Genomic DNA, 59,322 nt, shown 5'->3' on the forward strand with positions numbered 1-59,322 from the left:
CCACGAATGTATCATTGAAATGAATGACAAATGAATTACACAAGTTTTTCTTGCATTCGTTTTATAGACTGAGCCCATCCAACTTTGAATGAGAAAAACTCCATGCTATGTCTTCATTTGGAGCAATAAGCCTGTTGGTCAAATGGTTTTCTACAGTTGTCATACCAACAAAACTATTGCCTTTGGTTTGCCTCCTCAAGACTTTCCCTCCAGCTTCCTCTTGTGTAATCTTTCATTGCAGAACATTTCTTACTCAAAGAAATGAGTAAAGTTTCCTGTCTCCTTTGAGAAAGTAGAGAAGGTGGGACCTCTGGCAGATTCTTTAGAACCCCTAGCTCTCCGGTATGTGCAATTTGCTCCTTTTAAAACTCAAATGCCATTCTGGTGTTTATTTCAACTGTAAAATAATTGTTTGGAATTAATTATAGAGAACAGGCATTTGCTCACTTTTGTTGTTTTCCTTTTTTCAAAGATCAGTGTGACTTCCTCTTTTCCTTCAGTTTTGCAGTGCAGATAAGTAGTGAGAAGATAGGGCATGGCCCAGAGAGAATTAAACATTTTACATTCCCACTGATTTCAAGGAGAGAGATTTAAATAAGTCAGCTTGTTTGAAAAGGGGCTTATTTCTGAATTACTGCCTTCAATGCATGTATTGAAATCTAAGGACAGAAATCTTTTCCTCTGGGTTTTTATCCTGCTCATTGGACTCAGACGGTGTTTAACTTTCATAGTGAAATGTAGAAGAAATGCTAACAGAACAGTTCAGGTATAGAATAAAGGTTTTATTACTGCAATCAAAACAAAGTACAAATGAGTACAGTCTTTGTTGTCAGAATTTGCAATATCGATAATTTGCTTTTAAAATCATGTCTGTGCATGCACTCATGTTTTGAGGTTGGGGGGGGGGGGGGGGGGGGGGGGGGGGGGGGGGGGGGGGGGGGGGGGGGGGGCCGAATGATTGTCTACTATAATTGTATTTATCTGGAGTTGTAGCTTATGTTTTGTGACATGTTTGGCTGATTGGGAAAAGGTCCAACAACTGTGCATTAGAAACTTTGCTTAGCTTTATAATGTGATACATTATTATAATATGCATAGTATAAATATAGAAATACAGCAAGAACATCAAACCAGACCTCACCTGTCAGATTGCACAAAAACAAATTTACACACAAAAGGGCACACCTCAAGCTCTCTTGAATTCTGCTTCAATTGTGGATTGCTTTTCCACACTGTTTACCTCTAGCCTTGACCAGAGGTGTTTCATACCCATCATTTCAATGTTCTTCAATTCAAGCTAGGAGTGAAATTATTCAGAACTCAGAAGGGGTAGGCAGCCTGATATGTTTCTTCATAGATCCTAAGACATCTCATAACAACTGTCCCAAAACTTTATATAAAACTACCTGTAGAAGTTTGGATAAACTGGGAACAATGTTTGTCTCCATTTCCGGTACTCCTATTCCTTGATTACTCCAGTTACTAAGTTAAATATGACTAGTTCAAGGGAGGGAGGCAGAGAAAGCTTGCCTCCTGATGGGAAATTTAGCTCTGCTTAATGTACTTTGCAGAAGAATTGATTACAAGTTTCAAATTTTTTGGCACATTTACAGGAATTAATTCTAAAAATAAAATGTGTGTGGTACTGTTTCCAATCTTTCTAGTTTTCTTTCAGAAATTTCAAATTGGACCATATCTTATCTTTTGGGGGCATTCTCAATTTTATTTAAAATTTTAAATAAGGGAATAAGAAATGAGAAAAAAATTAAAAGTACAGAAGAATTTTTGCTAATCAATTCTAACAGGATTTTAGTGTTCATTTTCCTCTGGTTGTATGCAATGGTACAGTGCAAGTGGTTAATTCAGTTTTTTTTTGGTTATGCGTCAGATTTATTATTTCAGAACGCAATGAAACTGAAGTACATCTTTTCCGCAATGGTATTTGAAAGTGTGGAAAAGAAGGTGGGGTGCAAAAATCATGCAACACAAATGTAGCACAAAAAAATTGTGAAGAATTTTAAAATTAAACATTGTTTTAGTCAAATTTGGTCTTATCTAGTTTCCATTTTTTAGTCTTTTTTTCTTTTTTCTTTTCTTTTTCTTTTTAGTTGATCACTACTTAATTACTCTTCAAGAAACAGAAAAAGATTAGGGGGTCCTAACAGTTATTCCAATTCATGAAGCACACCTACTTATCTTCTTGGATATAAACCAGCAAACTGCCTACTAAAGTAATGAATAGACACCAATTTCATATGTGCTTATCAGTTTCACATATTGTGTCTGAACAAAAAGTATTTAAAAATTAAGCAACTATTGAAAGCCAGCCTCATAGTAAATAGCAAAAAGTGGCCTTACTATTATTTTTACCAGACAGAATAACAAATAAACCAGGAAATAAATGAGATCAATTTTAAAGGCAATGCACATTTTTATTTTTAATTCAGTTTTAAGTATATGAGTTCATACCTCTAGTTTCTTATGTAATTATCTTTCTTCTGGTTGATGGAAAATTCCTCTCACTGTATTTATGATAAATTCTATCAAATGAAGACATTTCATTTTCAATTGAACAGAATAAACCACTGTGATCTGATTGGTACATCCCAAACCCAAACTCTTCATTTAGCCAAAGTATAACGTCAGCATGTGCGCAACACACTTTCATTGTGATGCTGATTTGTGCAATTAACAGGTAGCATGTTGTACAAGTTACTTTCTTTCCAGTTTATTATTTCTGATTGTTCCACAATGATTCTTACTTTTTCCTTCACTCCTGTTTCTCCCCCACCACCCAGGTTTTTACCACTGAAGCGAGCATTTAGATGCAATAACAAAAGCATATCTTACTTTGCTTCAGGTAAGCAATTTGATTTTTTTCTTTACTATTGACTCTGATTCTTATGCAGGTCTGGTAAGGAGTCTTTCAATTCAAGAAAACTTTTTCTAATTTTGGAAGTTTTTAACTTTATCTGTGCCCAAAGATCAACTTTTATTTTATTTTCAAGTTAGCAGGGGAATTGGGTATCAATTACACTTTAGTGGTCTATGTACCACTATTCAATAAATCCTATCACAGATAATTGGTTCCTCTTTATGTCATAATAACACTGCATTTCTGCCATCTATTCAAATATTTTCCCAATCATCTTGTCAGCTTTGCTGTATATAAAAATCAACATGGTTTTCTGGACCTAGAAGTAACATCATCTGCCAAAATGGAATTATTTGCAAGACCAATGAATGACAATACAAATATTCATTATTTTCCACTCCAGTCGCGAATCTGTTCAAATGTTATATAGTTGGAAATGTGGATCAAAGGAATATATATAGCAATAGCATTTAATCTTACATACTGCTTCATAGCACTTTCTGGATGGCTTACAAAGTCTCTGTATGTATGAAAGGTAAATATGAATACATTTAAAAGTATTTACTTTTTATGAAAAGGTGTTTATTAGGAAAGGTTATTCAAAACAGTAACTGTGGACTTTTTAGCAAAAAAAAAAAAAAAAAAAAGCCTGAATAACAATTGATGAGACAGGATGATGTTACCTAGGATCATCTTAGGCAGTATTCAAACAAAATGTCTAAGAAATATCTTCAAGGTTTCCCTCTGTGTTACAACTACTTTGATGGGAAATGAGAGTCAGTTAATTTGGATCTAATAATCTCTGAATAAATATCTTTACCTACTGGTTAAAACTAAGCCCCAACCCTAATAGATTGACCCAGTGGTGGGATTCAAATTTTTTTACTACTGGTTCTGTGGGCGTGGCTTGGTGGGCGTGGCAGGGGAAGGATGCTGTAAAATCTCCAGTCAGAGGTGGTATTTGCTGGTTCTCTGAACTCAAAATTTCTGCTACCGGTTCTCTAGAACTGGTCAGAACCTGCTGAATACCACCTCTGGATTGACCCATCTAACATTGGTAGACAACTATAAATTTGTCTGAAAGGTAGAATAATTTCTAGCCGCTCTTACAAGAGCTGAGACCAATGTTAACAAAACAAAACAGTGATAGGTTTCCCATCCCTTATTCACATAGCGAAGTCCTCATTTCAGTTCTTACCTGAAAATTCATATTTAGATTTGGCAAGGGGGTATTTTCAGATGACTCAGGAAGCAATGGCTTTAGTCCGGTCAGGATGGGCAGCTGGAGATTTTCCCTGTCTGAATGTGTGGAAGCATTGGAAATTCAGACAGCTTCAAACCTTCCTTACTGTTTGAAGGATCTTTTATCATGCTGCACTGTTTTATAAATTAGTTACTGTTATAGCCAAAGAGCAGTGTTCAGAGAATTTTCTCAAAGTTGCACAGGGAAGCATATGAACTGTCCTTCATTCCAGATGATAATTAGAGAATGATAGGAATGGAATATTTCAAGCCAGGGCAAGCAAATGGATGCATTCTGTCTGCTCTGGACTGACATAGCCATAGCAGCTGACACAGTGGTGGGATTCAATTTTTTTTACTACTGGTTCTGTGGGTGTGGCTTGGTGGGAGTGGCAGGGGAAGGATACTGCAAAATCTCCATTCCCTCCCCACTCCTGGGGGAAGGTTACTGCAAAATCCCATTTCCTCCCTACCCCACTAACCTGCTTTCCAGCTCCATTCTTCTGTGCAGGGCAACAGAAGACCCATCCAATCAGCTGGGACTGATCAATGGCAGAGAATCAATGGGGGCGGGGCCAGTCAGAAGTGGTATTTGCCGGTTCTCCCAACTACTCAAAATGTCCGCTACCAGTTCTCCGGAACTGGTCAGAACCTGATGAATACCACATCTGAGCTGGCATTGGCTATGATAGCTGGGTTTATGTAATCCCAATCATCTAGGTGGCACAATGCTATCTTTTCCCAAGACATATTATACATGCCAGGCTCACCTAAAATTATGTGAGCCTTTGTTTTCATAAAGTTACTGACTGACAGTGATCTAATATGGTCATAAGCAATCCATTGAGTGTTGCTGAAAGCAAAATTGGCTGTTTTCCTCCAAAGAGATCCACCAGACACATTGCTAGAAACTAAAACCATAAGGCTATGTCTGATTTAGTATGGTCATGTCAGGCGTGCAAATTCATTGGAGAAGGCAATGATGCTAGGAATGGTTAACAGAACAAGAAGACGAGGCAAGCAGAGAACACGTTGGGTTGATAACATCAAATCTGATACAAAGTTGAACGTCCAACAATTGAAGCTGTGCTTGACAAGGGTAGCCTGGAGAACACCTGCCTATAAAGTCATCAAGAGTCAGACAGGATTAAATGGTTAAAGTAACAACAGATCCACAGAGGGATGTATACTAACAGAAATGACCAGGTGCAGTCTCCCTCCTTTTTTCAGGAAAAAAGAAAACAACCCATTATGAGGGTTTCACTTAATTACTAAACTGAACAAAAGACTAGGGATCTTTTCATCTTTCTAAATCTTTTAAAAACCCTGGTTAGGCTTGTGGAAGCATGTGCTCTTTTTGTAGATGGGAGTCTTCTCTGCATTTCCTGGTTTTATCATATGACTTCATGACATTGCAAATTCACATACTCGTTCCAGGAAGGCTTGGAGAAGGAAGAAGTTTCTCTGCAACAGCTGAGTTTCTAGAGGTTAAGCAAAGCTGAGTTATTTTACATAGTAAAAAAAAAATGTAAATATGATTTCCATCTGCTACCATGGAGTCTGGTGAATCTTCTTTCAGATTCTTTTGTACAATTCCAGGCAAAGATAACAGACCTACACTAATCCCATTATAAACATAAAGTAGTGTGTCTGATAAATTGGAAGAAGCTTTAGAACTTTAGAGCCAGATGTCATCAGATATGCTAGAAACACACAACCATAAGAGCCACAGTGGTGGTGCATTGGTTAGAATGCAGTAGTGCAGGCTAATTCACTGCTCACTGCCAACAGTTCAATTCTCACCTGCTGAAGATTGACTCAGCCTTCCATCCTTCTGAGGTTGATAAAATGAGGACCCAGATTTTGGGGGGCAATATGCTAACTCCGTAAACCTCTTAGAGAGGGCTGTAAAGCATTGCAAAGTGGTATATAAGTCTAAGTGCTTACTGCTATTGCTATTTTGTAGGTGGCATTCATAACTTCCCTCTCTTGGTTGCAATGGGAATAATAGTACTTCACTATAGTCCACCTTTCTCTTCACTGCTTCTTATAGGTTTTAAATTATAAGAATATTGTTTGTAACATTATTTCTCTTTTTCTATTTAACTTTTGTTCTTCCTTATAATGTATATATCAAAGAAAGGGTTTCCTATCTGTCTGCTTATATTTGGGATCCAATTTTTATACAGCATTGAAAATGTTTTTTTTAACTTTGTTTTAGTCATTTATAGCCAAATTTAACATCTCTATTATTTTTAATTCATTATAGTTAAATATGATAACACAAATATTTTGATTTATTGTTAGCCACAGTGTTTTTTTAAATAAAAAATAATGTATCAAAGTTGTTCTTATGAAACCGTGTTGTTCAAATTCATCTGTGTGTCTGTCCATATATAAAATAATTTTATTTTTGGTTAAGTTAACTTTCCGTTCCTTAGGCCAAATATTTTTGAAAAGGCAGAGAAAAATATTTTTACAAAGAATCTCTAAGTAATTGAGGCTCTGTGGTCTGTCAAAATGTGCTTCAATCCTTAATATCATATTTTACTAATGGGAATTGTTCCAAAACCAGTTGTGTGGATGGTTGAAGTATTAGAGTTGTATCACTACATAATTATGCCTGCATCAGTTATGCCTCCTTTCAGTGCCTGTTGTGGTTAGCTGGCAGCAGGTGTGGACGGCTGAGGAATGCAAGGACTCAGATGAGGGGCCAGGACCATTAGGGATTGGACTGCTGCCTTCAGACATTGTGGGGGCTGGCAGCAGTGATGAGGAAGTTTTCGAAGAGCCTGTGCCAAGTGCGTGTGTGCACAGGCTTGCACATAGGAATGAGCAGTTACAACAGCACGGGCGACTCGGGAGTAAGACTGCAAGGTAATGACCCCTCTTTCAAAAAGATAAAAGCCAGCTGTGAAACAAACGTACTTTGCAGAAGGCAAAGACGTTTTGAAACTACAGCCTCGTGGACATTCCAGTATCCTGAGTTTGTATTTGAAGATTCTTATTTTGCAAATTATTTCTTGTCTGTTATCTTTTGGCAAGTCTTGCACAGTTTGGCAAGGCTTGTGCTTATTACAGCTAATTATTTTGTAAAAGCATTACAAGGTTTCTGTTCCTTTTGAATTGTGTTTAATTTGTTAGAAAAAGACATTGGTTAGAACAATGCCATGGGAGAATTGGAGACAATTTGGAGAGTCACAAAATTTAAAATAAAGACATTTCTTCATTGAGGGTGAAGGTGGCAATCAAAGATTTAATTTCTAAACCGTAGAAATTGGAGCCTGCCTTTGTAGAGCTATAGATGAAAAAAAATACACCCAAGCTTTCTAACATCATAGTGTGCACCATTGTGTGCCTTGTGATCCTGTTTTAAGCACAGTGGATATGTACTCCATTTGTTGCCCGCTGAGTGAAAATTATGCTCAGAACAAATATTCCTGCAGCAATGGCCCCACACATCAAAGACTTTCCTACTTTGCAATCTGGGCCTTCGGCTTCTAAGTCACAGTGTTGGGTGAAGAAGAGAGGAAAATGTCTGATGAAATATTTGATTCTTGTCTAAACAATCAGGGAGTTGCACCGATGGTATAATTGTAAATCCCTGGAGAACTTTTTCCTCTTCTTCACTATTTATCCTTTGTCCTTTTCTCCTCATGGGTTTCAGCCTACATATCCTGCTTCTCCAAGCCACATCTTGTATAGTCAATTGCTGGAAGTGGAGAGGCTATTCATTTTTAGCCAACGTATACAAACCCACTTGGGGCTAATCCACTGTGTGTCAACCAGGCAATTTCTAACTATAGCAAACTATGATTTAAAGAATTCAAGTTCAGTGCTATGTGTGAAAGGAACCCTTTCTTTCCTTTCTGCCTGTTTATCTTTGGTTCCTTGGTTCAATCCTGAACTCATGGCCTCAGGGACTGAGTCTATTTCTTCTGCATGTTTGCTATTTACTTTGAATTCTGTTGCATGGAATACAGCACAGTGTAACTAGCAGCACTCCAGTATGTCTATTAAATCCTAATGGCAAGCATTTTCCTAGCATTATTACTTTCTAAAATATAATTATCCTCTTTGTTTTCCAGCTTCTCCGTTTATTTGAATACTTTGGATGGCAGCTGATGGCAAAGCCACTGTGAGTATATAATTTTTAATGTTAACGAGAGAAAAGAAATTAATATTATTCATTTAGTGAGAAAGTTATTTGGTGGGGTTATAAAAGCCTTTTCTGTGTTCTTTTTGGCCACTGACACATCCAGTAAACTTTCAGGTACCTAAAGGGGATAATGACTTCGACAGGAACATTGTAAATTGTGAAAAATCTGATTTATGTTTTCAGATGAAAACACTTTCTAAAGTGCCACTGCCAGATGATACTTAGATATAGTACTTAGTAAACAATGCATCATGGATGACACTCCAGGATCTGACCATATGGCGAGAATATTTGCAACCCAGCCTTTGGCACTTTTTAGTGCCAAAAGAGATACAGTAGTTTTATTATATACAGAAAAATGACACGGTAGAGTTGTTGCCTTCCTAATAATGGATCACATTCTCCTTGTAAAAACACTAGCAGGATCTGCAGCAAAGTTAAAAAAAAATCAAGATGGTGGCTGTCTCCATGTGATTCAGGCCCCATCCATTTTAATGTTCATTATATATGCATATGCAAAAATGCTTCACTCTCACAGTCACAACTACCATTTTGCCACTACACACACACCCTACTCCGTTCGCTGAGATAACATGCCAACATCTATGGGAGAATGGTTAATGGGAAGTTTTCTTCCTGAGGTGATAAGTATCTTTGCAGAAAAAATGGGTAAGAATGAACATCTGATGATTTCTACTCCAAAATGGCTGCATTGGTCATTTCTTGATTTGCTTTTCTGAAACAAGATGCAACCTAATGACACTTTCTTGAATTCAGTGTTTGTCTCCCAAAAAGCATCTTCAGCTCTTCTGGCTCCTAGAGGTTAAGATTGTCAGTTTGGCCAGCAGTCTTCTTTTCAATAATGTGAAACAATGTAGATTGCTCTTCAGGTAACTAGGTGCATTGCTGTATTATACTGCTGAAAAGAATAATGCACAAATTAGAAGGCTGTATACAAACCATTTTTCTAATACAGATGAGGCAGATTAGAAGCTTCATGGAAGGGTTTTCTCAAATCCACTTGAAAAAAAAAGTATTGGGCTATATAATTGTCTAGATTTGTCTCTTCCCAGGCTTAATTTAAAGCAACAAGCCTGAACAAGATGTTGGAATACAGAATTATTCTGATCAGAATTCTAGATGGTCCATTCTATTATAATCTCCTTGGTTTTCATAACTCAACAAACTATGAAATATTTCTCCCTTCCTAAGATATCTTCCTCTCAAAAAATGTGGGTGTGCAGTCCCTCTGGTGCATAGGATATTGTGCGTAATTACATAGCATTTGGCTATGTATTAAGCAATTGGCTTAAAAATCCCCACCCAATTTCAGAAATAGAAGACCCCAACGGTTGACAAAGGGGCTCCTGGGCCTCTTCTTTGCCATTCTGTCTAACCAGCTCCTCCGTTTACTGGAAAATTGGAAATGCTGACGTAGTCGGGTTCATGGCTGAATTGCTGTTTCATAATGACTATGTCTATACTTGATGGCAGTGAAAATTACAACGGTGTTGTCCTGGCAGTTCACCGTAGGGCCACTTAAGTTGCAGTGATTGGTGGCTGAGTTTTCCCTCCCATTAGCATTCTCATTTGCCAGGTGGGGAAAAAAAATAAGCACAAATTGCTATCCTTGGTGGGATGGAGTTCTGCCAGAAGCAATTTTAGGCATGTTGACAGGTCAGTGCCACTTTGTTCTCTCCAGTGGTGGGATTCAATTTTTTTTACTACCAGTTCTGTGGGTGTGGCTTGGTGAGCGTGGCAGGGAAAAGATACTGTAAAATCTCCAGTCAGAGGTGGTATTTGCCAGTTCTGCGAACTACTCAAAATATCCAGTACTGGTTCTCCAGAACTGGTCAGAACCTGCTGAATACCACTTCTGGTACTCTCCCTTGCTTCTGCCAACTGCATGGATCTTCTGCAATGCTTTAGCCATGGAATAGAGTGAACTCAACACATTCCTGCAGATCAGTTGCTTACATGGTGGGCCATGGGGTTGGTATGGGCTGCCAAGCAAGGACATGCTCTATGTATTTGGAAACTGGTGAAGACCAAACTTTCCCAAAGGGTCTTTTAGAATGATTGTTCATCAATGGTATATTCACTTGGATTCTGTATTAATGTCATTTTAATGATTTTGTTGTAGTGTTTATTTTTAAAGGGTTATTCTTACCAAGGACATATTATGATACATGGTACTGTTGTAAGTTACCTTGGATTTGAAAAGATACAGTGGCATTTATCTAACAAAGTTATGGTCACCCCCTCCCTAATCTTGTGGTGTGGTGTGGGGAGAGAGCACAGACTGAAGCCAGGGAGATATTCCAGGGCATGCTTCAGGTTAACAGGGAAAGTTTCCCTCTTTAGCCAGCTTCAACTCCTGTGCTACCTGCAGGGAGGCTGTGCAATGATCTGGGAAGGGATGACTTCATAGAGTAAGACTTTCCCTTTCTGTCACATGATCTGCTTGTCAGTTTCTATTCACCCGGTATGATTGATAGAATGCCAGACATGCTAGTCTCCAGCTTATTCAACAGGAAATGGGCAGATGACAGTCCCTTTTACATCTCCATCACTGCTAAAGTGCCACAATCGTGCAAGTAGTAAAGTTTATGTTGAGGGAAGATGAAAGATACTCATTCCACAATGGGTCAGACAATTAGTAGGACTTGACTAAGCTTAGGGGATATGAAGAAGACATAGTCATGAGCATCATGTTCTTAAAGAGTGGTTGCAATCCTTGAAGTCTTGGTGTGGTGTGGAATAAAATTATTTATAGCTGTTCTGACTTAGAGTGTATCACTAATAAGTTCCAGGAAAAATGTTCAGAAAAAAAAATCAAACTGATTCAATTTTCTGAATCTGTTTAGGAAATTTACTAATGTGGCAAATGCTTCCAAGTTGTTGAAATAACGTCATTGCATTTAATTCAATTTCACAATTTTCTTTGACTTCAAATTCACTGTAGAGGATTGTTTTGATCCAGAGATTTGACTGAATCAATTTCAAATGCAATTTCTATGTTGAAGCTTCACAGACCCCTAATCCAGAACATAATATTTTCTGCAAGACTAATTTCAATTGGCAAGGCTAAGGATGGAGACAAAGATTCAGCTAATGCCTTTATTTGTACAAATACGTTGATTAGGAAATCAGGAACAGATTTTTATTTTATTTATTTGATTTGTCAATCACTTACAAGATAATAGGTATAAGTATAAATATGAGTAAGAATACAGGAAATAGGTATGAATAAATGGGAACAATAAGACAGGGATGGTAGGCATGATGGTGCACTTATGCACATCCCTTGCAGACCTCTTAGGAATGGAGTGAGGTCGATAGTGGATAGTTTGAGGTTAAAGGAGTGGGGGTTAGAGGATGTAACAACAGTGCCAGGTAGTGCATTCCAGGCATTGTCCACTCTGTTGCTGAAGTCGTACTTTCTGCAATCAAGTTTGGAGTGATTTATATTGAGTTTGTATCTCTTGTGTGCTCTTGTATTGTTGCGGTTGAAGCTGAAGTAGTCATTGACTGGTAGGACATTGTAGCAGATAATTTTGTGTACTATGCTTAAGTCCAACCATAAGCGGCATAGTTCAACGTTGTCCAAGCCCAAAATTTCAAGCCTGGTGATATAGGGTATTCTGTTACAAACAGAGGAGTGTAGTACTCTTCTTGTGAAATACTTCTGGACTCGCTCAATTGCATTAATGTTCGATATACAATGCGAATTCCAGACTGATGAGCTGTATTTGAGTATTGGTCTAATAAAAGTTTTGTATGCTCTAGTTAGCAATTCCATATTTCCAGAGGAGAATGCTTTGAATGAAGATGCCCTCTTGACACCTGTAATAATGTAGTAAATGTTGTACAGTCATGAACGTTCTCTTTTGGGGCCAGGTATCTGAGAAGCAGATATCAGTCCAACTGGATGAAGACCATAACCTAAGCTTTCCCCCCTCAGTTTAGAGAAGTAATCAGCACTTTCATTACTTTTATCATTGCCTCCCCAAAGAGTGGGAGAAGAACATGCAGTATGTAACTATCGTGTGCTCTAAGCCAGGGGTCGCCAACTTTTTGGGCCTCAGGGATCACCAAACTCATAATTTTAAACCCCAGAGACCACTAACCGGTTCTGTGGGCATGGCCTAATTTGTGGCTGTGGCTTGGTGGTCATGTGACTGGCTGGGCATGGCTTGTATGTAAATATTATAAATATTTATATAAATATTGATTTTTTTTATAAAAAGAGTAACTTTTACCCAAAATCAGGCAAAGCAGGCAGGAAGATTGAGTTGCTCACAGAATCATTCAGTGATCTATCTATCTGCCATCGGCTAGCTTAGTCTCTCAAAGTTGCTTGCCGTGAGTCTGCACTAAATAATAGAACCTTCAGTCCTAAGGAAGGTTTGGCTGTGTTTAAAAGCAGAGCCAAAGATCTAAAGACTAGCTAGAAAGCAAGAAATCCAATCATTTCCTGCTTCCTAGCTAATGTAAATCTCCCAACACAGCAGAATAGATGACAATCAGAAAAAGGAAAAATAGCAATTTAGCAGGCAAGTTTGCCATGTAAGGAGTGAGTGGGCGGGGAGGGTTCCCGCGGGCCATGTGGGCTGCGTAGCCTTGTGTTTCTGTGCAGCCTGGATTAATTGCTTTGGGGGATGCTCTGGGGGTGAGATTTCTCTGCAGCCCACCAAAATTTTCTCACGGCCCACCAATGGGCTGCGGCCCACCAGTTGGTGACCACTGCTCTAAGCTGTCTTCTATGTATCTGAGTTTAGATAACTAAACTGTCCTAACAGTTTCACTATTACCTGCAAGTTCAAGTTTAAAAAGTAGTGTCATGGGAATTAAACCGCTAACATAGAAGTCTTCAGATTTCACTGTATTCTGTCATTTCTGACTTACATAAGTAGTCTATTTGGTTTGAACTTTGGATCAATCAATCTGCTGGGTCATTTATAGGTTACATAGAGTCTGGCTACAGTAATAATCATTAGTCATTATAGATTGGATGGAAAAGCATTCTACTTGTTGGAAGTGACCTAGAAGTTTCAACTAGTGTAGCACTGATATCAATGTCTTAGATGGTCTAACTAGATGAATCCATGTTATATTATTTCCGAAAGAGCCATATTAGCTGTCTATTTGTACGCCTTTAACAACCAATGGATGAGGCATATGTCTAAAGGAGTCCTTCCTTGCATATAAACTCTGTGTATTGAGGTTATCAGGGGAACCTCATCTTTTTATTCTGTCTGTGAGAAGGACAAAAGGATCTCAGCGATTTCAGCAAATTTGGGAGTATCTTCCAAAGAGAGTACATTTGGCATCAACAAAGTGTGTGTGTGTGTGTGTGTGTGTGTGTTTGGCATTGGATGCTCTTTTTAGTGCCAATTCACTTTTATTTTAATACGTTAACAATTTCTGTAACAACAATCTCCCTCAGGTTAAGTACATTCAATTGTTCATTTCAAGTTGTAGATTTTAAGAAATCCCTGAAAGTGTGACCTGAACAGTCTATAAATAGTTTTTTGAAAAAGAATTCACATAGATCCAGATTAAATTCAAATACATTTTCATGAGGCAACTAAAACTAGGTGAAAGAACAATTTCTGGTTATGATGTTACCAATTTTCTTCTCTGTTGACATCCATGTTGCTTCTGTGACAATGCAGTGTGTTGTTTACTCATCAGCAGGATGATGATGAGAAAGCATTGTGCTTTCGACACAGTCTTTGAGACAGAGTTGATGTGATAGTTCCCTAAGGGAGGGGACAGTTCAATTCACATCTGAAACATTTTAATTTACCTTGATTGAGATTAGTTTCTAACCTCCCATTCAGTAAAACTTTTGTCTTTATAGATCTTATGCAATCTCCAGCATTCCATATGTGTTTCCAACTTCCCATGTTTTGAAAAGGTTAAGATTCAAAATGGATACCTAAGATATATAAGGCACCCTTGAAAACTCTAACTCCTTCTGCTTTTAAGGAGAAAAATGAATCCTTTATTTTTTTAAAAACTATTTTTCCCCTTAAAATGCCCACAAAATCCCAAAAGGATTGGAATATGTTGGCCCTGTCAATGAGACTGCTCATCTATGTTGCACACCAGGACAAAAATACTGCTCAAATATTTTGACTGAAGTCATTTGAAATGCCGTGGATTAGCTCCATACCCCCATCCTGGGAGAAATAATTCTCTTGCCTCCAAGGGTGGAATTTAAAGTTCTTAACAACAGGTATGTGGGCATGGCCTAATTTGTGGGTGTGGCTTGGTGGTCACAAAACTGGCTGGGCATGGCTTATATTTATATTATAAATATTTATGTAAATATTGAATTTTTTATTAAAAAGATCAACTTTTACCCAAAATCAGGCAAAGCAGGCAGGTACATTGAGTTGCTCACAGAATCACAGATTCTCTTAGAGATCTATCTATCTGCAATCTGTTTCCTGAGTCTGCACTGAAAAATAGAAGCTTCAGTGCTAAGGAAGGTTCAGCTCTGCTTTTAGGTTAACTAGAAAGCAAGAAATCCAACATTTGCCTGCTTTCTAGCTAATCTAAATCTCCTGGCACAGCTGACAGTTGGAACAGCTGATGGTTGGGGAAAAAAAAGGAAAAATAGCAACTTATCAAAAATTAGGCAAAGGCGCAATGCAGGCAAGTTGGATGTTGTGCATGGCAGTTTAAGGAGTGAGTGGGCGGGGAGGGGAGAGCCAGTGCTGCGATTTGCCGGTTCTCCGAACTGCACAGAATTTTAACAACCAGTTCTATAGGACTGGTCTGACCAGGTAGAATCCCACCCCTGCCTGCCTCCATTCTAACGCTATGATTCCAAGAAAAGATTACACTTTCAGAGAGTTTCTGCATGTCTGCTCGGCTTTTATTTCTTGGTTGATTACAATTCCCTCAAAGTGTACAATTTTTGAAAAGAGAAGAAAGACAAATAACAAATAACTGCAAAACAAAAACAACAGTAATAACAACAGTAGTTAAAATAATAATAAATCCATCTGGAAAAATAATAGTTGATATGCTTAATAAATTTTCTTCAACTGCCTTTAGATTAAAAAGGTCTTCAGCAGATGTCAGAAAAGTGTCCAAAAGATTCAGTTCACAGATGGCATAGTGGAGGAAGGAGGAATAACTATTGAACAAGTTCTTCCCTTGTGGCCACCCCTTTTGCCTTACTAGGTAGGCATCCATGAAGAAAGATCTCAGATCTTAGGGTCCGGCTAGTGAGAACAAAGCATTCAAGTTTAACATACTGCATGAATACTGAAGTCTTTCTCTTGAGCTTCAGTTCAGGCAGACCTGCCTCAAAACCTGCCTTTTAACTTATGAAATGTGCTAGTTGTGGTCTGGAAGGTGTTGATGTTGGCCTTTCTATTTTAAGACTCAAGGAAAATTTGTAGTACTTGAGGCCAGCAAAATCAGACAGATAAGCAGAGTGAGTGCCAGTTCTGTCTGAGATGAGAACTCCATAATTTAGGTGTGACCATAATTTAGGTTAGGCCCTTCTCTTTTCCATACTAATTATACCACTAATTGTGGCCTCACCATCAGATCTTAAGCTGTGGTTCAAGCTAATATTTCAGAAGGGAGGATTATTTCAGCCCTCATCTTTTTGGACTTTAAATCTCATTATCGATAATAGTGCCCAGAAACAAACAAACAAACAGAGTATCTAATAGACCCTTGCTGGATCAGGTAATATTTATTTATTTATTTATTTATTTATTTATTTATTTATTTGATTTGCCAATTGTTTACAAGATAATAAGTATAAGTGTATACATAGTTGTGAATACATGAAATGGGTACATATAAGAAAAATAAAAGAAGAATAAGAGAAACAATAGGACAGGGACGGTAGGCATGTTGGTGTGCTTATGCACGCCCCCTACAGACCTCTTAGGAAAGGGGTGAGGTCAAGGAAAGGGGTGATCCTGACTTCCACTTTTTCAGCTACATTCTGAACCAATTCCAGTTCCCAAAGATGCAAAGGAAGCCCAAGGCAGAGCACATTCCAACAATTGCATATAGATGCAACTAAGGCCTATGTCACCATAGCAAGGCATGACCTTATCAAGAACAGTAGCTGTTCATGCTGAGGTGATCAAGGGCATCTTGGCTACATCTGCCACTCAACTTTCAAGTCCCACATTTCTAGCAAGCTGTAGTATGGGCATGTGACATGTTGCTTAAAGGGCAAATTCAATGTGGGGAGGTGCTTAGTTGTGGGGATGAGGCTTCAGGTAAGAATGTATGTTATAATATGAAATATCAGTTGTAGACTAAAGAGACACAGTTGGGAAATGGCTCTGTGGATATAAAAGAATTTACAGGCAGTAGTAAAGTAAGAGTTGGCATAGCACACACATGAGAATGGGAAATGGTTTGGGTATGAATAGGTGTTGTGAGAGGAAACTCAAAATGGATAATGGGTTTGGAAGAAGGCAAGTTATTCTTGCAAGACAATCCAGGAATCTCCTGCCCTAATGGAAGACCACTGAATATCAAACCCAAGTATAGCTGTGTGATGCTTTTCGAAGCCTTTATCTTTGTGAAGACAATTTTGCCTTTTTCCTTGGTTTTTTAAATCAACATTATTGAAATTTTAGGAATTTAACCCAGAGCCAAGTTGTACTCTTTCCCAAGTTATAACCCACAGTGCATATAATGAACAAAAATATCACAACTAAAATGTGTTATGTTATGAAGAAATCACTTCCATTTAAAAATTCAATAAGACAAAGTGTGGTGAATTGAGATACTAAAGTGAAGCATAGCACCCTTTATTGCCAGGGTTGAACAAAGAATGTACAACTTTGCATACTTACATTGATTAAATATGTGAATGACCAGCTATGTGACACACCAATGGGTAAAACTTCATTCCAGTTCAAAATCTACAAATACACGACCACGGTAACCACACTACTTCCACTAGAGATGATTCATATGTTTAACTGCTAGTCCTCAAGGAAGGATTCACTGTGTGATGTTTGTCAGTTGAACCCGCTCCAAACTCGATTGCAGAAGATAAGACTTCAGCAACAGAGTGATCAACGCCTGGATCGCCCTACCCGACTCGGTTGTTACAGACTCAACCCCTCACAGCTTCAACCTCAAACTGTCTACCATAGCCCTTCCCCCATTCCTAAGAGGTCCTTAAAGGGGGCGTGCATAAGCGCACCAGCATGCCTACCATCCCTGTCTTACTGTCGCCATTTATCTGTATTTACTTCCTTTGTTCTTGTTTATGTTCACACTTGTATTTGTTATCTTGTACATGTTTGACAAACAAACGAATAAATGAATAAATAAAATAAATAAACCTTCACATTTATGTCTCATCGATTTCAGTAGGATTACCTTGGCTGTGTTGTGGTACGAACTGGTGATAAAAATATAGGTTGAATCTCTCCTTCCCCTGATTCTTTGCTGTTTGAATCTCTCTTTCCCCTGATTCTCTGCCATGGGAATGGCTGCCAAGTAATAACAAAATAGGTGGTGGTTATGCCATGTGGGGTGTTCAGGTTTTCATACCTTACATACCACCGAGTCCTCGTTTTCACTATGTTTTCTTTTACCCCTTGAATATTAGGGACCGATATAAAGCTGCAAAGCTTCATTTTTCAGATGGTTGCTTTTGGTTTGTGTTCCTGTATCTAGCCACCCTTACACAGACTAGCTTGCTGCAGGTGTGAAACAGGAAGCCACACTGAAAAAGAGAGAGAAAAGCGCAGTACTTTTTCTCTAGGAGCTCCACATGAATCAATTTTAATTAGAGCATGTTATGCTTCAGCTCCTGGCTTTCCCATTTGCTGTGTGGAGAGCCTGTTTGAAAGATTGCATTCTATAGCAAGCTCTACCTTCATCTCTTCTTCTTCTTCTTCCTCCTCCTCCTCCTTTTCTGTCTTCTGCAAATGTTACAACACCAACTGAAATTTCCTCTTTTCTTTCTTTTCTGCGTGCCTTGCAGATCCCTTTGCGTCAGAAGACAAGGAAGAAAAATCAAGGTACTGAGTCTGCTTTGTTCCTCTTTTTGTTTATGAAACTGAGGGCTTTTCAAATTAGCTTGTGATAGTGCTGGTGGCGGCTGCTGTCTCGTACTCTGTTCAATTTTGGGTTTGATTGAGAGTGGAAAACAATGACATGCTCTTCATTTGGACTAAACTGCTTTGGTATGTCAATAATGGTGTCTGTGTGTGTATCTGCATTTGTGTGTGTGTGAAACAAGACAAATATCTTTATCAGCTGTGACAAATAATTTTGAGCAAATCAGCTTCGAAGGATATTTTAGCCATATTATTAATACTTGCTGGAGAGATCTCTAAGAGTAAAAACTAGCAGCTGATTTTCATTGGAAATGTATTTTCATTGTGAGGGATTTTTCCTGAAAGCATCACTTTCACTAATTTAACTTTGTGAACTGTTCATACCCTGAAAATCCCAGTGTGCATTTAAAAGTAAAAATAGTACTCTGCTTGTTGTTTTTTTTTTTCCAAAAAGTGATATTTACTTCTAATTACATAGGTTTTCACAGCATGAGTCGCCGAAGGATCTCATGTAAGGATCTTGGATTGGCTGATTGTCAGGGTTGGCTGTATAAAAAAAAGGAAAAAGGAGGCTTTATTGGCAACAAATGGAAAAAGTTTTGGTGTGTCCTGAAGGCTTCGTCTTTATACTGGTACAGCTATCAGCTGGTAAGAATGTCAATCTCTTCATTTCTATAGATAAATCAAAATAGAATCTTACTTCCCTACAATGAAATCCTGCCTAAAATTCAAATTGTATGTGTGTGTGTGTGTTTGTGTGTGTGTGTATCTGGTGCATTTTGGTGTCATATATGAGGTAATTCAACAATGGTGGGAAAGACACTGTTTTCTGACAGGAATAATTGTTTGTTTTTGATGAAAAATATTTAAGTAAAGCATAAAGCATTCATGAGGGAAGTTTGGGGCTTGTAAAAAGAGAAGAACATATTTATTTCCCACTTGTGTGCAATCAAGCCTATCCACATTCTTTTTTTTCACCCAGTTTGTAAGGTAGGAAAGGGAAAATGTTATGACTGGAGTATGTTAGAATGACTATTCTTCCCCTCTACCCCTCTATGAGGCTAGCACCAACCCTGCTGGTCTTCTGGAAGGCCTTGAACTATGGTTTGGGAACCGGCTTGGGTGTAACATGATAGTGGAACCTGCTTGATGCTATGTATGACAATTAATGGAAATCATCTTGGGAGGTTTCACTACTATTTTGGTTTTTTTTTAATTGGTTTCACCTTGTTTTTTAACATTCAAATTAGTTGTTTTAATGTTTTTGTATACATTTAGATTATTATTTTGAATATTGTGCAAAATCACCATGTGGGACGGTCGGCAATATCAATGTGATTGAATCAGTCAACAAATGAAAGCTGTGTGTGTTCTCTTTGCCTAACTGTTCTCACTAGCTTGATGCAAATGAACTTATAGATTGACAATCCAAGCAATCTCTTTATTGGATATAAGCGTTTATGTCCTACTTTTCTTACACCCATGTACAATTCACAGATGTCCTTTCCATTACAGCAGTATGGTTCCAAGGTGGCATTTTCTAAATAATTTGAATGTGTCCTTCATTTTTTAGGAAGTTACACAGATAAATTAGTGTCAGCAAAGCATAATATAAATAGTTTCTGTTTCTATTATTGTTATTATGCCAACTGGTCTTTATCTGTCTTTTCCACTCTTGTGGTCTCCATATTACAATACCTATAATTTGTAGTCACTGCCCTGTTTGGAGATTGTAGGACTTGTGTTTGAATATGGATTTTTTTTTTTTTACCAATACTGTGTTCATAAAGGTAATCTGGCATAACATTAAAAAATAAATAAACTAGTGCTTATGGTAACAGGACAAAGTACTATTTCCCCAAAGTATGATTCATTTGAGACTCCAGGATGATACTAGAATTATGGATCAATTTAAATATTGGGATTCTAATCCAATTTGAATACAGAACCAGTTCTTGTTGTCTTCTGGGAGTTAGGTAGTCAAGATGCTACTGTTGGTTTGATATTTTTAAAAAAGAAATCTGACATCAGTATCTCTTTGATCCACCATAAACTTTGGTAACTGTGGAGTCCTTGGTGCTCTCTTGGATATTTTCTTGGAGACATTTTGTTATCGGACTAGACAACATCTTTAGTCCTAGAGGTTTAGTGCTAGAAGTTCTCCTTCATTAAGAAGTTTGTTCTAAGAGAATCCTACTCTTAAATCTATGTATATAACAGTATTTTAGTGATATCCTATTAAATGATAGCATGGATGATGTGCATCAAGATTTTGGAGAGAAGTGTGTCCTGATTAGGTTTGAAGATATGAAAAGCTGAATTAGGGTTTATTACTGGCTTCTTCTTGCTTTTTGTTTTAACTGTGTTGTTAAACAGATAGTTTCAATTTTGGTTCACCAGTGCCTCTGAAGTTTTACTGAAAAGAAGAATAGAAAAACATTATATAGACAAAATTAACAAGAATTATTTTAAGCCTGATTCTAAAATAGTTGAAGATATTCATGGAGAAAGCCACTCAACATTGATTAGCATGATTTGTTTGTTAAAAAATGAAATTATGGTCTTCATTACTGATTGCTCAATTTTGTTGATTCCTGTGTTATTCTTAGATAGGAGAATATATATATATGGTATTCAGCTTTGTTCGGGTATTTTCCCACGTCATTATAGTTGTGCTTTTAAAGTTGTAGCAACGTTTTGGCAGACTCTCATCTGCCATCATCAGGCTTCTGTATTTAAAAGCACAATTATAATGACGTGGAAAATACCCGAACAAAGCTGAATACCATACATATAAATACCCGCAAAAACTTAAGAAAACAATATATATATATATATATATATATATATATATATATATATATATATATATATGTTTTCTTAAGTTTTCATGATACATGTATGGTGTTCGGCTTGGTTGGGTATTTTCCCACGTCATTGTAGTTCTTTTAAAGTTGTAGCAACGTTTCAGCAGAATCTCATCTGCCATCATCAGGCTTATATGGTATTCAGGTTTGTTCGGTATCAGATGAACACAATACAGAAGCCTGATGATGGCAGATGAGATTTTGCCGAAACGTTGCTACAACTTTAAAAGCACAACTATAATGACCGTGGGAAAATACCCGAACAAAGCTGAATACTATACATGTAAGTACCCGCGAAAACTTAAGAAAACATAACTTAAGAAAACACAGCCTATTGCTGTGCCAGAATGGTTTTTTCTTCATCCTGATTGGTTGGGAGTCTTGGTCTGTGTTTATTGGTCTTGGAGTTTGCTGTGTTCTGCTTGATTGGTGTTTCTAATATTTTCTGTCTGTTTTTTGGCTCTTTTTGTATCTTGATTGGCTGGCAACATTGTGTTACTTTATTGGAGGCCTTTAGTGCAGCTTGGCTCCGGGTAGATGGACAGCTATGATTAGTTAGGAAGCTAGGTTTCATCTGGGTGTCTGGTTGGGGTGTGTTTGAGCTGGAGGTATCAGGGGGGATCTGTTTGTGCCCAGGTGTTTGCCTGGCTTGTGGTGTGGAGATTTTTTTGTTTGTGAGTGCAGGCTTCCAAATGATTGACAGTCTGGTGGAATCATCTCTTCTATTCATGCTTTCTGGTCTTTTTTCAATCTCTATGGCTTCTCTGATGATTCTGTGGCTGGGGTTTTCTATAGTGGCTAGCGTTTTGGTGTCATTGAAGTTGATGCTATGACCTGTGGCTTCCATGTGTTGGACTAGTGAGGAAGTCCACATGGAAGCCACAGGTCATAGCATCAACTTCAATGGCACCAAAACCCTAGCCACTATAGAAAACCCCAGCCACAGAATTGGCTGAATTGTATGAAGGTAACACAATGTTGTTGGTTGAAAACCTGAAAGATTTGCAATGAATATTAAGTTGTATGATGCAAAAAGAAATATGGATCTGAAAACGAATATATCAAAGGCAAACATATTTGTAGCTGACAGGAAAAATGGGGTGAATGATTGCATGTTATACCTAAATAAAATATGAACATATACTTTTGTACCGCAGCAGATTGTTTATTAAAGAGGTAAAAATTAAAGGGAAAATGTTTGGATGGGCAAATGTTAGTAGAATGGTGGTGGATAATATATAATATATGTAGTCTGTTCTGAGAAATTATTATCGTCAAATGAAAATGTCTGTGTATAAGAACATGATTTTGCTCAGCTTGTTACAAAACATGAGAGCTAGGTATGTCAAAAGAAATATAAAGAGTAAACTGAATGGAGAGGGTAGTGTCTGTGGTAAACCATGAAGAAAACAGAAGATGGACGAGTGCTGAATTATATAGACTGAATATAAAATGACTAACAGGTATAAAAAAAAGATACATTGCAGTGGGTTGTTCTATAGACAGAATGAACATGGACTGGACTGAAAAGCAAATGCATGAAGAAAATGGAATGAACTGAGAAGAGAGGAAAGTGGAATTGGATGGAGTTGATGAATTTATAGAAGTGAGGAATTTAAAGGTCAAAAGGCAGTGCCTGAAGCAATACGTAGATGTGATAGAAACAGGGACTGTCTGAAGAGATGAAAAAGTGTGGAGAATTATAACGAATATTATTAATTTGTAAACTATTTCTTTCCTCCCTCCCTTTTATTATTTCTTATCTCTTTCCTGTCCCAAATATGCTTTTTCTTCCCCAAGAGGCCAGTGGACTTTCTGGTTTTTCTTTGAAGATGTTTCGCTACTCATCCAAGAAGCTTCTTCAGAGCTGAAGAAGCTTTTTGGATGAGAAGTGAAACGTCTTTAAAGAAAAACCAGAAAGTCCATTGGCCTCTTGAAAAAAAGCACCTTTGGGACAACCATGACTAGATAACTGAGAATCTCTGTAGACATTTATCTCTTTCCTGTACTCTGCATTATATTGCTTAGCTTAAAAGGAAATGTGATGACTATATATATATAGATGAAGGACAAGGCTGGAAATAAGGTTTTGGCTGTGGTCTGCTAAGTCCCCAGAGAATTACCACCACAATAAAACCTATATATTGTCCCTTACCTGTAGAGAAGTCTGGGGTTGATTCTTTTTGACAGTCTACACTGGAGGCATTCTGAACATCTTAGCAACCTTTAAGCACCAGTCTGTCTTCTATCTGGCCTCTAATTTGGAACTTTCCATAGGAGGTACCATGGATAACCAGACTAAAACTGCAACCAGCAGCAATCTTTACTGAATAGTGAAGGAAAGAGAGATTTTGATAATTGAATTTTATCTGATCATGAAGGCTGTGCAACTAGAAATCATAGTTGATCAATAGAAGTCTTGCTCTTTTTAGGTTACTACTCCACAAGTGATTTTTCATGAATAAAGAGCAAAAGTTTATTCATCTTACATAAGAAATGCTCTTATAAGTTGAAAACATGTGGTACTCCAAGTACTTAAGGCAGTGATAGCTAACCTTTTCTGGACTGAGTGGCCAAAGCATGTACGTATGCCTGAACCCCCCAAAATACAATGCGTTCACCCCCCCCCGGCAGAGGCGGTATTCAGCCAGTTCTGACATTTTGCTATTTTACTATTTTATGACCTTATTTGCTACAGCTGTTAAGTGAATCCCTGCAGTTGTTAAGTCACTAGCACAGTTGTTAAGTGAATATGGCTTCCCCATTGACTTTAGAATAAAATAGAATAACAGAGTTGGAAGCAGAGGTGGTATTTAGCAGGTTCTGACCAGTTCTGGAGAACCGGTAGCGGAAATTTTGAGTAGTTTGGAGAACCAGCAAATTCCACCTCTGACTGGCCCCACCCTCATCTATTCTCTGCCTCCCGAGTTCCAGCTGATCGGCTGAGTCTTTTTTTGTTGCCCTGCACACGAGAACGGAGCTGGAAAGCAGGTTAGCGGGGTGGGGAGTGAATGGAGATTTTGCAGTATCCTTCCCCTGTCATGCCCACCAAGCCATGCCCACCAAGTCACACCACGTCTACCAAGCCACATCACGCCGACCAAGCACAAAACCGGTAGTAATTTGAATATCACCATTGCCCCCCAGGCATGCGCCTTGCCCCCTGTGCCCCACCTTCCCCACACATGTGTGCGCAACCCCTACATGCCCTTGCCCATGCGCCTGCAGCCCCCACACATGTACAGCTCCCTGCATGTGTTCTGTCCCCATGCATGCACAGCAGAGACCCAAAGGCCAGCTGGCCAGCAGGAGGCACACATGCATGTGCATCAGAGCTGAACTGGGGCGACGGCTTGCGTGCCATCAGAGAGGGCGCTGCATGCCACCTCTGGTGCGTGCCATAGGTTCGCCATCACAGACTTAAGGCATCAGTCACATGTGCAGACATGTGTCTCTCCCACCTAATAGTCACATGGTGGAAAGCAATGGATTTCTTTGGTCATGTGGCTAACCTCAGCCCCCTCTAATCCCAGCATAAAATAAGGACTTGAAATTAAATAACCTCATAATTATAGAATGATCTTTTATGCCCAAGGGAGAGAGATTCATTAACTGTGAGAAGGAAAAAGTTTTTCCATGAATGCCTGTCAGTGGAAGACCCCAGACCTCAGGAGCAAAGAAAATATTTTTAGTACTAGAACAGAACTTATGATTCAGGTTTCACTTCCACATGGAAACAGTTAACTGCCAAGCAAAAGACAATTGCTGTGCAAGCATTCATTTTCTTTGTACCACTATGAGATGAAATGCTCTAATGCACCCATAATGTCTTTGTCTAAAGAAGATAGTTCCAATAATGGGAATGCTTTCTTGAACCCAGTGCCATGTTGAGAAGTTAAATTCCATTGGTTTTGGTTATCAGAGATGGAGACAGCTTGAACCCAAACTCTCTTGTTGAGGAAGACTACTGAATCCTAACCATTTTGGCCAGATATAACTTTTCTGTTTCAGATATATTTTATGCACCTAATAGGTGTTTAGCTGAGCTGGTGAATCAGTTTGTATAACCAAAGCATTTGCTAGCATCTATTTTTCTTGGGGCTTCCCTATAAACAGGTGATTTCTGTTAACAAGAGTGTACTGGATATAAACATTGCAAGGCTGCTTTATGCCTCCCTATAGAAATAGAATTTTTAAGATCAAAAGCTTTTTCTGCAAGCAGAAATTGTAATTGCAACCTAGCACCCATTATTTCCTGGGGTTTTAGGAATATGGTGATTTGTAACCTTCACTATTCTCTGCAATCCCATCCTCATTTCACAATCAAATGTTGTAAATGGAAATTTTAGGCAGTGATCTGTTTGTGGAGGCAGATACCTTAGTTGCAGAAACATTGTTCACCCTTTGATTGCCTGGCCTGCCATGCTCACTTTATTCTTCTTCAGGATGGGAAGTAATATTTTTTTAATGAAGGAAGAAGACTATTGTCTCAGAACAATATCTTTTGTTGCCCAGAGATTCTGGGAAATGTAACTTAGCAACAGCAGATTGGTGCAGTGTATCTCCTAGTCTATCAGTAAGATCCCAGAGAATAGAAATATTAGTTAGGCTTTTAAATTAATTCAGCCTACATTCTGCCCTTTCCACATATATTTGCCAATTATGTGAGGGTCAATTCTCATTGAATCACACTGGCTGGTAGCAAATAGGGATCTACTTTAGATTTTAGTACATCCTGAAATGAACCATGCAAAGTCAGACACGGTGACTGACTGATTGATTATTGGGATCAAGTTGTTTTTGAATCCTAGCAACCACATGGATAGACTTTCTCCAGGGTGATTTATCCTGTTCATTTATCATTGCTGTAACTGAAGCCATCCATCTTGTTGCTGGTCATCCTCTTCTTCCCTTTCCTTCTGCCTTAACTTGCGTTAGATTCTTTCCCAGAGAACTAGGAATTCTTTTTAAAAACCCACAGATGTGAATCTGAATCCCCCTAAAGTATTGTTAGTGATTCAGAATATGTAAAATAATAGGGATGACTTTTATTTATCTGTTTATTTCATGCACCTGATAGGTGTTTAGCTGAGCTGGTGAATCAGTTTGTGTAACCAAAGCCAATGCAAGGGATACATGGCCTCCAAGACTCTTTATATTGGGGAAAACGTCACAATTAGATTGTCAACTCAAAAAACATTTCTATAGAGGTTTTATAGTTGCCAACAGAAAGGGAGAGGGGAAAGGGGTTTGAAAGGGCAGTGCGGCAGCTTGGAATTGAAAGTGTATTCCATGCAAAGTTTTTCAGAGATTGTAACTAGGTGACTGAAGTTTCTGCCGTGCAAAAATCTAACTGGAGAATGTAATTGATGACACTTGGCTATGGACGTGTTTCATTGGAGAATATGAATTATGATACACCCAGAGGGGTGGGTGGGGGAAAATCAGGGTCAAGGGTGAAAGTGAATTATGTGTCTCAGAGTCTGCTACACCCAGGTTGTGCCGGCATGTTAAAACCCAATATTTCCTGTTAAGTTTTAGAAGTTTGGCTCGAGACTCATGATTTAATTGGAGTAACTGCCAGAATCCTGACAGAGAAAAGGAGAGAATTTTGTTACTGATGGATCTACTTTGTAACTATAGTAAATGGTTTACCAAAACTGTCCAGCAGTTCTCAATCAAGAACCAAGATCACGTGAAGTGTTAATACCACTTTATAATGCCTTGGTAAGGCCACACTTGGAATACTGCATCCAGTTTTGGTCGCCACGATGTAAAAAAGATGTTCAGACTCTAGAAAGAGTGCAGAGAAGAGCAACAAAGATGATTAGGGGGCTGGAGGCTAAAACATATAAAGAACAGTTGCTGGAACTGGGTATGTCTAGTCTGATGAAAAGAAGGACTAGGGGTGACATGATAGCAGTGTTCCAATATCTCAGGGGCTGCCACAAAGAAGATTTGGAGGTCAAGCTATTCTCCAAAGCATCTGAGGACAGGACAAGAAGCAATGGGTGGAAACTGATCAAGGAGAGAAGCAACTTAGAATTAAAGCAGAAATTTCCTGGCAGTTAGAACAATTAATCAGTGGAACAACTTGCCTCCAGAGCAAGTAACTGCTCCAACACTGGAATTTTTAAAGAAGAAATTGGATAACCATTTGTCTGAAGTGGTGTAGGGTTTCCTGTCTAAGCAGGGGATTGGACTAGAAGACCTCCAAGTTCCCTTCCAACTCTGTTGTTGTATTGTATTGTATTGTATTGTATTGTATTGTATTGTATTGTATTGTATTGTATTGTATTGTATTGTATTCTATTCTATTCTATTCTATTCTATTCTATTCTATTCTATTCTGTTCTGTTCTATTCTATTCTGCTTTAGGGGGTTACATATTATATTAGCTTCTAGCTAATAATTCTCATGAAAGTGGGGATATTAAAAAAAGGTTTTTATGAAATTGTATATTATAACAAGTGCTTGTTCATGTTCTTCTATTTCTACCAGGGTTTGTTCCATATCTATCTATCCCTCTTCCCTAATTGACAATAGGGACAGTTTAACAGATTGCACGAAAGGTATTAAATAGGGTTTAGTTCACTAATACCTGAACCAGTTTTTCTGATCTTTTATTTGCTAATGTTTTTGACCAGGGAATGGGCAGCTGACTCACATTCCATTTGAAGATAATAAAAATTAATGAACTGATCTTTCTAAAACCTTGCAGGCTTCTTACTTGGTGCCATTTATATGAGAAATGCAGTTTTCACAAGTACAAAAATCCACTAGTTTTACTCCTGGGGGGGATGGATTTCATAGCATATTCTACAGTATACTCTATATTAGAGCATACTCTAATATAAAATTTGGGAATGACAATTATTTCTGCCCCTTCCACTAGAACGAGACATGGTCAATGATATATCAGTCACCAATCTTCTTCTTTACTTCCCCTTTTGAAATATCTTAGAAGCAGATGACTTAGCAGCTCTCTGTTAATAGGAATGGTATCTACTGTCTTACATTCAGAAAATCAGCTAATGAATGATGTGCTCATATGCACCCATGGTAACGTCATACCGGTAGTCCTTGACTTATGACCACATGTGAGCCCAAAATTTCTGTTGTTAAGTGAGTTTTGCCCCATTTTGCGACCTTTCTTGTCACAGTTGTTAAGTGAATCATTGGTCATAAATATGAACCAGTTGCCAAGCATCTGAATTTTGATCACAGGATTACAGGGAAGCTACAAAGGTTGTAACGGTGAAAAATGGTCAAAAGTCACTTTTTCCAGTGCCATGGTAACTTTGAATAATCACTAAATGGACTGTTGTATATTGAGGACTATCTGTATTTGCTTGTCTATGTTTGTTTTGTTTACACATGAACTGATCTGAATTTCTGCAGTTCTATTAGAGTACACAGTTAGTTTCGATTTTACAGCTGTCCAGAATTTTATGAGCTAGTGAGAGAATATAAATTCTATATTGTCCAATTAAGTAATTGGTAAACATTTGAGCATAAGAATGCAGGGAGCAAAGACCCTATATACGAGGGCTATCCACAAAATAGATTACGTTTTCGTCTGTAGCAAGAAGGGGCGGAGCTAGCGTGGCCATCTTTGGTCTGTGCGTGCGCCGCTCAGTCTGCATCTAGTCGTGCTAGTGGGAGGTTCGTATCGTTGCCCGTTATTTCACAGCAAATGTTTGAAATGTGTGCTGCAATTGAAAATCCCGCGAGTTGTGAGGTGCGATCAGTGATAAGGTTTTTGTTGGCAAAAAAACATAAACGGATTGAAATTTCCATCCTCATAAGAAAAACAATTCAGAACAAGCGTAGAGGAAAGTTAAGCTCAAAAATTTTGTTTTTGCATGACAATGCCCGACCACACACAGCAAATCGCACTCAAGAAGTCCTGAATGCTTTCAAGCGGGAGATTTTTCCTCATCTGCCCTACAGCCCCGATCTTGCACCAGGAGGCTGAATTTTATGACAATGGAATTACAAAGCTTGTTCACCGCTATGATAAGTGCCTCAATTTGTTCGGTGAATATGTTGAAAAGTAGTATTTAAGTGTCACTTTCAAGTGTATATAATAAATTTTTTTTCCTACACTTTGTTTTTTTTTCTATCGCAAAACGTAATCTATTTTGTGGATAGCCCTCGTATTTCATTCCCTATTTGTTTACACTACTGAGAAAAATTCCTCAGAATATACTATGGTTTACAATTTAGTTCAAGCAGCTAAAATATCTTTTCCATAACGTGAACCATGATATGAAGTTCAATTAATTTCCAATATCTAATTTTGATGAATAACAGGGGATATATAAATATTTTGTGGGTTCTCCCCCCAGGCAGAGAAAGCAGAAGGCTTCCTCAACCTTCCCAACTTCACAGTGGATCAAGCAACAGAATGCAAGAAAAAACAGTAAGTCTATCATTTTTATTTCAGTCTTTGGGAAAATTACAAATTATTTTGAAGTTATAGTGAATTATGAAAAAAATAAAGCAGAAGCTGGGATTGAACATTGTTAAGCAATGGAAAAAGGAGTGCACAATATTGCAGCCTAGTAGATTTTCAAAAAGTTTGTATTTCATTACAATAATTAAAACCTATACATAAGATTTTCCTAGGTTAGTGGCTGTTTTCAACTCTTGACACAGTATGGATTTAAGATGAAATATGAGATTGAGATTGCTCAAGTCATCTTGAGAGCAAGATCTTCTTAACTTGTTTGAATTACCTGGATATTCTGGAATACCTCATGAAACTAGGTTTTGGGGATATTTCATTGTATTGAAATCTTTCTGATTCTTTCATTCAGCCTAACTTTTAGAAAGCCTAATATTTTCCCATATATTTTAATTTGTTTTGGAAGCGCGATGAAGATCACCCACCCACAAATCAAGACATTCTATTTTGCAGCAGAAAATGCACATGAAATGAATATGTAAGTAAAAATAAATATGGAACTTCAATTTCTTTCAGGGGATTGATTGTATTGTTTTGATTATGATTTCTATGTAGACTGTTGTCTAAAGTGTCAGTTCAATGGCACTAGTTAAGGTGATGACCTAGAAGCCAGGAAACTGTGAGTTCTAGTCCCACTTTAGGCTTGAAAACTAACTGGGTGACTTTGGGCCAGTAACTTTCTCTCTCAGTCCAACTTACCTCACAGGGCTGTTGTGACCAAAGTAGGATGAGGAAGGAGTATTATGTAAATTCACTGTGTGGAGTTACTTATAAAGTAATCAAGGCAGGATAAACTAAAATTATAAAAGATAAAATAAAATAATAAAGATCAGGAAAAAAAACATAAGATGTCTGTCTTTTTTCCTGATCACATATCTTCATGGCTGAATGTAAAATCAACAAGGACCTTACTTCTTTTTCTTTCTCTCATCCACTGATCCGTGCAAACATATTCAAACTCCATCTTTGCTATGGCTCAACAGTTTCTAAGTAAAACGCACTCAAGAAGATTGCAAATAGGGAAAGTTAAACTTCACCTCTCCGTTCTCCATTCAGTTCAGGAAACATGTCAGGGAACTATATAAATGTTTTATAGAAATAATAAATAAATTTGAATTGTACACAGCAGTGGAAGTGCAAATAAATATCTTCAATTATTTTCATTTGAGTGAAGATCTTTAATAGGAATCATGTCTGCTTGGTAGGTTTGATTTAATTTACTTTAATAAACACTCTGGTAAATTACGTGAACACATATTAATTAGTTCACACTTTTCTAAGACAGACTTGATATGACATTCTATTCAAATGTATCTCCATTTTAAATTTCAGATGGCTAAATAAATTAGGTGTGGCAGTCCTAGAGCAACAGGCTAATAAAAAAAATGAAGAAGGTAAGTTCAGATGTCAACTTTTTACAAGGAATCTCATTGTGCTTTTGTATATGAAGACTACTGTTTGAAAAAAAAACAATAGGGAGTTTAAATATTTGATTAGACCAAAATGAATCCTTAGTATTGAACAACTTCTAACATTTTGCAGGATAGGGACAGGATTAGTTCTGGGATATGAAAGGATTTGGTTCAGTGTACATTCTTAAACCATCTGACTCAATTTCTATTTGTACCAAAACAAAGGATATAGCAGTTATCAAGGGTGGGATGCTACCGGTTCGGCCTGGTTCTATAGAACCAGTAGTTCTAAAGAGCAGCAGACACCAAGCAGCTGCTCTGTTTAGCAAGTTCAGTCACTTTAACAGGCTTGTTTTATCCTAATACTGTCAAAGTCTAGCAAAATTTCACTTCCCTGTTGAGTCTCATCTGAAACAAAGGATGAAAATGAGTGACATATTTCTGGGCATGTTCTTGATAAATGTAAGTATCACTGATGGCCTGAAAAATTTAGCCTGTTCTTGCATGATGGCTTTTGCTACTATAAAATCCAAACAGTAATTTTCAAAAGGAGAACAGTTTTGGGCAGAGAAGAAATTAATCAGTCTCTGGGTTACTGTGTGTTGTTAGGCAGAGTTATAAAGACCTAATACCTCAACACAGGAAGGAAATCAAGTGACTTTCTTGTTTGATGTTCCCGATTACGTAGGTGCAATTAAGGGTTGGGCTTTGATTAGATGATGCTAATCAGTTTTGTTGCACTATATGTGACATTTTAAAAAGGCCTATTCTTTTCCCATGTGAATCAGGATGGGGTGTAAAAAAATCCAGGATGGTATCAATGATTGTGTGATTGAAGCCCTAACTGTTTTTAAGCAGGTGACACAAGGAACACATGTAAAAAGGGGCAGGGCTTCAATGATGTCATCAAAGCCACTATCTTGACTTTTCTGACCCCTCCATGGCTATCCCTAAATATCCAGAGCTTTTTTTTTTTTTTTTTCATATTTCCAATAGAAAGCACCAACTAATAATCTGTTCTAAAAAAACAAAAAGCAGAAGAGGAGGTTTAATCCAGCAACCCATAGTAAAGGTAGAACTATACAAATAGCATCCTTGGATACTTTAAAAAGTGACCACATTGACTTGCAAAGAAATCATTTGAAAGAGAAATCCAAATGTAGAAAGAGTAAAGAAAAAGTGGGATGGAATCAGATTATCGTATAATATAGGTTTACTGGTAATTTGAGTCTGGCTAAACTGTGATTTTGCCAATGATGTAAGTGAAGAAAGTCCTTCCTTTTTTCTATTTACTAGGGCTTATGTATTGTTCAGTCCAAAGTCTATTCTAATATAGACTGAACATATGGTAACTCATTCCATTCTAACAGATGTAATCACCATGTTTCTGGTGATTAAAACGGTAGTTTACACAAGGATTTTATTTGCTCCTGTACAGTGACTTTTGCATTGCCTTTGTGAACATTTGGCTACTTCTCTTGTTATTTCTTGCTACAAGAGGCTTTATACATCTAGTCTAGTCTAGTCTAGTCTAGTCTAATATGAAAGTGGGTAGAAAAAAACAAAAGTTGTTCTTCAGGAAAGAAGTTTGCATTCAAAATACACTTTCTGAATGATAGGGTCAGAAATCAATGTGTTCTGCTTTCAATTAAAGTGATCATGAAAATATACTTTATTTTACAGGGCATTAAAAATAGAATGTCTTCCACATTTTTAATGGTTGCAATCTTGTTTCAGAATGCTATAGTGAAAGTGAGCATGAAGAGCCAGAAATAAATGCAGAGACACCACCCCCTCCATATTCAGATCAGTTGCTGCTGTCTAATTTGGTATGAATTATAGTAATTAACTTGCTTCCATTTGCTAAATGGCCTTGTCCAAATGTCACCCTGTATGTTTTAAAAGAAAGCTCCAAGACAAGCAATCCGTAGAAAGAGTTGTGAATTGTTTATTCTGTTTAAACTAGTCATGTGACGAAAGAAATGTTAAGCAATTCGCTAGTTTTTTTTTGTTTTTGTTTCTTTTAAAGTATCATTTATTTTAAACTACCAGTCATGTAATCCTCTCCAGGCAGTTTATAATTTCAAAATGCATAAAAAATTCAAGATGATGGCCAGGATGGTACAATCAAAGCACTACACATACCAAAGGTGGATTTTTGACCAAAGGTCAAGCGTTGCCCTGTTGGTTTAAAAAAAAAAACCTTGCACAGTGGGATGCAAGGAATTGAGGAGAAAAGTTTCTACTATAGAGGAAACAAGAGTTTCTACTATTCTCCAGCTACCAAGGGAATACAGCAGGGGTTCCCAAACTTGGCACCTTTAAGACTTGCAGACTTCAATTCCCAGAATCATCACACAAGGAAAGGTTCATCACACAAGCACACCATGGTTCTCTTCCCTTACAACAGTTTGATTTATTTATCAAAGAATTGTCAGAGTATATTCATGAACTGGAATAGAGCTTATTAACAAGGTCAGCCAATGAGAGCTGAATTGGGGGCTGAAACTTAAAGAGAGAACAAACAAGCAGGCACATTAGGGACTGGGATATGCTGTAGCCCATCCCTCAGAGCATCAGGAAAGGAACAGAAAAATGGCACCTTCATTTGAAGAGGAGATTAGAGATAATAAGAACTAAGAAGGAGGCTAGAGGAAACAAGAGTTTCTACTATTCTCCAGCTACCAAGGGAATACAGCAGGGGTCCCCAAACTTAGCAACTTTAAGACTTGCAGACTTCGGGTGTTGAAGTCCACAAATCTTAAAGTTGGAGACCTCTGGAATACAGTAAGATATTTGGGTTGTGCTTCCTCTGGAAGCCTATCAGCATCTATAATGAGTTTCTCAACCTCAACAATTTTAAGTTGTTTGGACCTCAAGCCCCAGAATTCCCCAGCAAGTATGCTGACTGGGAAATTATGGTAGTTGTGGCCCATGTATGTTAAAATTGCTGAAGTTGAGAAATACTGGGATATGTGATAGAACAAAGAGGTTCCGGGGAAATAATATTTTAGCCAGCATTAGTAAGAACTTATCAAAAGAACCGCAGTCAGATAAATTTCTCATTCTTGGTTTAGAGAACAAGCCTTTCAAAATAGCATCTTCTGGACTATGTAGGGTAAAATTTGTAAAAATAAACGTAATGTATCTGAGACAGACTGTGAAAGCATCGAGGATTAAAATGATTTAAACTGCCTCAGTGTTTATCCTGAATTATGGTTCCATGTAATTCAGACAGCCCAGTTGCTAGCTGTTATCCCCAACAATTACTTCTAAATATTCACCAGTGAGGTATTTTACATAGAATTAATGGCCTTTTGCTGGGGGAAAGGAAAGATGCCTGGCTCATACAGGTTTTAGACTTGTCAAGTTTGCAAATATCAAATAAGGAATTATGTTATTAGAATAGAGGGCCATGCGCATGCCAATATTTTCTCCTAATAGTTTTCTTCTGTTTTTAGTAAGATAAGGTAATCCTTTTCAACTGCCTCCAACTCAGTTCAATTATATGGCGCACCCACATGCAGAGATATGCACCCATACACAAGTGTGCACACATAAATGCACATTGCCTATGCAAGTCCATGGTAGGAAAAAAAATAAATTTAATTAAACACATTTTCCAATTTTATGGTGAAAAAGGTCTGTAATTTTGAAAACCTCCTTACCAGAGGAATTTATTTTATTTATTTATTTTGTCAAGCATACATTTGTTAATAAATGTAAGTATAAACATGATTATTAATACATGAAATAGATATGAATAAAAGGGAACATTAAGACAGGGAGGGTAGGCACATTGGTGTGCTTATGCACACCCCTTACAGACCTTTTAGGAATGGGTGAGGTCAACAGTAGACAGTCTGAGGTTAAAGTGTTTGGGGAAGAAACCATAGAGTTAGTAGAGTATTCCAGGCATTGACCATTCTGTTGCTGAAGTCGTATTTCCTGCAATCAAGTTTTGTGCAGTTTACCCTGAGTTTGTACCTATTGTGTGCTTGTGTATTGCTGCGGTTGAAGCTGAAGTAGTCATTGACAGGTAGGACATTGAAATAGATAATTTTTATGTACTATACTTAGGTCAAACTGAAGGAGGCATAGTTCTAAGTTTTCTAAGCCTAAAATTTCAAGTCTGAAGGCATAGGGTATTCTGTTGTGAGTAGAGGAATGGAGGACTCTTCTCGTGAAATATTTCTGGACTCTCTCAATTGTATTAATGTCCGACATGCAGTGTGCATTCCAGACAAATGAGCTGTATTCAAGAATTGGTCTAGCAAATGTTTTGTATGCTCTAGTCAGTAGTACAATATTACTGGAGAAAAAGCCTCGCAGAATTAGGTTAACAACTCTTAATGCCTTTTTGGCAATGTTGTTACAGTGGGCTGTAGCATTTAGATCATCAGAGATGAGAACTCCAAGGTCCTTGACAGAGTGAGGGTCCCTGTCTATTGTTCCCTGCTTTTGTCGTTTTTGTTGCTGCCTTCCTATGCGATTCTGAGAGATCCTCCAACCTTCAGAATAGATTTTGTGTGGGAAAAAAATGTACAGATGGTCCTCGACTTACAACCACAATTGAGCCCAACATTTCTGTTGTTAAGTGAAACATTTCTTAAGAGGGTTTTGTCCATGTTTTCTTGTCAAGTGAATCACTGAAATTGTTGAGTCCGTAACATGGTTATCAAGTAAATCTGGCTTCCCCTTTGACTTTGCTTGTCAGAAGTCACCGGTGGGGATCATGTCATCCCCACCAGGACACTGCAACTGTCATAAATATGAACCAGTTGTCCAGAAGCTGAATTTTAATCACATGACTGCAGGGATGCTGCAACAATCATACGCGTGGACAATGGTTAGAAGTCACTTTTTTTCAATCCTGTTCTAAGTTCAAACAGTCACTAAAGGAACTGTTGTAAATCAAGGACTACCTGTACCCATAAAAAATCATCTTGCCCTTGAGAAGAGCACTTCCTGTGGAAACTCTGGCCCTAAACCTAAAAATATTCTCTAAAAATGACAGGTGAACTACAGCGTAAAGAATGGTAGCCAACCAATTCTTGAGTAGGCCCCAAACTTAACAAGGGGCATATTAAAGTAAATAAGTGTATTTCCTGGATCAAAGTGCTTAGAGTCATGCCATACATGTACACGAGGCTGGATATTTTTGTCCATTTTCTAGCGATGGGGTATTAATTTTTCTTTGTTTTTGAAAATGTGTTAAGCCTACCTCAGGATTAATATTGCAGTTTGCATCTGTTTTCTGTTTCAGAATTGCTGCAAGGGGTGGTTAGCTCAGTTGAGACCACAGGCTGATATTAATAATATTAATAATTAATTAATTAATTATTAATTAATAATATTAGAAGTATGAAATGAGAGTAGTCCTAAGTTCCAGATATCTAGCTACTCAAGGAGCTGTATGAAAGCGAATTTATTGATTCTTGGCAATAACAATAATACAAGCCTTTCTCTTTTATTTATTTATTTTATTTGTTCTGGAAAACAGGCCCAACAAGAGCTTTCCTCAACACCACACCTTTTAAATGAAGTACCACAGTTCTTATCTTCCCCAGAAAGCAGTATGATGAAATCCCCAGGCTCCTCTTCTTCCTCGCTGTGCAACCTGTTGTATTCAGAGAGACGGTCATGGCTGGACTTAATTGACAGCTCTTCTGCTCAAGACGAAGTGGACAATCAACCTCCAGCTGCCTCTGGTGACTCTTCAGACATTGATTGCAGGTTGACAGACTGTAATGAAAGAGTGGAAAGCGGTACCAGCAGATCCAAGGAAAACAATCCGATTACAGTGAATGAAGACAAATCTTCATTAGGCAAAGTCAATGATAACTTAGCTGTACCTGGAAAAATAGCATCAGCAACTCTAAGTAAAGGTGAGTAAAATAAAAAAAAACCCAGCAACCCTGTACATTATTCAAGTAGCTCCTCCACTTTTGCTTTTAATCCATCTTTTAAATCAAAATTGTCTTATGAAACTAAAAGATAGTTTATTTAAAGTTAAGCAAGTAGTCCTTGCTTAACAACCAGTCACCCATTTGACATTATGATGGACCCCCTCCTCCCCCAAGGTACTTATAATCCAGTTCTGGAGTTCCAAAGATGCCCACCCAGTGGTGGTATTCAGGCGGTTCGCACTGATTCACGTGAACCGGTAGCAAGGATTTGGTGTGGGTCACCGAACCAGTAGTAAGTTCTGGCTGGCCATGCCCCTGACCCGGTTGCCCAGTCTCCCAGTCTCGCTTGCCCCGCCCACCCAATGCTTGCTCACCCCGTCCGCCTGACTCTTGCCCCTTAAGGTATTTCTTTTTTTCCCCTCCCAACAATTATTTTTTCATACGATCAACTGTCCTGGGATTCCCCTTGCTGAGGCCCAGGAAGGCAAAAAATGGAGGGAGGGGCACAGCCCCCCTCCATTTTTTGCCTTCCTGAGCCCCAGGGGAGCCTTTTGGGAGCAAAAACGCCCCACCAGGAGGCTTGCCAGAGGCCCAGAAGGCTCCAAAATGGAGCAAGGAGGGTGCTGTGTGCCACCTCCAGGCTCCTTTTTTCCTTCCTGAGCCCCAGGGGAGCCTTCCGGGAGCAAAAACACCTCGCCAGGAGGCTTGCCTGAGGCCCAAAAGGCCTAAAAAATTGGGTGGGGGGTGGCTGAAAAAAGAAGCCACACCCACCCAGTCACATGGCCATGCTCACCTAACCACGCCCACCAAGCCATGCACACAGAACCGGTACTAATTTTTTTTTAATCCCACCACTGTGCCCACCCCCTTAGTCATGTGTGGTACTTAACAATTGGCCCATATTGCACCATGGTACCATGGGGTAGTATATAAGTGGAAGTGCTGTTGCTATTGCTATTACACGTTCACGATATTCAGCAGTTTTTCTTGGTTTCCGGCAAAAAAACTTCCCATTGAAAAAAATGGGTTTGTTTAACAACCATTGCATTTACTTAATGACCACCTGTAAAAAGATCATAAAGTGAGTACGATCACATAGTCACTTGCTTAACAACTCCCACAGCCTATATAATTTCTGGCTCAATTGCAGCTGTATGTTGAGGACTACCAGCAAAAGAGCTGGCAAATAAAAAAAAAGAAAGCATTGGCAAGAATCAGAATTACTTATGCAGGTAGAAAGACAAGATAGATACTGTAATAAAAATAAACATTTCCAAGAATGCACATTATTTTGCTTGATAGAAAGTGTGGTTCAAAGCTTCCCAGGAGGTGATTTAATATCTGAGTCATTGCAGATGAATTCCCCCCACCGCCCGGTTGGAAGCAGGCAGGCACCCTATAAAATTGTCTTTAACTTTAATGAAATGTAGTCCAGTACTCTTGTACTTTCAAAATCTAGGTAGCTGTATTGTTTTTCCAATCATTTTAAAAAATAGCCTTCACATATATTGCAATTCAGCCGAGATCTAAATCCTTTGGCTTCTGAGTTAAGAAAAGAATTATACCTATTATGTGGAAAGAAAGCGCTCTCCTTGAATTTTGAGGACCTGGCTTTTATTCAGGCCTGAAACTAAATTGGAATAGATCTTGATTAGTCATTTTTTCCAAGACATCTGTAGTTGGATGTACAGAGATATACTTAAAAGAAGACCAGGATAATGCACTAAAACTGCTTTGGTTGCCCAGACTGGCTGTCTTAATTGGAAGAAAACTGTCATGGGAAATTGTCATGGGAAGAAAACTATTGTTTATGTGCAATCCTAGATGTTCTATATTAATACAACTCCCTAGGGATGATATATATTGGAATTTTCATTGTGGGTATGTGTGTGTGCATGTATTTCTTTTTCTATTTAGAATAATCACATATGTGTATTCATAACTCCAGTCTATATAATTAAACTGGATTGAGTCAATCCAGATGCTGCTTCTGCCACACAGCTGCATTTCTACTATTGGTTTAGTAATTCTTAACAAGATGCCAAATTCGTTGAAATTCCTATAGCAATATATTTTCTATAGATACCAAATTCTTGATTTAAAAATAATTTGATTTAGCAGACTTCAAAGATAACAGACAAACGTTTCCTCTAGAGGTCAAGTCAAAATAGTGAATAATTGCAGCACAGACAGTTTACATCCATCAGGGATTTAATGGTCATTCATGATGGATGTACCTTTTCTGCCTTCTGAATTGTCTATTTAAATGGAGGGTTTACTGCATTTTTGAACACGAGTTAACAGAATCCTGATAGATGCTTATTCTGTTGGGAAACTTTAGCTAGTTTCTTACAGAATAAAATCATTTGCATGTCCTCTTATGAAAAGTGTGAAATGATTTTAAAAGCTTTTCAAGAAGCAGGAAACCAAATACTAGTATCACAGGAGTTTCACACGCTATTGAATGCCCCTTTTCACACACACTACTGAATGCCCATTTTTAAACTTAAAATTCAAATGTTTTCATGTATTAAAATACACACTTTTTAATTTTTTAATTAAATACATGTATTTAATTTAATTAAAATACACGTGTTTAATCAATATATGCAAATGTTTATGTGGCCTCTATTATTTCCTTCTGTGAAAGGAAATACATGCTTTTTAATATATGCAAACATTGATGTGGCCTCTGTGAAAAAAAAACACTGGATAAATGACTAGAGAAAAAGAGAGTAAATCAGTCTGCCATGATTGACTAGCTATCTTTATTAAAAGCAGAAAACAATAACAAAGCAGGAGCACAAGGTAAAAAAAATATCCAGAATTCCCAGTTGTATAATGTTTGATTGTAAAACTATAAACAAGGATTGGCACATGTATCTTTAATCCAGAGGTTTACTTCTAATCTAAAGAAAAGATAGATAGAAGTAACAGCTAGTTGCTGTCATTTTTCTTTTCATTTGATGCGAGTTGCATATGCTTGGTTTTAACAGGAGGCTATAAAAACTAATAATAACAAAGAAGAAATTATAGAAAATGAAACACAGCTACAACAGAATGGGCCTTACTTATGTTGTATTGTTCATCTATGATAGCAATAACACTCTCTTTTCTGAGATATTTATAGACATTTGCAGACAATTGTTATAGGCGAGTCAGGTCCAATGCATTTTATGTTCAATAATTTTTCTCTGTATTTTATTGCTTCATTAGAAGGTATACTTGGGAGATAAATGGCTTTAAACAATTCTAACACTTGATTTTCAGAAATGAATGGATTCAAGCGAGATAGACAGAAGCTTCTTTGAAATACAGAAGGGTGGGAGTAGTGCTTTAATATATCTAGAATTTAAGCTCTTCTATCCAAGTGGGATATCATCCATATTTTTTTCATTCAAAAAAAATAATAATTGTGGCCAAAACATTTTCCTAGTGATAAGGGCACTTACTGAAGGCCTAAAGGAAAAAGTGGAAATAAATTAAATTGATTCAAAGTCACCCAATGTCTAGAAATCATAGACACTAGAAACCCTTAATCCTGGCTAAAAGCTTGTTGGAATAATGTTATTTTAATACTTTTGCACATTGTCAGTGGGGAATTGGCTGCTTGAATGTCTAGGTGGCATTCCAAAGTAGAGAGAGCAGAGTCACCTTGATTTTACTAGATTTCGGTGAGATCTTTATAAGAATTCCAGTTGAGAAGTAAGGCTTTAATATATCAATGTCATCTACTCCCTTATGGAGGATTCTAGAGATCTTTGAAAAAAATTAAGATGATTGATTGTGTCAGAGAATAAGACCTAAAAAAACCTTAGTATACTTCAAGTAAAGACAGTGGATCGTATAGGTTCCAAAGATAACTGCCTCCTCAGTTCTTTAACTGCTAAGCTTAGGTAGATGTTTAGCAAAAGTTGAAATTAACACCATGCAGAGAAATTCTACAATTTTTTCTACCTATTCTCATTCAAGCCGTGGAGATAAAATTTGCCTGACTGGCTCTTGCTTAATTAACTATAGCTTACATTGGATTTTTCCTACAACAAACTGAGTCACATTTAGTGAGGTGATCAGTCAGAACGAAACAGTAAAATAGCATATTGGCTATTAGTCTATAGAGATTCTCAGTCATCCAGGTCATATTGGCTATTATAACAGGCTGTTCTGCTAGAGTCCGGGCATTTTCTTCAGCATTGGGCTAAAGTAGTAACCTAAATTTAGCCTTTATCCAAGGACAATTATGGCATGTTTATACTTGCATAATTCTATAAAATATATGAAACAGACATATTAGGGAGTATTTAATTACAAATGTTTGAGGTGCACCATTGTATTATAACATTGCTATTAAAAATAAAATAATAGACCCAGTACAATCATATGCCCAGTTATAGAGTGCTAGGTGGAGAAAATGTTCCCTATAAAGGTCCAGACATTTCAATCATAAGTTGCTAGAATAGAGACATCCATCATTAATGCATCATTTCTGATACGTGTACATTTTTGGCTATTGCACCTGAAATCTTGAGTCTTGTTTTTAGTATTCTTCATACAGTATGTCCACAGAGCAACTCCTGGATGAGAATGTCAAAATAGTTCATAAATTGCTTCCCTCCCCTAATTTCCTCCAGACCACCAGAAGTAGCCCTCTCCCATTCACCAAACATGGTTTACTTAAAAAAATCTAGCTCACCTGCATTCTATCACTGAATCCTCTCTTTTGTCTCCCATGCAGATCGTACCAAGTGTTCTGTGGATGAAATGGAGAAGCTGTACAAGTCTTTAGAGCAAGCAAGTTTATCTCCCATTGGGGACCGGCGACCTTCTACTAAGAAAGAGTTGAGAAAGTCCTTTATCAAAAGGAGCAAAAACCCTTCTGTAAATGAGAAACTTCATAAAATCCGAGCTCTGAATAGCACCTTAAAGGTAAAGGTTGATGAAGGAGAGATGTTCTTTCTAGCTATTTTGGATTTGGGAGAAAGACTTTGGGTGTATTCACATGAACAGCTTAATCAGACTAGTGAAAAGAGCAATGATTGCATTCAGCTGATGGACTGCAAGTAGTTAATTATAGTTCTGGTTAGTGAATATGCACATGCATGTATGATTATAGCTTAGCTTTTTGTATAAACCCAGTTATTTAGTTACTTTGTAATGCAGTCTATTATTTATATAATGCAAATATAACTATTATGACCAGTAAGATATTTAGCAACAGTTAAAAATATTTTTTATCTATTATGAAATGATTACTTTTTTAAAAACAAGGGAACTTATTAGTAATTATGGGAAATAGTTTTTCTTTGAAAACAAGTAGTGGAAAGATCAGGGGACTTGACATTTGAGAGACGGTGTCAGTGTTCCAGAAAACCTCCACTCAAACAAATAGCTCAGAGACAGACATCCTCTCCAAGGTTCTTTTTATTAGAGTAGTAAATTGGCACATCTGGGAAATCCTAAATCTGAAAGTTCTGGTTTCCTTGCAATAAGTAAAAAATTACAAATTCACCCCCTGCACCCATCTTTGCATCGCATGCTCCAATCACCATCAGTCCCAACTTGAGATGTCCTCTCAACCAGGTGCAGAAATAACATGACCTTGACTTAGAAGAAGAATGCTATTATGTCTAACCACATACACTTCAAGAAATCCCCCCTCCCATTTTCCAAGGCTCAAGAATGTGGCAGTGTGGAAGCATCTGGTGCTAATATGGCTTCCAAAGCTGACAGACCATTTTTTTGTTTTTGTTTTTTCAGTTTTCTGAATGTTGGGTATATGCACACAAGAAGACTTGGGTCATTTATCTTTCCCAATGTTTACTTCTAGTAACTTGTTTTTTCTTCTTGTGTTGACTAGTGCAAAGAACATGACTTGGCCATGATAAACCAGCTGCTGGAGGATCATAAGCTAACAGCAAGAAAGTATAGAGAGTGGAAGAATACAAACTCCATTTTGATTCAAGATATCTATCAGCCACCAGACACTATGTCTACAACTGAAGGAGACAACACAGAATCAGAAATGACCCCACAGTCATCTTTTGTTGGATGAAAAGTATTCACTGGAAATACTATCTGAGGACAGTTAACTTTTTATCACTGATCTCTTCAGTCATTCTGTTTAAACTGCTACATCATCAGGTTTTGCTTCCATAGGTACTGGTACATTCTATGAGCAGCCCTGGATTAACCAACAACCAACAAGAAAAATAAGCATATGCTCAGGGTACCAAGGAAGGGGGGCATAGAGTTTTTCCCCCTAGTGATCATGTCTTTAATTCTTTCACTGCCACACTCAGCTTTAGTTTTCAACACTTACTAAGTCTTAATCAGAGGCAGTATTCAGCAGGTTTTGACCAGTTCTGGAGAACCGGTAGCGGAAATTTTGAGTAGTTCGGAGAACCGGCAAATACCACCTCTGACTGGAGATTTTACGGTATCCTTCCCCTGACACGCCTACCAAGCCATGCCCACAGAACCGGTAGTAAAAATAATTGAATCCCACTACTGGTCTTATGTCTTGTCAATTAATCAATGGAAAAATTGAGGAGCAGTATTATTAGAGTATTATTATTATTATTATCAGGTTTAGAGCATCAATTAATATTAATCTGGCCCTGGAACACAGAGTCTGTTGTCCAGAGCATGACTTCCCTTTTTGAAATTCCATGAAGATAGGAAAAATCTCCTCTAATGATCACATCATGATACCACTGTTGTTACAGATCTAAGAAGAATATTTCTTTGGTGGATGAGAATTGAGATTATCTTTTGTAAAATCAGCCAACTTTGCAATAAGAATAATATTTTAGAAAACGTGTTTTGTCAGTGTTCTGAATGTAGGATATGTACAGAATAAGACTTGGGCCATTTAAAATTTGGTGGAGAGAGAAGCAGAACACTTCAGGTTGGAAAAAAACCCACCAGGGGAAGAATTATACAAAATGCACTATTTTGCAACAGCTTGTCAATGCTTTAATTGTTCCTGCTGATGGATGGTTTTTAGTCACAGAAGAAATAAATAAAAGAAGGTTGGTGTTTGTATTCTATGTAGCCTTCTCATGATCTACTCAAAGGACACAGTTGCAGCCATAATATTTTCAGGTTTATGAAAAAAATCCATTTATCATGTCTGCGAAGTTGTGTTTGAATTGGTTTTTATGAGCAAATAAATTCATTGGGCAAAATGTTATGTGTCCATCTTTCCTCAATGTTTTATGGAGCATAAACCTAACAGTAAATGAAAACAAATACAAAACACAGACATATAAGCTTTGCTTCTGTTTTTGTGTGAAAATGTAGATATTTTTTTCAGTCTCACTTAGCCATATGTCATTGATCTCAAAAAGCTAAGCCAAATGAGACCTGAATTGTCCTTGGATAGAAGATCATGAGAAATAAATAAAAGTCAAGTAGTATAAATTAGATTTTGAAGTAAACAACAACAACAGTCCATAGATGAGCAATGGCAGGTTTTCTAGATTTTTTTTATAGCTGCTACTTATTGGTAAAACGACTTTGAGACAACAAATACATGCCAAGGTTTGTATTTGTTGCCATGAAAACTACTTAGATATAGCAATAGCAATAGACTTATATACTGCTTTATAGTGCTTTTTAGAACCCTCTCTAAGTGGTTTACAGAGTCAGCATATTTCCCCCAACAATCTGGGACCTCATTTTACCAACCTTGGAGGGATGGGAGACTGAGTCAACCTTGAGCCGGTGAGACTCGAACTCCTGGTAGTCAGCAGAATTAGCTTGCAATACCGCATTTTAACACCACCACGACTCTTAAATCTCAGTACCTATGACAGGCATCTTGACAGTTCTTCTCAAATTTGAAACCTTTCCAAATTTGCATGCGTATATATATCTTTAGTATATTTATTAGCTGGATGAAATAGAAGCAAGTCAACAGTCCATCTAAACAAAGCCTAGCACTTCAATATTGCCCTTTTTCTTGAAGGGAATCCCTATAAAAATGCACACAATTGGTCACCCAGCTCACACCATTATGCTTGCATTTTGCATGTCCTTTTCTGGTCACAGTCCCCTATTTGAAATTAGACCTAATTGTACACATGCACAAATAGTTAAATCATGAAATGGCCACTAATCAAGGAAAAGCAACTTTACAGAATGACTGAACTTTCTGACAACAGGAAGAAGGTTCTGTGGTTTCTATTATTGTAGCATGAGCCTGCCCTAAGACAGAGGAAAAAACCTAGTAAAAAAAAAATCTTTTTTTTTTAAAAAAAGGGTTCTGTATTGGCCAGCCGAATGGCCATATTCAGAATGCTAAGGGTTGAGTTGAATTGTTAGGATTGTTGGTTGCAGCACCTGCTGCTGCCCAGAAAGTATACTACTGGCACACAATTGCCAATTTAAGCCTTGTGGCTGAGTTGAAAATTAAGGGAATGCTTGTGCAGAACAACTGCAGGTTTGAACATTTAAGCATGTAGGGAGGGATTTATCCATCACCTTGCATATAACAGTATCCAATGGTGACCTGTTTCCTGGGGCCCAATATTCTCTCAATATTCTGGAAGAAAAGTTACCAATGGCTTCTGTTTCTGCTGCTTTGCACATTAAATGTGAAATGCAATGTTAAAGTATTTTAAACTGAGCACGAGACCATGATCAGAACAGTTACATGTGGCCTGATCTTGAGTGATGACTGCAACCCACAGAATACCAGTCTGAAAAGGATGGGCTCAATAAGTTTAATTTCTTCTTAAGTGCAAATGCAGCCAATATCTACCTAAAACAAAATCACTTAAAATACTTCCTTTGAAACTAGGGTTTGCTAAAAGATTGATCACGTGTCAATCCTATGTAGGGTTATAGGATTACAGTCTCCAAAGTACATGATTAACAGATATGGAATTCTTTCTTTCTTATCATAGCTTCAATGTAGCCTGAATTCATCACCATTTTGGATGAATGGTGTAATAATATCTATGGTAGAAAAAATAAATCCCCATCTTTAAAAAAATATTCAGGCAAATTCTTTTTCAGAAGAAAAAAAAATGTATTTCCCAACATCACCATTTCCTCCATCTCCTTTCCAGGTTATTCAAGGAAAGAATCTAATTTATTTTTTTCAAACTAAGCCACATATAATGTAAGCTTTTGCTGCATGTAAGTGCTATGAAACTGATATGGTACATGAGTGCAACCTTGTGGCATTTCAGGGTGTTACAAATGGCAATTACTCTATTTTTCCTACTGTATTCATTTAAAAAAAATAAATTGAATACTATTTAGTCACCTGAAGATGCTAACACCATAATTTAGTTAGATCTGCAAACATTTTGCAGTCTCTCTCTTATCTATCTATCTATCTATCTATCTATCTATCTATCTATCTATCTATCTATCTATCTATCTATTATCTATCATCAATTACCAAAGGAAAGAGATATATGTATTTAAGAAAAGAAATTTAGCTGTAAGGCATTCTGCTTAAAAAAAGCAGTATCCGCTATAAAGAAAAGAAAAAGAAAAAAAGAATCCAAGAAATAAAAGAAAATTGGCTGGAAACAATTGGGAAGAGAAAAAAAAACCCATTGGATTTTGCGTCAGTACAAAATCATTCCACCTTTTGTTCACATCCATCAGTACATGCAACAGTTAAATCACAATTTTTCATGCTTAGGCAATGTCATGAACATTTCCCTTCCATTGTTTTCTTTTCATAATCATAAATTAGCAAAGGAACTGGTGGGTAAGCAGGCTGATGCTTTGTCTAGCTATGCATTTTGCCTAGCATTCTCAGAAAGACATGTCTTAGCTTCCGGTTTGAGCTTCTTCGGCGACAGATAGAAATCTGTGATCGTGCGCGGTTTCGGTCTGGGCTTGCCGCTGGAGCATGCCGAGCCGGCTGGTTTCAGGGCTAAGCCACTCCATAGAGGTGGTGAAGAGGGTGGAGACTGCCAGCAGTCTCCTCCTCAGCTGGCCATTACTCCCTTTCCTGAAGGCGGTTGCAGCGGTGGTCAGAAATGGCCACCTCAAAGAAGAACTCGACTGGAAAAGAATGTGCAGGAGGAAGATAAGAAGTGAAAGTTTTGGCTGACCGGGTTAAATTGCAAAAGCAACAACTAAGGTATCCTGGAATTTAAACTTACAAAAAAATTACATCATTCCCAAAGAAGAGTCTGAAGCAGCGAAGGAAAGTGAAAAGGGAAAGGTTTGGTTTTTTCTTCTTCTCTCCCTTTCCCTATACTGACAAGTAAGAGACTTAAATAAGAAATGGGAAAAATCCGCTTTGACATTAACAGGCAATTAAGCTAAAAATAAATACAAACTGTCAAAGGGATAATAAAGATTTCTGGACACTAAAAATTTTTTTATAAACAGGAAAGGAGAGAAAAAGAATAAAAGGGCAGGATCTGGAAAGAGGGAGGAGACTGCCTGGAATTAAAAGGAATCTACAGTAAAACTTCAACAAGACAGATACATTTTACAAAATATACATTTTAACTGAAACTTGGCAACTAAACAGTAGAACCCCAGGAAGAGAAAGTGAAAAAAAACACCCAAAAAGAAACAGCTTGCGTGTATTTGGATTACTTGGTGATCTTTGGATTCTTAGTTATTGCATTTGAATGACTAAAATTAATCGGGTGGTTGTTTAAAAATTTATACAATGGCACTACTTCTGGATGAATTGAAAATGGAACTTAAATAGTACAAAGAAGATGCACAAGAAGGGAGGGGTTCTTTTGGCTTCATTTTTCAATTCTTAGAAATGGAGATTTGGAACTATGAGAAACAACAAGAAAAGACTGCAAAACAAGAAGACTGGGACAAAGAAGAAGCCATATTTAATGAACAAGTAATTCTATGTGGGGAAGAAAAAGGAAAGGGGGGGGGGGAATGGAGAATTTAAGACTTAAAAAAACAACCAAAGAAAAGAAAAATAATTTGAAAAATAAGTATAATACTGGAAAGCAACAGAAGAGGGGAATACAGAAGAGAGAAATAGAGGTAGAGAGACAAGGGGGTAAAAAGGGGAGAGAGAAGAAGAGAGGGAAGAAGGAAAGGAAAAGAAGTTACAAAGGACCGAAACAAGATATAGAGAAACAGGGCCTATTTAGAGATAATGGGTGAAAATGTAACTGAAAAAGGGATTCTGTAAAGGTACATAAGATTGTATTGTTATATTAGTAATAGAAATAACTTTAGAAAATTGGAAACAATGTATGATTAAAATGAGGGATAAAATAGTTAGTGTAATTTAGTGAAATGTTTGTTAATAAAATAAATGAAATAAAATAAATGAGAAAATTGAATTAGGAAGGGATGGGAACATTTTAATTAGTTAATGTTTTATAAAATATAAGTGAAGAGGGAGGGGGAATCAATTATGGAAAACTTATAACTGTTCCCATAGAAGTATGATATTTAATTGAAAAGTAATGTTAAAGAAGATTTTAATGAATATTAACATTAATGAATTGAATTGGAATGGAATGTGTTGTTTTAATTACATATATTTATAATCATTTTTTTTTAAAGAATATAGTGTGTATTTTAAGAATTTACCAAGCAGAATCTGAATGGAAGTTATGTATTATATTTAATGTTATAACTTTAACATATATATTGAAGCTTAAATAAGAGTTAAATGGATAAACTTAAAAGATATAAAGGTGTCATACTCCAATCAGCAACTACAGGAGAAACTTTGTTTGATGAGAAAAGATAATATGAAATTGAAACAGGACAGACAAAAAGTATAAATATAATGATTTGAATTGAGATGAGATAATTAAAATAAAATTGAGAAAATTAAAAGAGGGGAGAAGCTATGTAGAAAATGTAAAACAGTAATAAGATATGGAATAGAACATAAGAATGAGCATGAAATTGAATTTGTGTCTATACGAAGAAATGTAACCCGGGATTACGCTACTTTCAAAAAAGATGTTTTATTTGTATTTTTTTGTGAAAACTCAAATAATTTTTTTTTTTTAAAAAGACATGTCCCTAAAATTGCTTGTTTGTAGAGGGGAGGGAGGGGAGACCCAGGGACCATAGGAACCACCAGCAGTTTCTGCACCACCAAAGGCACCCCAAAGCTCACTGCAGCCCCATAATGGATAGAAATGCATGTTCTGATTTCTGAAAATTAGAATTTAAGAGGCAAAATGAGTGCCTTAACCCTTGCAGATATTAACTCCCCATCAACCCCAGCAGTGCCTTACTGGACAATTTTGAAGAGCTTAGGGGGAACATTTTAATTCTCTACTTTTTTATCTTTTCAAATTCTAATCCTCCCCCAAAAAGTAAAAATGCAGCCACACCTATCTAAACTATAGAAGGACAAATCCAATGTGATACACCAAAGGATATCAAAGGATACAAAATGTAATTGTGTTTGGGAATACCTGTTTTGACATGTTTCTATATGGAAAAATCCATTCTAAGTGGTTAGGATCAAGGCAAATTGTGAATGAATTTATTTTGATAGAATACAGCTTCCTTCAATTCAGCAGCTCACCATACAGAGAAATCCAAAGAAATGTAGCCTTCCTTGACTTTTCATAGAAGTACCATACTATATAAACATCTTGAACCTGGTATCTCCAGATGTTTTGGAATTTAGTGACTATTTTTCCCATTCTATTTGCATCTGACTCTAGAAAAATGAAACATGAGTATATGGTTGATGGAGAGATTACCAAAACTCAGGAATTGGGGTGTGTGTCTTGATCGATACCTGCTGAAAACATGTCATAATCTATTGACTGAGCCTGCAAAACCTACTGTAAGCATTTCACAGTTTAGTAATTTAGCACTTAGAAATGTTCTGTTAGCAAGCTTCATTTCAGCCACACATCTCAGGTAGACCATTATCTAGACTAATGTTTTTCAGACTTGGCAACTTTAAGATGTGTGAATGTCAATTCCCAGAATTCCCCAGCCAGCACCTTTCTCAGCTACTTATGCTATTTAGTGGCTGGGTTTGTATCTTTAACTAGATTAGTTTAAAACTTAGTGGCAGCATTCCTATTACATGTTATTGCAATTGGTTAATTTTAGTCTTTGGTAAATTCTTTGAAGATTTGGCATTGAAGAAATGCACATTGTGATTTAATATACTGTGCAATCTTGCAAAACAAATTAAAGGCATTGGATGAACTTAGCTATAGAAATAATCTATGTTTAGCATCAAAAATTTTCTTCTGACAAGGAAACACATAGACTTGAAACCAGAGATCTTTTTATTGGGAATCTTACCTGATACATATAGTAAAGATTTGAAATACCTGATTGTAAATGTATTAACAGTGGTTAGGATTGTATTTGCTAAGACTGGAAAAATGAGAAAATACCATTGCAGGAAGAAATTATTAAGAAAATATTGGAATGTGCTGAAATGAGTAGATTGACATTTGAAATTAGAGAACAAGAGGATAAACAATTCTATAAAATTTGGGACCTTTTCTATCAATGGTTGGATAATAAAACACAATAATAGAATATTTAGAATTTTAGATAATAATGAATATATAAAGATATATTTCTTTTTTTTTATTTGATATCATATCTATAAAATGTTTTTAGGATAGATTTGGTATGATTATATGATTTGTTATAAAATAAACTAAGTAAATTATAGTTATTTCGCAAAGTATGAATGAATAAAATCATAGTCAAATGATTGTTTAATAGTGATACTAGGGTATATAATTTCTGATTGATAATATGAGTTATTATGTAATGTAACTGTAATTGAGACCACGAAATGGATGCACAAAAAATTGGTAAACCAACCAACACACTGTTTGTATATTTATGAAAGAAAGCTGGATGTTTTTATGTTTTGTTTGTTTTGTTTGTCTTTAAAAACCAATAAAATTGTTTTCAAAAAAATTTTTTTTTCTTCTGACTGCTATGAGAAATTTATCTACAATATTTCAAATAATGTGGAAAAAATAGAAGACTGCACTGCTAATTTCTTTCCTCCAAATTTTCCAAGGGCATTTTGGGCAGTTTTCTCAGGGGAGATTGGTAATTCTTGGAAGAGTAGAGTAAGAATCTTTGAACTGTCTGTCCATGTTTGAAGGCAAAGTTACCTGCTGCAGTTGTCATGTGATTGCTTCAAATTGTTCTTACTAAATCTTAAATGAGCCTCAGAGAAAGCTACTTGTGTGCTGTTCTTATCCATTCCTAATTGCTGGTATGGTTATTTGATCCTTTGTTATTTTGCTTTTCTTTCTGTTCTTTCTTCGAAGGCAGATTTGATCCAAATATTGAAAATGGATTAAATAAGGAACTTCTGAAAAGGAAGGATTGGAACACATCAATTGGTTGGGGTAGAGTGAACTCTTTTCAGATGCTGGCCAGATGGCCAGTGAGGGTGAAAATACAGGTAGTCCTTGACTTACGACCACAATTCATCCCCCAAATTTTTGTTGCTAAGTGAGACGTTAAGTGAATTTTGCCCCATTTTACAACCTTTCCTGCCACAGTTGTTAAGTGAATACTCCAGTTGTTAAATTAGTAATGCAGTTGTTAAATGAATCTGGCTTTCTGATTGACTTTCCTTGTCAGAAGTTTGCAAAATATGTTCACATCATCCCAGGTCAGTGCAATGTAATAAATATGAGTCAGTTGCCAAGCTTCTGAGATTTGATCACATGACCATGGGGAAGCTGCAATGGACATAAGTGTCAAAAATGTTCGTAACTCACTTTTTTTCAGTGCCGTTGTAACTTCAAATGGTCACTAAATGAACTTTTGTAAGTAAAGGACTACCTGTATGACTGATATAAATTACACCAGTGATAAATTAACAGAAAAGTGATTTGCCAATTGTTGAAACTGATAAGAGCATGATTACAGAAAGAGAGTCTCCATGCATAAATACATGAGTTTTTATAATTTGATCTGATTTTATTGAACTCACATTTTCACTCAAGATGTGCATTTTCTTCCTACAAACTTTTTCTTTCACAAACTAGCAGTGAAAATGCAGTGCTAGACATTTTTAAAAGAGAGCAATGGGTAAGATTTTTTTTTTATAATCAGAACAAAAATACTCTTTTTTTTGTTTCCTATGTGCATTTTGACAATTTAATTGCAGAAACACTAAACAAGTATAACATATTATTTAACTACAAATGATCTGTTTGATTATTACTCTTGCTTGTTCCAAAAGCTTCTTATTTTGACTTGAGTATACATTTGTAAGTTAATTACTGTAGAGGCAATCACACAGAGACAAATGAGAACATTTGCAATGATGTAGAAAACTGTGTATAACACATTGTATGCATTATACAGTATATATTATATACATAAAGCTATATTTTATTTTTGAAACAAATTGTTTAATTTCATGCTGCGTCAATATTTTTTCTTAATGTATACGTAGAAATGCTTCACTACTTTACATATACAATTACACTTACATTTTTGCACACATTTATACATAATGACATTATTTTATAAGAGTCATAACATATACATGTAATCTTATTCTATTACTCAACATATGCAGATTTTGAAACAGAAAATTTATTATTTAAATACATGGTATAAAATCAAATTGGATGAATATATTTCTTTAAAAATGAAGTACTGTCATATATTTCATCGCCCAAATGTTAGCATTGTACAGATATTGACAATAGTATTTACAGAACTGGCTATCACTAGCCACTTTTGATACAAAATGCAAAATTAATGTGAATTACTACCTAGCTATTGTTCACATATGATCTGTCTGAAAAAGAATATTTACATAATCTGATACTTCTGGTAATATTGGAATTGTACTTGGCTGGAGAAGATGGTTCACACTATTTTTCCACATGTAACAAAGGTGTTTGGTGTTGAAGGGAACACAGACAATATAGATAGAAGCTTCAATTATTATGAAAGGGTGATCTTCAGTTTATGTGGATTGTACTTTTAGCATATGAATGTCTTTTTTCAATATCTCAGAGTTAGCACTGACCTATTTTATCATTGCAGCTAGCTTGTACTCCCCTCACCCCACAAAGGATTAGATGCTAAGAATATTTTCACCAACAAAAAATCTTTACAATTATTTATACCTGAAGGGATTTGTTTCAAACGCCTATACACAACTGCACTTAATATGTTGATAGGTCTTTATCATACATTTGTTTTCCATGACACACATTATTTTATGGGGTGAGATGGAAGTGGAATTAGCTTGCATTGCATGGAGTTTGGGCTTGGTTTAAAATAGTAATCTCTAACCAATTGTTCCAGAAAGAAGATTGCCAGCTCCAAGACTAAAAATACCTCTCTAGAGTTATATTAAAATACTTGCTTCTCAGCGTCCAAAGAATTAGCAGTAGATCATCAATCTTTGTTACTCCACTCAAATCAGCTCTGATTCTTAAAGTTAAGCTGTAAACTCTTGCCATTTTTTCCTCACTCATCTGCACCTCTCATGTTCAAGAGTCTTTGAGGTTTCTCCAGCAATGGTTTCAAACTTCTATTTCTCTTCTAACAAATTCTCCTGCACAGCTCTTTGAATTCCAAGAGTTCCAAATATGTCTGGAGATGCAAGAAGAGTCTTTGAAAATTGGTTTGTGTTTACCTAGAGAGTTCTGCCATCAAGGTAATACTATACTTCCACACATTTCAAGGTTCTCCGTAATAAATATCAGCAGCAGTAATTGGGACTGTCTAGCAGAGACATGGTAAGATGTCAGGCAGATCCTCATGTTGTGTATTGGCAGTTCTTCACTTATTCAAACATGATATTACCAGTTCACATCCTATTCATTCAAAACCAGCCACATTGAATAGAGAGAAATCTTTAACAAACATATATTAACAGACACAAGGTATAATATACAGCAGGTTTTAAATGGCTTCTGTAAACATATTGGTAGAAAACATGTTCCTATATTTCTTTCTGCTTTGAGCCATGGGTGAAAAGCTACTGTGCTTGCCTTAATGTAATCCTTATATGCTGAGCATGCTGAGTAATCCAGTAATGTCATTGAAAATCATCAGCTTTCCTAAGCTTTGAAGATGCTCATCCTATTACAGTCCTTGGGAGGAAAAGCCAGGTCTCCAGTGCTTATGAGAAGGATAGGAGGATAGCTTGTCAAAATTCAAGAGGAAGGGGCTGCCACAGAAAAGGCATGCTCCCTAGCTCCCAACAATGGCAATATTTAAAAGAAGAGACCAAGAACAAGCCCACCCTATCAGTTCAGAAGTGAATTGGGCCCTGCCCTTGCTATGCTTTCATTCAGTCTATTCCTGAAGATCTGCATGAATATAATAGCCTCCTTCTTTAATAGAAGGATCGTTGGCATATACCCAATCTAAATTTTTGCACATTCTGAGAATGTTTATTGCTGGAGGCTTTTCTACAGGTTAGAATAGAGAGATCTAGTGAACAGTGTGGTGGCCTAGAGGTGGAGTTCTCGCCTCACAATCAATCAGGAGGCTGTCAGTTCGATCCCAGGTAGTGGCAGATATTTCTCTCTCTGGGAGAGTAATTGTCTGCTGTGAACTCCACATAGGCATCAGAAAGGGCATCTGGTCTGTAAATGGTCAGCTCCAATCAGTCAATCTGATCCCCGTACTGAAGCCAGGGATTGCAAGAGATCTAGTGCACACTGTTTCAAAGACTTCAAAACTGAAGATACCCTTCTGTAAACTTTATTTTGTCACGAATGAACGAACAACTACTTCAGCGATGCACATAGTTTTTTTACACTCATGGATTTCTATTTTCCTAACAAGGTTTCTCAAGTAAAACAAAAAACAAAATATTGGTGATGTTTGTTTTCTGTGGGGATCTTTCTTGTATAATAAAGAGACCAGCTTTAATTGATTCTTCTCGTTCTCTGTTAAGAAGATGCAAGGAAAGGATCAGCACCATTTAGCATTTTAAACCCACAAAGCACCTTCCTGACAGTCTTGGTTAGAAATTTAATGGCAGAAACACTCACAAGGGACAGTTTTTGTGAGTTGTTACTTAAGCCTGAGCCTTTCAGTAGATTTAAAGAGTGTTAGGTGATAGAAATAAACAACGTCCAAAAAAAAATTAAAAATGGCAAAAAGCCATCTTTGAATTTTAGCAAGTCTTTTTAAAACCTTTCAGTTTATCTGTGAGAGTAACATTTGAAGCAAGAGATATTTCTTGCCTAGAGAGTAAATATGAAAGTAATCAGTAAAACAACGTGTTAATTTATAGAACTATATTATGTATATACAGTACATTTATGTCTGGTTATCTCTTCTTATGGGGGAACCTTATACCTATTGAATATGAATAATGTCAGAAAATATTATTAAAACATTAATTATAGACATACTAACAACAGCTACACTATTATTAATAATTGGCATACTGCATGCAAAAGTCATTATGATTTGAAATGTGGGTCCTAGTATTGCATGTGTGAATGTTTTGAGCACTACACAATAGTAATTGAAGATAACAATGTAGTGTATTGATATTTGCCTTTAATTTTATATGCTACGCTTATTTCTTCAACTGCATGAAAATATAATGTGGGATGATGCATTAGGAAGTTAGCACCCACCCTTCTCCTAGAAAAATGAAATATACTGATAAATATTAAAAAGGCAGAATATTTCCGCTAAAAAGAAAAATAGAAACTCAGAGAGAGAGAGAAAATTGTTGAAATAATTATCCTTCTGGGTTCAGTTCGAAGTGGGGAAAAAGACACTGGAAACATGGAGGCTATTTGGAAAGATGGTTTAATGGTGGACAAGACCATATGGCTTAGAGCAGGGGGGAGAGAATCTGAGTTTGGTAGTTTGCTTGCAGACGTTTCATTACCTGACTAGGTAACATCTGATGTTGTTACCTAGTCGGGTAATAAAACGTCTGCCAGCAAACCACCAAGTTCAGGGAGCGCCCGGCCCTGCCTCCCTCAGCCCCATCCCTCAGGTGTCTGCCTCCCTGCCTCCCTCAGGTGTCTGCCTCTTCCTCTCTCAGTCACTCTATCGCTCCTACAGCAGCCCAGGAAGAAACTGCTTCAAAGAAGCCGGGGTGGGGGTGGGGTGGCTTTTCCTGTCGCCACAGCTTCCGAGCGCCACCACCCACCCCGCCGCCCGCCCGCCGCGGTTCAATCCACAGTGCTCCGCTCTACCTGCCTGCCTGCCTGCCTTCTTCGCTTCGGAGCAGCTTCGGCTGATAAAAAGAGGCGAATAGTTATTATTCTCAGCCGAAGCTGCTCCCAAACAACCAGACAGGCAGGCAGGCAGAACGGAGCACTGTGGATTGAACCGCGAGCGAGCGGGCGGGCGGGTGGGGTGAAACGGGCGCGGGAAGCTGCGGCGACAGGAAAGCCACCCCCGGCTTCTTTGAAGCAGTTTCTTCCTGGGCTGGTGGAGGAGCGAGAAAGCGACTGAGAGAGCTGAGCCAGAGAGCAGGACAGGCTTGGTTGCTTCCTCCCTCCCCTTCTCTCATTTGTGTCCTTGATCCCGATCCCAGCAGCATTCACCCAAGGCGAAGAAAGCCGCCATTTTTTTTTTTTTTTTTCTTTGCGGCCCGGTAAAGAGTGCTCCACGGCCCGGCACCGGTCCGCGGCCCGGTGGTTGGGGACCCCTGGCTTAGAGCTCCAAAGAAGTATGATCACATGCTCCAAGGTGAAGAAAAAGAGAAAAAGGGAGGCCAAGATGTTGAGAGACCCTTATATACCCTCTGTTGGGCCCCACCTTAGTGTTTCCTGTTCCTGTGCAAGAAATGTATCCCATTGGCTGTCAGACTCCCAGGGGTGGGGTCTTAACTAACTTTGTAGGCTATGTCTGGACCACGTGGCTTCACCTGAGTGTTGGCTGATTCAATCTTTCCAGGCCAGGTGGTGAGATGGGTAGAGGCCTTTATTATGTAGATTACTCTGGCCTAGGCCTTAATGGCCCATTAGCAAAGGGGGGGGGCTGAGTTTCTGCCTCTCTGAAGTTTCTATTTCTCTTTTTAGGGGAAATATTCTGCCTTTTTAATATTTCCCAGTATATTTCATTTTTCAAGGTGAGGGGTGGGTGCTAACTTCCTACAACACAATGACTAATTTAAAGACAAATATATAAGACTGCAACAGTAGGCATGGCTTAAAAGTTGCTGCCATCTGCTTAGCAAATTATATACAATTGAAACTTCCATTATGTTGGTTGGTCCAAAGAATAGGAGGTAAATCCAAGGATTTACTGGTCTTAAATAATAATTTATGATATCATAATTTTAATTATCAAATTTAACAATTATTAAGTTCAGATTTGAGAAATAAAATAATGGTGAATTTAGCAGATCCTTATTAGCCTAGAGATATCCATTTTTGGAATAGGAAAGACAATTAGAACAATATTCTGCATATTTTTTCTAAAACATATTACCTTTATTACTTCTTTTGATCATGAGCTGAGATATTGCTGTTTATTATGCCCAAGGTAATTTTCCCTCTCAGACATGCATTTGAAAAACAGAAGAACTGAGAGAAGATTGTTTATAGCTTTTCTTTTCTATTAAAAGTTTTCTACTTAATTTAGAGAAAAATCACAGTTGTTGTGGTGTCCAAATGATAACACAGATCAAATCTCAGAAAGAAAGACTGGATACTCAAATCTGCCATCAAAATAAGCATAGAGATGCCTCCATTATTTCGGACTCAGTTATTTCTACCCACCCAAATTGCTTGTGAGCTATCACTGTGGTTATCTTGCCTCCCTAGTTATCAGAACATATCATTTCCACTAGTGGTGGGATTTAAAAAATTTTCTACCGGTTCTGTGGGCGTGGCTTGGTGGGCATGGCAGGGGAAGGATACTGTAAAATCTCCAGTCAGAGGTGGTATTTGCCGGTTCTCTGAACTACTCGAAATTTCCACTACCGGTTCTCCAGAACTGGCCAGAACCTGCTGAATACCATCTCTGATTTCCACCTTGGTTATATTCCCCTCATTTCTACACAGTGAATATTTCATTTGGCTCAATTCCTGCTTCCTTTGATGAAGTAGAAAAGTGAGAAATCTGAACTGAAGAAGCTTCTTGGATGAGAAACGAAACATCTTCAAGGAAAAACCAAGAAAGTCCAGTTGCCTTTTGAACAAGCACCTTTAGGTCAACCATGCCTTAGATGACTGAGAATCTCCATAGACATGTATCCCTGAGGAGGACCTGAAGCAACTCCACTTTTATTCACAGAGTGAGCCACTTGATTTGAGCCTTTTGATTGACTTGAGGCAACAAACCTCCAGTAATATTTCCTCAAGGTGGATTTCTCATAATGAATGTTCCTTTTGGGATATATACAGGGGTGGGATTCTACCAGTCCTCAACTATTCGCTAGAACCGGTTGTTAACATTCTAAGCAGTTCGGAGAACCAGTTGTTAGAAGAAATTACTGGCCTAATCCTGTAAGGAAGGCAGGAAGGAAACATTCTGGTGTTGCTTACAGAAACTGCCTCTCTGTTAACTCTTATTATATTCTTGGCAGGACTAGACTTCCTGTCTCAGGAACTTCTCTGGAGTTTTTTTTCCCCTTCCTTTGCTGGTACTTTGCTTGTGTGGAGTGACCATTCAAAGTTACAATGGCACTGAAAAAAGTGACTTATGACCATTTTTCACACTTATGACTGTTGCAGCATCCCCACAATCATGAGAGGCCAGGCGAGGAGATGCGTGCCTCGATGTGAGTGATATTGAGTTGGCCACACCCAGCCAATAACATGACCACCAAGCCACATCCACCCAGTCACATGACCACCAAGCCATGTTCACCAGCTAAGCCACGCCCACAGAATCGATTGTTAAAAAATTTGACTCCCACCCCTGGATATATACGTTAACAATAATTAATTGGCTAGCTAAATTACATTCCAGCAATCCCATACAGTAGGTCAGAGGTGTTTTTCTGTTCTGTTTTTCTGCCCATGGGTTTTTCTGTTTGTAAAAGCAAAAAGTTGTATTTGTACTGTTGTTACCTTTGACTGTGCCAAAGAGAGTCAAATGTTGGTGCCTTTTTCCTTGTTTTCTCCCATTACACTATATCCCCACTTTTTGCCTTCCTTTTTTCTTACTTTCCCATGTTATTTTTTTTTCTGTATTTTATACTTTGATAAACTAATAAAACGTTTTAACAGATGAAATGTCATGTGATGGCAACATGACGCCACAACTTTGACACCTGTGCGGTAGGTAATAGTCACAAAACATTGTGGCAAAAACAAAGAACAAAAAATAAAAAACAGTGTATTGTAAGTGTATCAATTGTGGTGATGTTAACTTGCCTATACAAGGTAGTCCTTGATTTAGAACCATTCATTTAGTGACTACTAAAAGTTAC

General features: G+C 37.4%; 1 protein-coding gene across 2 annotated transcripts; it reads left to right on the forward strand.

Annotated features, from left to right (window-relative positions):
* The first annotated feature begins 247 nt into the window (after nt 1-247).
* Nucleotides 248-44,247, forward strand: IPCEF1 (interaction protein for cytohesin exchange factors 1). 2 transcript variants are annotated; one of them, XM_026680314.2, is made up of 12 exons: nt 248-342; nt 2,799-2,860; nt 8,206-8,255; nt 18,271-18,307; nt 18,825-18,994; nt 29,565-29,638; nt 30,090-30,161; nt 31,016-31,077; nt 32,833-32,924; nt 36,599-36,983; nt 41,740-41,930; nt 42,862-44,187. In XM_026680314.2, the coding sequence occupies exons 3-12, from the start codon at nt 8,232-8,234 to the stop codon at nt 43,054-43,056; spliced, it is 1,302 nt and encodes a 433-aa protein (XP_026536099.1). In that variant the 5' UTR covers nt 248-342; nt 2,799-2,860; nt 8,206-8,231; the 3' UTR covers nt 43,057-44,187. The 2 variants fall into 2 exon arrangements, with proteins under 2 accessions (XP_026536099.1, XP_026536100.1); XM_026680315.2 differs by lacking the exons at nt 248-342; nt 2,799-2,860; nt 8,206-8,255; nt 18,271-18,307 and adding an exon at nt 18,351-18,472 and having other exon boundaries at nt 42,862-44,247.
* Nucleotides 44,248-59,322: the final 15,075 nt, after the last annotated feature.

The sequence above is a fragment of the Notechis scutatus genome, chromosome 1 (genome assembly GCF_049901735.1).
Source record: "Notechis scutatus isolate UNSWTSFEM ecotype Mainland chromosome 1, rNotScu1.2, whole genome shotgun sequence".
Taxonomy (NCBI): Eukaryota; Metazoa; Chordata; class Lepidosauria; order Squamata; family Elapidae; genus Notechis; species Notechis scutatus.

Coding starts and splice junctions, on each gene's coding strand:
- IPCEF1 (XM_026680314.2), top strand. CDS start 8,232: ATGGCAGCTGATGGCAAAGCCACT. Junction 18,308..18,824: donor GACAAGGAAGAAAAATCAAG/GTACTGAGTCTG, acceptor CTAATTACATAG/GTTTTCACAGCATGAGTCGC. Junction 18,995..29,564: donor ACTGGTACAGCTATCAGCTG/GTAAGAATGTCA, acceptor TTCTCCCCCCAG/GCAGAGAAAGCAGAAGGCTT.